The following is a 66755-nucleotide window of genomic DNA, read 5'->3' as shown; positions in this document are numbered from 1 at the left end:
ATCCTGAGTTGTTTCGTCATGTGGAGGGTGTTGCAACATGCTGTACCAGTCCATGCTCCCCAATCTAGCAGGTGTGTTGATGGTGGTGTCACCTTGCCTGGCTACATGAAAGCTAATGATTCTGTCCCATCAATCTCACTTGCACATGTGAAAAAGAAGTTGTCAGGACTTTATGACAATGTAAAGCCTGGTTTATACTTTGCATGTGAAGACTGTGCATGCATGGTGCAAGCAAAACACATTAATGCTTGTTCTAGCCTGTTCGATCGGCACATTGATATTCTCCTGGTCAGTAAGTGACAGTGTTTGGTTGACATTGCAAAGCTAACAATGTCACAACACAGGATTTGAGACTGCTGATAGAAGAAGAGTTGTGCCTGCTATTACTGACTTTAAGTGGAGAAAACGAGAAGGTGGATTGACCAAAAACAGTGAAGAGTCAATGTAATATTCTCTTGAGTGAGGGATCTACATCATGAGCAGATGCATTTGAAATGTTTTTGTATGTCTTCCTTGCATTTGATGACCTGTTTCTTCATATTCTGCCCTTCATACATAATTCTGGCACCCACATAACCAGCCTCTCTATGAAATTCACCATTATGGATGCATGGGTGCCAGATCTGCATTACTATGTAGTTCAAGTATATATATCTATGCAGCCTGGAGCCTCCACCCTGGAGCTCCGAGTAAATAGAGTTGACTCCAATGGGCAGTGCAGGTGAAGTTGACTCTAACGAGTGCCAACTACAGACCTCCAGAGCTCTGAAAACACTGAGCGAGTGAGCATGGGGACGTGTCTGACTTCATTTTCGCTGCACAGTCCTCGCACTAAGTATGGATGTGTCAAGTATAAGCACTAAGTGGCCCCAAGTCACCATCATGATCAGACCCTTCCCGATTATTTACTTTTAATGATTAACAGTGTCTGACCTCTTGGTCATAGGCACAATGGACATGAAAACTATCAATTTCCAACCTTGGTCATATGTACCATGCTTGTTTTGAAGCACATTTAACTACTACTCCAAAGAAGCACTATTTTACTTGTCACACACGTGCGAGTAGGAGACAGCTAAAGGGCCTAAATAATAGTAACTCCATACCTGACCAAGGGTGGCATGGTGGCGCAGTGGTAGCGCTGCTGCCTCACAGTTAGGGGACCCAAGATTGCTTCCCAGGTCCTCCCTGCGTGGAGTTTGCATGTTCTCCCCGTGTCTGCGTGGATTTCCTCCGGGCGCTCCGGTCTCCTCCCACAGTCCAAAGACACGCCTGTTAGGTGGTTTGGTGATTCTAAATTGGCCTTAGTGTCTGTTTGTGTGTGTCCTGTGGTGGGCTGGCACCCTGCCCAGGATTGGTTCCTGCCTTGTGCCCTGTGTTGGCTGGGATTGGCTCCAGCAGACCCCTGTGACCCAGTGTTTGGATTCAGCGGGTTGGAAAATGGGTACCTGACCAGTTGGTGGCGGAGTGCACTGTCGTTTTCAATCCCTTGCAGACCATTCTCGGGAAATCCCTGTTCCAGGACCTCTGATTATGTCACTTGCTGTTCTGGGGCCTCCAATGACGTCCCTTCCGGCGCCATCTTTTACTGTCGAAGTCAGTTCTGCATTGGACTCTGAACTTTAAACACCTTCTTACAATTCAACCTTTTGCAGCCAGGGTATAATACACGGGTTGGGGCTGCCCCAAACCTTTGATGTCTTTTTGTCATCTTTGTGACATACTGTATGTTATAAATTGCAGAACAAATAATCTTGATTAAGAGAAATCAAGCAGATTTTCAGAATGTGTATGTTTCTTATTTTATGGCAACCTATGGTGGCCTATGTGGTTCTTTAATGAGGAACACATTGGATTGTAAAACATTGGACTGCAGGTCCAATCTCTTCTGGACACTTAAACTATAAGGACTCCTAGTGCAAAAATATATTAGCAGTTCATATTCTTCATATATGTAATTTTTTAGGCAGGTTAAATAAAATCATATGACTGTGATTCACAGGCTATTGTCATAGGGTTACTGATTCAAGTCCCCCTCAAAATTATTTTGGTAATCAAAATTCAATTAGACAATCACAGACAACAACCCCACTACTTATAATGTAATTCCTCCCAAAGCCATGCTATTTTTCTCCAATGTGCTCTCCACAAATGTCATTCAACCTCCAGCCTATCTGTGTTATAGAAGTCAATTATATTACAGAGCAAGAATATCGAGAATAAAACATTAGAATTATACTTGAAGATGGCTGAGTTCAAATGAATCACATCATGTGGTTTTACTCCTAAAATGTACTGGCATTGTTTGAGTGTGAGGATGGGCATAGGTCTCCATGACTCTAAACTGAGTTAAGATGGTCTCTGGATATGAAGTACAGGAATGTCATTCATTGTAGCAGATATCATGCATTTAGCCCCATGTCTGATTTTTATGTAAGTGGGAGATAGATAGCTGTCTAAGATTAGGATTTTGATGCCAAAGATCATGGTCTAAAGCCTTGAATGCCCCCTCCAACAACACCACTGGTACAATATGTCCTGCTATACGTGAATATCCACTCACTGAGCAAATTAATAGGACCACTATACTTAATAAAGTATCTATCTATCTATCTATCTATCTATCTATCTATCTATCTATCTATCTATCTATCTATCTATCTATCTATCTATCTATCTACTAATGCTAGGCAGGGCTTACTTTTGCTGTAATAACAGCCTCCGTTCTTCATGGCATGGATTCCAAAATATGTTGGAAACATTCAGATTCTTGCCCATGTTAACATGATTGCATCATGGAATTTCTGTAGATTTTTATACCTGCACATTCATGCAGTGAATCTTCTGTTCTATGACATCCCATTGATGTCCTACTGCATTCAGATCCAGTGGGTGGGAAAGCCACTGAAGAATACTGATCTCATTGCCATGTTCGTGAAACCAATTTGAAAAATTGTTTGCAATGTGACATTATGTATTATCAAGCTGGAAGTGGAAATGAGAGGATAATTAAATTGTGGCCATGAAGGGATACACATGGTCAGCACCAATACTCAGATATGCCATGGCATTCAAGCAATGATTTGTTGGTATTTAAAGGGCCCAAAGTGTGCCAAGAAAACATCCCCTACACCAATAGATCACCACAGCCTGGACTGGTGACACAACGGCAGGTTGGTGCATTGCTTCATACTGTTGGTGCCAAATTCTGATCCTGCCACCTATGTGCTTCAGCAGAAGTCATGATTCATAAGACCAGGCTAAGTTTTTCGAGTCTTGAGCTGTTCAGTTTTGATGAGCCTGTGCCTACTGCAGCCTCATCATTCTGTGGGACCCAAAGAAGTCTTTTTCTGTTGTAGTCCATTCACCTCAAGGTTTGATGTGTTGTGCACTTTGAGATATTTTATCTGCTCACCACAGTCATACATTGTGGTTATCTAAGTTACCATAGCCTTTCTGTCAAATCAAATATGTCAAACCATTCTCCTCCTCCTCTCTGTCATTGACAAGGCGTTTCTGTCCACAGAGCCGGCACCCACTGGATATCTTTTGTTTTTGGCATCATTTTGAGTAAACTCTAAAGACTTTTGTATGTGAAAGTTCCTTGAGATCAGCAGATACAGAAATACTCCAACCAGCATGTTAGGTGCTAATAATGATGCCACCGTCAAAATCACTGAGATCACATTCAAGTGTCTGATGTGAACATCAACTGAAGCTCCTGACCTGGATTTGCACAATTTTATCCACTGTTCTCCTACTACATGATTGGCTTATTCGACAAGTGTATGAATAAGCAGGTGTACAGGTATTCCTAATAATATTCCCAGTAAGTGTATGCAAACACCAAGATTAGATTGTTAAAGTGATGTTAGGTATCATTAAGGCTGTTTTACTGGTAGGTATATAAACTACTGTATATTTTTCATATTGTTTGTGGATTTTTTCAGGTGAATTGGTTATTCAAATCCATAGTGTAAGAAAAAAGGGCGAGTCCCATGCTCGATGTATGTATTGTCTTTCAAATGGGCTGACACGCAGACACTCCCCGAGTGTTATTTGATATAATTGGACTGGTCGGAATGTGCAGTGAAGAACGAAAGCAAAGCCACTTAACAACAATACTGGGTGGGATGAAACGGCGGATGGTTTTGTGACGGTGTTCGAGGTTTTAATTTTCTGATAATGACTTCTGTCCGGCTGTAACTGTCACAAGGCAGGTGTACCAGCTGCCTCCTGGGATTTCCACGCCTTTCCCTCGCGCTCCTTCCGACTATTGAGTGTCAATATATAGTAACTCATACCAGACTTCAAGGAAATTTAAAGACTGGTGTAATCAGCTGAGAATGTACAATAGAAAAAAAACCCTTGGTGTTTTTTGTGTTTTTCCTTTTTCCTGTATAGAAACTATGCATAAGAAATCACCTTTATATCGAAACTGTATTGTTGCACTTAAAGAAAGGAGATTTTTAAAGAGTCAACGAAACAAGATAAGTCCATACAACATGCAACAACTGAAAGGGATTACGAGTACGTCACACACCCTGGCATTTTGGGGGAAAAGTGGGCTTCAGAGGCCTAAGCCTCTTATCTATTGTGCATGGCCCCCTGATGATTCTGTCCTGTTTTAAGTAGTATTTTTTAAATTCAATTTTGCATATATATATTAGTATACAAACTCGCTAGAAACTCCAATGGGGACATCCCTACATACATCACATAAGTATAGCAAGACAACACTCTAAAAAATAAAGGTTCTTTTATGGCATTCTGCTGGGTTTTGTTGAATATTTAGACTTAAACATTTAAAATGAGGCACACTTTTAAATGTATTAAATATTTGGCGAAATTCATCGTGCTTCTACCTCATTAATGAAGTAAATCATTACTTTTCTTATGAACAGTCTAAAATAGGGCAACTTATGCTAGATTTTTTTCACTTTTTGCTCGCTGGAGTTGAGTCTCATCACACCTCATTCTCAAACTGACCTAATCTAATTCTGTGTGACATGCCGGAGTCGGAGTCAATCCTGACAGCACTGGAATCAAGACAGACAACACCCTCGGACAGGAGTCCAGTCAACCATGGGCTCACTAATCTCACACATACAGCTACGCTCACACTGGGCCGCACACCTAACCACTTCACGCACACACTCAGGAACCACCGCCGGCCACTGGATTTCTGCAGTTCAGCCAGTTGGATTGCATATATGGCCCTGTCCACACGGACTTGTGGACTGAGTGTTTTTCTGCCATCTGTAGCGTCAGGTGAGCGCGGATTGAATGCAGAGCGTTTTTCTGCTCGGACCGTCCACACGGGTTTATGCGGAAATCGTCGCACTTCTTCATAGATTACACAAAAGCTTCCTGTCTTCATACGCTGTGCAGTCAGAGGGTAAACCCAGTTGCGGTGTTTTTCTGCCTACCTTGCTGTATCAGGAGGATTTCTAACACAAGAAGGTCGGTGTTCAGTTCTAATAAAGCCAACTGATCCATATTTCGCGAATCCAATGAAGGATGAACCTAAAACCCCACAGGCTAAAAATATTCTGGACTGCCTGATAACTGCCCCTCGACATATACTTTTTATTCTTCACTGTTGCCATATTGTGGCGCTCTGGGTAAATAATAACAGGAGCACTCGCAGCTGTCAGGGCCTCTTCAGTTTTATTTTAGTTAAATTGGTCGTATACAAAAGTAATGGGGCAATCTCGTTGACACCGGAAATCCACTCACTCCCAGCACACACCAGGAACCCCAACACACCCCCAAAACAAGAAAACACACCCCACAAGGTGTAATTAGAAACCTCCCCTTCTAGTCCTCCCTCGCCCTCAGCCAAGGCTAGAAAGCATTGCCTGTATGTTACACAGCCTCCCCCTCAGCTCCTCGTCCCCGAGGAAGCACAAAGTCCTTGAGATGGGCTGGCAGGTGTCACAGTCGATGAGGTCGGGGTGTTCGCAGAGGTTGGTGCAGCGGACTACTGCCTGTCTGCGAATTTTGTGCAGCATCCATGCAAGTGGTTAGACCTTGATTTCCCTCCTGAGTAGAAGCTGGTGATGGTGATGAGTCCATTTGTCTCTCCACGTCAGAGCATCGTCCACGATAGGGAGCCAAACGATCCTGGTGGAGGAATATGCGGCGCCCTGGCGAGGGCAGTTGAACCCAGTACATGACCTCCCCCGCCCTTTCCAGAACCCGGCAAGGGCCTACCCAGGAGCTGTCCAATTTTGGGCAACGTCCTCTTTTTCTGTTTGGGTCCATAGACCCAAACCTGATCACCCTCTTGAAAAGGTTGGCCTCGAGCTCTCAGATCGTACTGTCGCTTCTGACGAGTCCCCGCCACATGAAGGTGATCCCTGGCAAATGCATTAACAGACTCCATGCGAATCTGTAGTTTGCGAGCGTATTCAGGACCAGACACTTCAGCCATAGTATCAGGGGGTAGCCCGAATGCAAGTTCTGTGGGAGTTCTTAATTCTCTTCCCAACATTAGTAGGGCAGGTGTGCAGCCAGAAGACTCCTGCACTGCAGACTGAAAGGCTAGGAGTACCAATGGCAGCTGCTGATCCCAGTCATGCTGGTCTTGGGAAGTGGCAAGAGCCAACTGTGTTGCAAGCGTCTGTATGAACCTCTCGGCAAGCCCATCACTCTGTGGGTGAAGAGGGGTTGTACGGGTCTTTCAGATGCCCATCCGCTGGCACATCGGCTGAAATACCTGACTCTCAAAATTCCGGCCCTGGTCCGAGTGTAATTCATCTGGCATCCTGAATCTACTGAAAAATCCATCAATGAGGGCCTCGGCCACAGTCTCCGCTTCTTGGTCTGGTAGCGCGTAAGCCTCAGGCCACTTGGTGAAATAGTCAATTGCTACCAAGACATAATGATTGCCCCTGAGTGAACGTGGAAAAGGGCCAAGGATATCAACAGCTACCCTCTCCATAGGTGCCCCCACCTGGTATTGTTGCAGTGGTGCTGTTGACTGCCCTATTGGACCTTTCCTGGCAGTACAAGCATCACATTGCCGACAATAATCCTGTACATCCCTCCGACTCCGGCTCCAGTAAAAAGCTTGGCGTAATCTCCTTTGTGTCTTCGTGACCTCAAAATTACCAGCACCAGGAGTGCTGTGTGCACTTCGTAATACCTCTTCTTGAAGTGCACGAGGTACCACCACTTGTCACCTTCCTTCACCAGTTACAGGATTCCACCACTGCCTCTTCAGAACTCTTCTGTTGATGGACAAACTCCCCCACTGAGACCACAGACCTTTCACTACAGTGGACTCCGCTGCAACCTCAGCCCAAGCAGGACGCTGTCCCCCCTCCATCCATTGGATGATCAGCTGCAATTCTGGATCAGCCTCTTGACTGCTCCTCCATTCCTCTTCACTTCCAGGTACAGTTAACCCTTGGCAACGTATGCTTGCAGACGTCAAACCACCTTCCACTCTGTTCTCCTGGCGGTCACAGTGTGTACACTCTTCCCCTAAGCATGGTCTTCGGGACAGAGCATCCACATTTCGATGTTGTTCTCCAGATCGATGTTCCACAGTGAAGTGGAATGCTTGAAGCTGCTCCAGCCACCGAGCTACTTGACCTTCAGGTTCCCTGAAGGAAAGCAACCATTGCAGAGCAGCATGGTCTGTGCAGATCACAAAATGTAGACCACACAGGTAATGCTGGAAGTGCTGAATGGAATCCACAATGCCCAATTGTTCTCTGCGAGTTACACAATAGTTCATCTCTGGCCGACTCAATGCCCAGCTATAGTAGGCTACAACTCGTTCCCCTTCCGGATGCCTCTGAGCCAGCATAGCTCCAATCCCCACGTTACTGGCATCTGTATCAAGTATAAATGGCAGATTTATATCTGGTGCTGCCAGGACTGGGGCACTACAAAGGGTTGTCTTCAGATTTGTGAACGCAGTCTGCTGTTCTTCACCCCAGTGGAAAACTTCACCCTGACGCAACAGGCGGTGCAGTGGTGCTGCAATTGCGGCAAAGCCAGGCACAAAACGGCGATAATAAGAAGCTAGCCCAAGAAACTCTTTCACTTGTTGCTGGTTTTGTGGCTCGGACCATCTCTGCATTGCCTCTACGTTGCTATCCTCGGTGGTGATTCCCCTACCACTCACTCGGTGCCCAAGGAATGATACTTCTCTCCTTAGCAAATGGCATTTTTCAGGGTGGAGCTTGAGATTGGCTACTTAAAGTTTAGTCAGTACATTCCGGAGACTACTTATAGCGTCATTAAAAGTCTTCCCATGCACCAGAAGATCATCCAAATAGACGAGGCATTGCATGCCCGGTATGTCAGCCAATACCCTGTCCATCAGTCTCTCGAAGGTGGCTGGTGCATTGCAAAGTCCAAAAGGCATAGTCTGGAATTGCCATAAGCCCTTACCAGAAGTAAAAGCTGTCTTCTCTCTGGCCTCGGGTACAAGGGCCACCTGCCAGTATCCACTCTTTAAATCCAAGGACGAGAACCAAGACGATCCCCCTACTAAGTCAAGAGACTCATCAATACGAGGCAAGGGATAGGAGTCTTTTACAGTGACAGCATTAAGTCTTCGATAGTCAATACAGAAGCGCCAACTTCCATCTTTTTTTGGTACAAGGACAACTGGTGAGACCCAGGGGGACTCGGAGGGTTCAATAATACCTGCCTCTTGCATTTCCCTTATAATGCTGTCTGCAGCCTTCTGTTTCGCCATGGGAATACGTCGAGGACGTTGTCTAATGGGCGGTGCAGTGCCTGTATGTATGGGATGTTGCACTAAGTGTGTGCAGCCACAATCTTCTGGCGAGGTTGCAAAACGGTCTCTGAAGTCCTCCAGGAGCTCCCACAGTTGACTCTGCTGAACTACAGTCAATCCTTGTTTATTCCTTTCCCATAATTTGTGGATGACCTTCAAACCTACACTCGTGGTGTCTATGTAATTGTAAATGGGTGTTTGATTTGGTTTCGACACCTGGGTGGTGGTCCTCCCCTTCCTATCACCACTGCTCAGAAGGTTCAAAATCGTTCCATCCTGGAATGTCAAAGTCCACTTTTGTAGATTAATTTTAACTCCAGCTATCTCCAAAAAATCCAAACCCAGGATACAGGGGTCCATAATCTTGGCCACCCAGACCTCCAATGTCCAGCAAAGCCCACCAATACAAATAGCTACCTGAGTTCTACCTAGCATGGGTGCTGTTTCACCTGTGGTGGTCGTCAAAGCTACCCCTGTACCCTTCCACTGTTTTTCTTCTGGTAGTAAGTCTGGTCTAACAATTGTGGCAGTCGATCCTGTGTCAGTCAGGGCCTTACAGACACGATTGCCTATCCAAGTGTGGACATGGCAATATGTCCCTTCACCCAATCGGCCAACAGGCACCAGGGGTTGCACATCTTGTCCCTGTGGACTACTTTGTGATGGGACATGCTGTGGGGCCCGTGCTGACCCTCCTACACGGGTCCCTGGTCGTTTCCCTGGGGTAGCTGTATGGCTTTAAGCTCAGTTTTTTCCTTGTATGGACAAAAGCGCTGCAGATGCCCCAATCTGCCACAATGCCAGCATAGGGGTGGTTTTACTGAACATGGTGACCGTTGTGCTTGCTAGGGCAACGATGTCACAGCCGAAGATTTGTCTTCTTGCATGTGTTGATACTGGAATTGTGTATTTTCTCATAGCTAAGGGGCTGGGGTCCTGGCATCCTTCTGATAGCGCCTGCTCAGCCTCTTGTGCTATTTGCAATGCCTCTTCAAATGTACTTGGCTTGGAAAATCGTACCTGTTGCCTCAATAACTGGGGTGTGAGACCCCGGATTAAAGCCTCCTTTGCCAACTCCTCTTGGACTGCCAGATCAAAGTAAGGATAGCCTCTTCTGACCAAAGACTGAATTTCTGCTGCAAACTTGCCCAGACTTTCTGTTGTATCACGAGTTCGCTCCCCCAACTGCTGTCTGATGCCCGGAATGGTCTACATGACCGAATCGACGTTTCAAATGCAGCTGCCAGGGCGCCAACTTCAAGCAGTTCCTCCTCTCCTAAGTCCATCAGAGCATTCAGGGCATCGCCCTCTAGGGCAGCAGCCAGCTGCACCGCTTGTTCCTGTGGATCCAATCTATTGGCCATGGCCACCATACGAAAGCGCCTATAGTACGCCACCCATGCTCCTTTTCCATCAAAGTGGCCTGGTTTTAGTGTTTGTTTGCTTACCGCTGGCATCTGCAGCATAGCCAAAGGCTGGAACGTTCTCCCTGCGCTTGTTGCCACTTCCTTCTCTCTCACTGACTCTCTCTCTCTCTCTCATTTGCATAGTCTTCTAAACGATTTAACAATGTGGAGTAGCCACGGCAACCATTGCGCAGCGCTTCTGCTAACGCAAACACTGCCCCCTCTGACACGCAAGCCAGCAGCTGTCCTGCCCCATATTCTTCAGACCATTTCTGTGTAACTGCTAGCTGTTCAAAGCTCTGCCGAAATTCCTCCCACTGCATTGCGCCCGGATACTGTGGAAGGTTGCCTTCTATGTCACTTTTTCTCCCACATGGCTATCACAAACCGACGCTGGCCCACGTGTGCTTACCGAAGGATTCAACAGGTAACATCTTGGTGTTGACGCCGACACCCCGAACACTCCACTTCCTTCCGTTAAAGAAACTGACCTTCTTCTTACTCGCCGTCTGTACTCTTCTCCGGGTGCCAGCGTCGGGCTCGGATCTTTTCGAATCCCCGCACAGTAACTCGCCTCCAGTCGTTCCTTCCAATTCCATCCTACTTCTGACACCAATGTGGCGCTCTGGGTAAATAATAACAGGAGCACTCGCAGCTGTCAGGGCCTCTTCAGTTTTATTTTAGTTAAATTGGTCATATACAAAAGTAATGGGGCAATCTCGTTGACTCCGGAAATCCACTCACTCCCAGAACACACAAAGAACCCCAACACACCCCCAAAACAAGAAAACACACCCCCACAAGGTGTGTCCACCCCTCTCAATTAGAAACCTCCCCTTCCATTCCTCCCTCACCCTCAGCCAAGGCTAGAAAACATTGCCTGCACGTTACAATATTTTTTTTCGCTGTGGCCCTAATACGCTTCAGTAGTCCCGACAGGTAAACACACAAAAGTACAATCTGGGCTGCAGGTTGGCGTTTACCAGATGCAAACATATGCGAAGGTAACGTTATATTGAAGTCAATTAAGCGCCACTACAAAACGTATCTTAAACGTTTTGGTTGCTCAGAGCCCGTGTGGACTGGGCCTTTCTGTCACTTGGTTTTCTCGACAATCGTCATTATTTGATTCCGATAACCCTCCCACAACCCACATCTTAACCATAGCGTAACCGGGTGTACCGCGTAACCTTACAGACATATAATACAAAGCACCAATCTCCTTAATGGCGCGGAGCTCTGGAGGTCTGCAGGTAGACTCTGATGAGCCGATTACCCTAACCAGCGCATCTTTTATTCATCCCCCGAAGAACTATTGAATGCTGTATTCGAAAACACCAGGATGGTGGGTCCCTGTATAAATTAATGCAGGAGAAGTTACACATGGGCTTCATCAGCACAAATCTGCACTGAAAAGAAGCAGGAGAAGGTTAATCTAACTAGTTTAGGATGTGACTCATCTTCCAAACCTGCTTCATCCTGAGTAAGATCAGTCTATCAGAGCAAGCATTGGGTGCTATCCCTGGACAAGGTGGCACTCCATCACAGGGAGAACGCGCACACACACACACATCTTCTTCTTCTTCATGGTTGTCACAGCGGATCATCTTCTTTCATATCTTTCTGTCCTCTACATCTTGCTCTGCACCCCCATCACTTGCATGTCCTCTCTCACCACATCCATAAACCTCTTCTCAGGACTTCCTTTTTTCTACTTCCTGGCAACTCTATCCTTAACATCCTTCTCCCAATATACCCAGCATCTCACCTCTGCACATGTCCAAACCAACGCCATCTCATCTCTCTGATTTTGTCTCCCAACCTTCCAACCTGAGCTGACCCTCTAATGTACTCATTTCTAATCATGACCATCCTCGTCACACCCAGTGCAAATCTTAGATTCTTTAACTCTACTACCTCCAGCTCTATCTCCTGGTTTCTGGTCAGTGCCACCATCACCAATCCATATAACACTCATAAAAATGAAGATGCCAGAGTGTTTCTTCAGAGCAATGTCATATAGCCGTTTTGTTTTCCATGAGAAGATCAATTCACATGAAGGCTCTGGAAAAAATATATTTTTATTTAGATCCATAACTTGCTCCATACACTTAAAAATAGAGGTTCCAGAGTGGTTTTTCAGAGTGATGCCATAGGTAAACCACTTTTTGTTCCCAAAGGGCCTATCTACATGAATGTTTTAGAAATAATTGTAATTTATTTAGATCCATAACAATTAATACAGTAAATAACCATGAATAGATGGTAACAGATTTATGAAATACCAATAAGTCATGATTTTAAAAGAATTGTAGCTGCATGGGCTAAGTTCAGGTTTTCTTAATTTGTCAGTGTCCTGCTAGGTACCGTACCATACATTTTTTTTTCATTTCTGCATATTAGAAAGTTTATCAAACCAAAAAAAAAAACTTCAAATACAGAGAACCCTTTCCAGAATGACATGATTCTTTCTGAAGCAATAATTCTATGAGGAACCATATACAACCCAGTAAAGGGCCAATAAAGTGCCATTAAAGAAGCAGTATTTTTAAGAGTGTGCAGTAAATAGCCATGAATAGATAGTAACAGATTTGTGAAATACCAATGGCTCATTATTTTAAAAGGACTCTTGCTGCAAACAATAACACAGCCTAAGTCTGCTTTTCTTAATGGCATTTTATGGTTCTTTACTGGGTTGTGTGGTACCTCGGAACTGCTTGACATTTCAATCTGGGTAGCACTCTTTTGCATATGAAGTTCGTTCTTTGAAAAATTTCCCAACATGATGTAGAAAAAACACACATTTTTAATATTTGGAAGTGCTGCCTCGCAGTTAGGAGACCTGGGTTCGCTTCCCGGGTCCTCCCTGCGTGGAGTTTGCATGTTCTCCCCGTGTCTGCGTGGGTTTCCTCCGGCTCCGGTTTCCTCCCACAATCCAAAGACATGCAGGTTAGGTGGATTGGCGATTCTAAATTGGCCCTAGTGTGTGCTTGGTGTGTGGATGTGTTTGTGTGTTGGCACCCTGCCCAGGATTGGTTCCTGCCTTGTGCCCTGTGTTGGCTGGGATTGGCTCCAGCAGACCCCCGTGACCCTGTATTCGGATTCAGCGGGTTAGAAAATGGAAAATGGTTTACATAGCAGGACACTAACAGATTAAAGAACCAGTATTTTTGAGAGCATATTGACAATTTAGAATCTTCAATCCACCTAAGCTGCATGTCTTTGGACTGGGAGGTAACACACAGACACACAGAGAACCTGCATACTCAGGGAATGAGAACCCCAGGCTCCTTGTTTTAGAGAACACTGTGTTTGTATGAGTTATGTTATTAATTACTTAGCATTCTGACTTTTATGTTGATACAACTTTTAAATGCTTACATTTTCACCTGCACTTGATTGAGGCAATGAGCCCAGGAAAAATGGGGTGTCTGGCACCTTTTTTGTCTTGTTGGATGGATAGGTTACTGAATGTGGTCTGGCGGAATGGAGGTGTAAGAGATGAAGTAAGGAGTTCTCGTAGCGAAGTGTGTCTGTACTCCATGGTCCATTTACTGAGAACTGAGAATTCTCCTTTGCAATATGTAAATAAAAACTTTTGGGCGGTAAACCTATTAATCTTAACAAATACTTCTTTAGAATTAATCCACAGTCTGAAACTGACTGTATCATTTAAGTGTCCATTCAGAGTGTGTTAGGGGTCTTGGTGTAATCTGGTAGTAAATATTAATGTACGTGTTTGTGTGTGAGGATTTACCGCTTCCAGATCATGGAACCCGGTTCCCTACACGGCGTCGGCTTGTTCTTCTTGTGTGTATGTCAGATTTTTCCTCCGGGTGTGCCAGTTTTTCCCTCTCATCCCAATCACACATGTATGAATACAATTGATTGTCAAAACTGCCCCCTGCGATTGTGAATGCGGGTTCATGCGTGAGTGATCCCTGCCATGGGCAGGCCTGTGTTGGCAAACAGAGCTGGCAAATGTCTTAATTGCACCAGACAGACTCTGGCCTCCTGTGAGTCCAGCCCTGAACTGGATAAAGCAGGTTTGAAAATAATGGTGTGATCAGTGTGTTGTACATTCTTAAAAATAATGTTTTTTTATTGCCATTTTACTGGGTCGTGTGGTTCTTTGAACTTTGAAAAGGTTCCTAAAATGTGGACAAAGGAAAAAAATTTAATGTATGGTAGGTGACCTATCAGGTGAGTAGATCGGGAAAACCTAAACTTAGCTCATGTTATTAAGATCTGTGATACGGTTTCCAAATTTGTAGCTAGAAATCCAAAAAGGGAGAAGATGAGTCATGTATTTAAAAACAGTTTTTTATTCCCAAGCTTTCAACTCCTACCAGGAGTCATCATCAGTTTAAGATAATTAGACATGCAGGAATCAAAGGCAATATATAGCAAATGAGGAAGGAGGAGGGTAGGTGGGTGTAAGGGGGGGGGTGGTATAATAAAGTGGGGTTTGGAAGGTGTTGGTTATAAAGTCTTATTTAAAATATGGATGTTCTTCTTTTTAAGCCTGGATATGCTGAGTTCATGTCCAAGTATCTGTTGATGGTGTTTTTGTTTGAAAACCACAATTCAGCCAGCTCTCTGGCACTTAAAAAGAAGAACATCCACATATTAAATAAGACTTTATGACTAGCATCCTTATTATTCTGCGATGGGCTTATGCCCTGCCCGGGGTTTGTTTCCTGCCTTGCACCCTGTGTTGGCTGGGAGTGGCTCCAGCAGACCTCCGTGACCCTGTAGTTAGGATATAGCGGGTTGGATAATGGATGGATGGATCCTTATTATTTCACTCCACCCCACTTAAACCCAACTACCCACCTTCCTCATTTATTGCCTTTGATTCCTGTATGTCTAATCACCTTCCTGTGATGACTACTGGTAGGATTAAGAAATTTAGGAATTAAAAAAAGTTTTACTATAACATGACTCACCCCCATCATTTCTAGATCTACATATATATAAACAGCTCAAAAAAATTAAAGGAACACTTTGAAAACACATCAGATCTCAATGGGAAAAAGAAATCCTCCTGGATATCTATACTGATATAGACTGGGTAATGTGTTAGGAATGAAAGGATGCCACATCGTTTGATGGAAATGAAAATGATCAACCTACAGAGCCCTGAATTCAAAGACGCCCCAAAAATCAGAGTAAAAAATTATGTGGCAGGCTAGTCCATTTTGCCAAAATTTAATTGCAGCAACTCAAAATTGTACGCAGCACTTTGTATGGCCCCTGTGTTCTTGTATACATGCCTGACAACATCGGTGCATGCTTCTAATGAGATGACAGATGGTGTTGTGGGGGATCTCCTCACAGATCTGGACCAGGGCATCACTGAGCTCCTGGACAGTCTGAGGTGCAACCTGGTGGCATTGGATGGACCAAAACATAATGTCCCAGAGGTGTTCTATTGGATTTAGGTCAAGAAAGTGTGGTGGCCAGTCAATGGTATCAATTCCTTCATCCTCCAGGAACTGCCTGCATACTCTCACCACATGAGGCCAGGAATTGTCGTGCACCAGGAGCCACTGTACCAGCATAGGGTCTGACAATGGGTCCAAGGATTTCATCCTGATACCTAATGGCAGCCAAGGTGCCTTTGTCAAGCCTGTAGCGGTCTGTGTGACCCTCCATGGATATGCCTCCCCAGACAATCATTAACCCACCACCAAACTGCTCATGCTGAATGATGTTACAGGCAGCATAATGTTCTCCATGGCTTCTCCAGACCCTTTCACTTCTGTCACGTGCTCAGGGTGAACCTGCTCTCATCTGTAAAAAGCACAGGGCACCAGTGGTGCATCTGCTAATTCTGGTATTCTATGGCGAATGCCAATCGAGCTGCATGCTGCTGGGCAGTGAGCTCAGGGCCCATTAGAGGACATGGGGCCCTTGGGTCACCCTCATGAAGTCTTTCTGGTTGTTTGGTCAGAGACATTCACACCAGTGGCCTGCTGGAGGTCATTTTGTAGGGCTCTGGCAGTGCTCATCCTGTTCCTCCTTGCTCAAAGGAGCAGATACTGGATCTGCTGATGGGTTATGGACCTTCTATGGCCCTTTCCAGCTCTCCTAGAGTAACTGCTTGTCTCCTAGAATCTCCTCCATGCCCTTGAGACTGTGCAGGGAGACACAGCAAACCTTCTGGCAATGACACGTATTGATGTGCCATCCTGGAGAAGTTGGACTACCTGTGCAACCTCTGTGGGGTCCAGGTATCGCCTCATGCTACCAGTAGTGACACTGACTGTAGCCAAATGCAAAACTAGTGAAGAAACAGTCAGAAAAGATGAGGAGGGAAAAATGTCAGTGGCCTCCACCTGTTAAACCATTCCTGTTTTGGGGGTCATCTCATTGTTGCCCCTCTAGTGCATCTGTTGTTAATTTCATTAACACCACAGCAGCTGAAACTGATTAACAACCCCCTCTGCTACTTAACTGACCAGATTAATATCCCATAAGTTTCATTGACTTTATGCTATACTCTAATTAAAAAATGTTCCTTTAATTCTTTTGAGCAGTATATATATATATATATGTTAAGGTCCATATGGCTGTCTCATTTGGCATCTAAAAATGGTTCCACTATGTCATCACTGTGGAGAACCACTTTGCCACCTTTATTTTTAAGAGTGATAAAGCCTTATACTTTATTTTTATGCTAATGGATGTGTGTTTTAACACAGTTGAATTCAAAAGAAAATAGAGGAGTAGCGTTATTTTGAATTGGAATGTAGCCGCTTCTAAGACCCCCAGTGTTGTCTTGCGGGGGGGTGAGTACATTTTACCGTTCTTATCAGCTCTGGAATGTAACATCTAATTTACAAGTCTGTATGAACAAGTCTGAGGTGTCCGGGGGCAGGCGGTCACGATAGCTTTGCAAAATTCCTGTCTGTGGTGCAGTGGTCCATATTTGTCGATGTCTTGGAAAAAAATTATTTTTGTCACGATTTCCCAACTCTAGGTCTGTTTTGAGGAATGGCGTTATACTTGCCAAGTTTACTTTTCCATTTTGATCAGCCTGTGTCCGGATAACTAAGGAGCGCTGAATCACTATTAATCAGCGACCACAGGAACTCCAGATATCACAACAAGGAGGAGATGTTTGTTATTTAGCCTACTTCACTTCACTAGAAAGGTCAATTTGGCTCTCGATCTGCTGATACACTAATTTGATTCTCTGCTTTAATCCCCTGTTTATGTATTATCTCGATGCTCCGGAAGTCCCCTTCGGCTACAGCTAACCATCCCAAAGGCGACTGCCTGATCATTGATAAGGTGTATTGGATTCTGGTGGCCTTTCACAGTTCCAAAGCAGGTTGTTAGGTTGACTGACGACTCTAATCTGAAATAATGTGAGTTAATGTGATTTGTGATGGATTGGTGTCCCTGGTTACTGTCGAGGTGCTTTTTGGTTAACCGAAACCCATAAGATGAGACAGGATCTGATAGTCGGTATAGACAGAGGGTACTTTTTGATTATCCCCAGCCGGAATAGTTCCTGTTTGCGAGGCCAATTCTCATTAATAAACTCAAATAAACCTTTTCGTATAATATTATCGGACCATTTTAAAATAAAAAAAGTTTTCTTTAACGAACAAAAGCGATATTTAAATTCCCTTAAGGGATGGTGATCTTAAGCCACTATATTTAACATATCTGTTTCCATTCACCCACACGCAAAACATTGTTATTCCAAGCTTGAGGGTCTCAGAGTGCTGGAGTCTACACGGAGTCCAAGACGGAAATAAGCATGACAAGGTGCCAGTCTATTGCAGGACACTGTCACCGACTAATGTGCTTCGAAACTCAAATATTGGTGGAATATAGAAGAACAAATTTGCAGTGGACACCAAATTTGGAACTGAACCAGTTTACCTCAATAAACGGAAAAACAACCTTCCAGGCATCGCGAAATTAGAGCGCTTTTCAGATCTTGATCTTCCTTTAGGAAGTCAGTCCCATGGGAAAGTATGTCATTTCTGGGATTCCGACCTTTTCTGGTAACTAAACAAAAGGAAAATGCGCTTCTTTGTCCTGCTTGAAAGTCAATAACGTTCACTGAGACAGTTAAGAGTCTGCATCGTAATGTAATGTAACTTTAAGCTGAAATGCTGCGATGTGCTGTGCATCCTGCTAACGTGTTTGTACAATCAATTTAGCACACGTTAGTAGAGAACAGTTGAAGAAAGGCTTCTAGTTAAGGAAATAGAGTGATGATAACATTTTTTTTCAGAAAGATCTGAAGCACCAGGATTTTGGGAAAATCGTTACAGAGGCAAGGAGAAACAAAAACAATCACTGAAATAAAGAAAGTATTGCCACAGAAATCAAAAATCGTATTTTATTATATATTTAATTATAAGCTTATAATTACAGTTTTTAATTGCTTTGGTTGAGCTATTCTAAGAATGCAGACCACTATATTGATTTTTTTTTAATATTCTGAGCTTTTTTCCCGAATAATTTGTTTATGCTTATCAATCAGACTAGTCTTTGCCAATTAAGATTAGTGGCTTACTCTCCTAAAAAAGTTGTTCCTTTAATGGTACTTTACTGGATTGTGTAGTTCATTGTAGAACCTTTCTTTGACAAAGAAAAAAAATAATTCTGGGAAGGGCCTTTTGCACATGAATTTGATTCTTTAATCTTAAAAAGACAACCTAGAGGGATACTAACAGATCAAGAAAATCCGAATTTACCTTGCGTTATATGCAGCGAGACTCTTTTTAAAACCTAGCCCAATGGTATTTAACAAATCTGTTACTTGTCATGGTTATTTATGGAAGTTGTTATGGATCTCAATAAATAAAGATTCTATCTGGAACCTTTATGTACGGTATATAGTTCTTCTGAGAACCAAAAAAATGATTTCTCATATGGCATCGCTCTGAAGAACCACTTCGGCACCACCACTTTTAAGAGTGTGCGCTTTGATTCACAGTCTCTGCCTAAATTTTGCACGTTCTGTGTGTGTGTGCGTGTGTCTTCTGAGCGGTTGCTGACCCTTCTCCTGTTTTTCCCCCAACACCTAATTGGCAGCTGTAAAAGGGTGCCTGGATCTGTGAATGAGCTCTACGATGGAATAGCGTCCTATCCAGTGTTGGTTCCTTGTCTTGCTCGCACACATGATTTAATAAGGAACATTAAAGTTTGTTAATGGACGACTCTATACAAACGTACATTTTGTCTATATCATTATTTCAGCTGCCGCTTCGAATGGAATAATAAAGACTCCCGCCCGTGCCTTTATGCGTTTTTTTTCTCTGGGTAAGCTCACTTTTCAAAGGTGTACTTATTAGGTGAACTGGCCACTCAAAATGAATTCGAATAAGCAAGCGAGTGTGCTCGCCGCGAATCTAAACTGGACAAACGGGTAAGAAAATTTATCGATCTATATATCTGTTTATCCAAGGAGCAGAGTTGCTACGTCACAAATCCAGTCAATAGGATTCTACTGGTGACTTTAAATTGGTTTGTTATAAATGTAGATTTATGAGTAAAAGTGCCTAGTGAATTTGCTCCTCATTCATGGGTTTAGAACACGGCATGTTCTCGATATTCCATTCTTCCATGTAATATCAAATATATTTAAACTAAACATATTATACGACCTGCTAGTAAAATCTCCTAAAGCAATACAAATTCCAGTCAATTTAAGTCGTTCCAGCAACCCCTGTAAATTCTGATAAAGGTCATTTTTCACCAGAATCACGCCTCTTTTCTGATTCTAGCCAATCGCATTCAACTTCTTATTAATATTAACTAGTTGGGCGGGTATCTCACCTGCCAGGTTTTTGTTCTTAGCAGCCGCTTTTGGGACGCATGCTTTAATTGTTGTTCTGGCGGATAGGGAAGAGGAATGTGTTAGTTTTCTGGCTTTTTTGTTTTGGTTTCGTGTCGCATTAGTATTTTCGGCCGTACTTGTGCATTTCACAGAATTTTTATCGATTTTACTTTCGGCTGAAAAATGGATAGCAGTTCGCCGGTTCTCCCAGGTTCGCAGGGTGTCTCGCAGAGGAGACAAGCGGTTAAAAGACATCACCACAAGCATAACCTCCGGCATCGCTACGAGTTCCTAGAAACGCTGGGCAAAGGCACTTATGGAAAGGTGAAGAAAGCAGTAGAGACCTCGGGAAGAGTGGTAAGCACATGTTCTCTTATGTTACGAAGTATAAATGGAGAGGGCAGCCGTGTACAATTCTACCCCAGCAATAGGTGCTCTATTGCCGTCGCATAGCAAGCAGTGCAGGGTTCCTGGGTAGATACGTCAGTTTGCGTCGTCTGTATTTTACGTGCCAATAATGCAAACTAGCATCCAGCTATAACGTATATTTTCTTTGTTTGCAATAAGGAAAAATCGTTTTGTTTGAAGCGGACGTAAGTATATTTTGCTGCTTGGTTAAGCTACAAGATTCTCAGTGTTCGCTCCAGACAACATAGAATTTTACAGTTGGGTGTACATGTTTAATTAATTACCTTTTATCCAGCGCGACAGAAGTCACGTAACCAAACTGATATAGCAACAATAAAACTGCCTCTTCTAATGAAATTAATGTCATTTGTTTACCTCTCTGGGGTGCCACCTGGCTGGTGTTTGTATGGAAACAAATGGAGGTTACACCTGCGTGAACTCGCCATTACATAATGCAATACGTTCTGCCGTCGTTTGCTTAGTATGTCGGAGCCATAACATCTTCAGAAATGTTTTATATTCCAAATGGCAGTCATCCGTTTAAGGAATATTTTGCATATAGAAAAGTTTACCGTCTTTTAAAAGCAGTATGACTTGTTTTGAATATAAATAGCGCGAGAATGGGCAAGATCGTCTTCAAACTGGGACTGGTTATTAATTTCAAATCCCTGCACGTTATGGTGGTCTCAGTTTATAATGAAGGATTAGGACACCGAGTGGAGAACGTGTGTTCAATCGAGTTATTTAAAGTTTATTTAGGCTGTGTTATTTCGGAAAGAAAAAAAAAAATAGTCTAAAGCATGTTTTTGAATGTATCTTAAAGCTGTAGTTTGTGGCTTGCAGATAATTGAGCTGACGGAGAACATTTTGAGCACTTGTCTGTTAGTTAAAGTGATCTGCATATAATCTGTGTTTGCTTTTGTAATGACAGTGGCTCTGGTCACAAGAAGGTTTGTAGGTCTTTTAGCTGATGTGGCATAATGTTGCTTTTGTTTGGGTGCTGGTTTTTGTGTCTTTATAGAAATTGAAAAGGATTACCTTCTAAGTTTATCTCCCAAAATGTGTGCATCTTGCTTAAACAGTTTCTATGAACTGATCTCCGCTTCAATTAAATCGTTACCTGTGTGTAATCTGAAGATTAAACTTGGCTCGTGTTGTTCATGGATAGTGCACTAAATTTTCACAGTTTAGATGAAAACAACATATCCCTGTTTGGAATTTAAGTTAAGTCTCATTCTAAGCAATGCTAACTCAAGACTAAAATGAATTGTTCTAATACAATAAGATTGCGGCATTTTTTCATTTTAGGGAATCTTGTTAAAGTTTATTACTCCAGTGTTTAATATTATAAAGCAATGCTCTTTTTCTGGGAGGAATAAAGTAAAATGGAAGCTGATGCAGGCTGTTATGCTTTAAAATTATGTGAGTATAATTACTTTCCAATTATAATTTGGTCAGGGTATATTCCATGTTTCATGCTTTCTGGCAACAATATTTTTCTGTTAGTGTGGATGTTGGCCCAGTCAGTAGTTCCCTTTATGCAGCACATTTTGGTCCAAGTGCCATCATTAAAATAGTTTGCATAACTGGCGTAGTTGTACATATACTAGAGAGAACAAGACAAAACTGGAAATCTTAGAGTGTTGACAGAAATAAAGACAGCCTTGGGTAAATCATTTTCATTTGATTGTTTTTTTTTCCGTGCTTTATTTGAGTAGCAATTGTGACACAATCCCTAGCTTTTTTTATTTTTTTGAAACTTCCCCAGACTGCTACAGTTTATCTAGTTTTAGGCTCAAAGTCCGGTGGCCTTCTCTCTTTTATCTGGCCTCTGTGTTTTGGAGATAAGAGGAGCTCATTGCACCTGCTGTTTGGAGGTAGTCTAAATGAAAGTACATGAACGCAGATGCACCTTTGGATCTTCTCTGAGGATCTACTGGTGTACAGGTTGCTAACTTTAACTTGGTTAGTTGGCATACTTAACTGTTTAGTGACAGCTTCAATGTCATATCTTTTGGAGGGAAAGATCAAGGGTATGCCACTACATGCCGATTGGGGATCTAAGCATTCTTTGGCTGGTGTGCCACCAACAAAAACAAAAACTGGTCTTTCTACTTGCCTTATTTTCAGTTTACGTTTAGTGAGAGTTGTGGGGAAATCCTGAACTGATTTTTTTTTTTCTTTTTCTTGAATGTTGTAGGTGTGCAGCATGTGAGTCATAGGACACAGAAGTCAGTAAACAAGTCTATTTTTAAAGGCCAGTTGACTTCGTATTACCTGCATGTGTGAATGCAGAGAGAAATTGTTTTTTTGATTGTCAGAAAATTGTACCTTTTAGTAGCTAGTGCTGTTACAGTTCTCTTCACAGTCCAGTTTTACATTGAGTTTTAAATGTATACTGCAGTAGCAGACATAGGCAGAAAATTCAAGATGTCATGTTAAATTGGGTGGTTTTGAAATTGGTCTGTTATGGACTTGTGTGCTTTCTGTGATTGTTGGGTATCTTGTCCAGGCAAAGTGCTGCATGGATAGATTGACTTTGTCTCAATAATTGAAAAAGTGGATTCAGAAAATATAGTGACAGGCATTTGGAGCAAGATAAAAACTAAAGGGAACGTTTAGCAGATTAAGTGATTTCAAGTTTCAGAATGCAGTAGGGAAAGGGCAGGGTGTTGAGGTGGATTTAAACATTAAGCTTAAAAGAGCTTCAGACCTTGGAAAGAGAGAGTGTTTATGATATCCATGGTTATCACAAGTTCACGTCGTATTTAATGATGTAAATATATTTTTCATTGGGTAGGCACTGCTGCCACCCAAGTTCTGTGATTTGTGTATAGTGAGTTTCAGTGTTTTCTGTGAGTGTCCTCCTGCATCCCAAATGGTGTCATAACACCTGATGTTCACCATACAGAATAAGAAAATTAAATATAACAATAAAGTGTTTTTCCTATAATTCTGTTTTCAATTAGCACTTAACCAAAACCCACGGCTTGATAAAAATGTCCTTATTTCAAAATAACACACACAAACCACCCCCTTGCCTGCGGTAGTATTCAGTTTTTCTTTGATAAGCATTTTGAAAACATTTGAATAGCTGAAACTGAAAGTCAGCTTTCCTGGGTAATGAGTAATAAAGTCCAAGTTCCTTCAGCCTAATAGTTTACCTTCAGATTCCATTGTTATCTTTTACCCTCCTCATACTAATCATTTCAGCCACCCAGCTGTTGTTTCTAAATAATTTTTTCATACTTCCGCCAAAGATTCCCACCATGTAAGATGTTGATCCACTTGGGTTAGTTCTCTGGAAAAATCCTCCTGGTGTTTCTTAAGAAGTTATGCAATGGGAGTTTTTATTTTATGCTAAACACCAACGCGGGGGACTTCAGTATAACATAATGCACTTCTTTATGTACTGTTTGTTTGTAGTTGATGCATTGCCAGGCTGGAAGACTTGCTCAAGGCAATGCTTTAAGTTGTGATCTAAGCTTGAGATATAATGGTCTGCAGCCCAAAATCTCGATAACATCATAAGGCACATGTTTATACTCTGTAATTTGAGGGGGTGGGGTGTTTATGGGACTGGTTTTGTAAACTGTTTACAGGTCAGTGCATTGGAACATTTGAACCAGGGCTGGCAATGGTATGCAAGGAAGAGTGTCAAAGCAGTTGGGCTTGAAACTACAAAATGAGATTTTATTTTTTTTTATTTTAAAAATAACAGTGTGTACTAAAAGAAACACAGTGAAGGTAAACTAGCTAGATTGTTTCTTTGAGGCTGCTTTTTTTGCTGCTCAGGGGCCACAGGTTCAATTCTTATTCTGGTATCCCCTTGCTTAAAGACTATATGTGCCTCATATGAGTTTTCTTGGAGTGCTAGAAGTCCATAGATACGTATGGTTGATTGGTAATCCAGTATGGGTGTTGTGATGCGAGCATGCCACAAAGTTTGATTTAATGTGCTGTCCAGGGTTGGTCTTGTCTGTCTTAGGCCTGGAATATACTATGGCTCCCCACTACTCTAAACTGATACTACGTAAGCGAGTGTTCCCTTGGTTGGGCCGACAACAAGAGGCCAGTATCCTGTGGCAAAAGACAACATGAAATAGCCCTGTTCCTCTTGGTGGATAAGTTTTGAGAATTGTGTGCTTGGTAAAGGTTTGTAACTGTTCACAAATCTGTTTTCAATCTGATAGTGTTTAACTCTGCTGGGTCTTTGAAAATGAAGGGTTACTCAGAGTGCCAAATGGTACAGAACAAGTCATTGAAGGAGTAATGGCCTGTTGTGTAACAGCTATTCCCCCCTCATAAGGGCAGCAGCTCTAGGCCTAACAGTGGGATTCGCCAGCTGATTAAAATAGTGGGTGGACAAGCTTTGATAGAAACCGGTGGTGGGGTGGTGGTTTGGGAGTGGGTGACATGGGGGTGATGAGGGTATTGTCATATCCTATTAGTATGAATTGGATGATGGCTCCCTGGGATCCATCTGCTGGTTGTGCACTTTCCTTTTGTTTGCTAAATTAGGATTAGTGTTCCCTTATGTAGTTTACCCATAAGTAACCCATCAGTCCGTCACCCGACTTCACCATGGTGACTAAGATAGATCTATCTATCGATAGATAGGGGGGAAAATTATTACCCATCTACAGTATATCTATTTTGGCCATGTAAGTCCTTTATTAAAAATGTTGTTCCTCCAATTCATCTTCTAGTGTGTAGAGAAAAGCCAAACAAAATGACACCTTTTATTGGCTAACTAAAAAGATTACAATATGCAAGCTTTTTGGAGCCTCTGGAGGCCTGAGTTGCCTCGAAAGCTTGCATATTGTAATCTTTTTAGTTAGTCAATAAAAGGTGTCATTTTGTTTGGCTTTTCTCTACATTCATAATGGCTAACACGGAACAACACCCTAGTACTATCTTCTAGTGCGGAATGACTTTGTGAGAGTTTATGTAATACTGTACAATTGAGTGATTACCTAGCCTGTGCTAAGGAACTAATGGAGCTGACATTTTTAGTGTTTTTTTAGACCAGGCAGTTATCTTGAACATGTGTCCAGTATTTAATATCTGTGACTCTCTATAATAAAAGATAAATGAAATAAATGGAAGTTAATATGGAATGGGTCTTTGATAAGTTAAGAGTGTGTTCAAGTATGTGGTAGTTTGTTTGGTGTGGGTGTAAAAAGAGATTGAGGATTGTCACAGAACAGAAATTCTAGCATGAAACAGTGAATGGGTGAACATAACTTTTAAATTTATACTATTCAAAAATGCCTTAATGTCTGCCAGTGGTCTTTGCATGAATACATTGTTTGAGATGATTCTTTCCCAGTTATATTTAGTAACTGGATGCTGCAAGAAATGATTCCCCTCCCAGCTTCCCTAAAACATGCAGCTTAATTCTTCATTTGTTAAGGCACTCTTTGTTGAATGTTTCACGTGCCACATGTCTGAGTTCTCTTGTGATCTGGAGACTAGGAACATTTGTATGTTTCCTAAGCTCCTGCAGGTAATGAGCTGAAAGTTTTTGTTTGAAGAAGAATAGATAGAAATAAAAACCCCACTTTCTGTGTATTAGCAGTTTAAAAATAGCTTGCTCTATTGTACTTGGCAGTTTAAAAACTTGCAGGGAATTGGGTGTGGAAGAAGAGCTAGTCCTGCAACAGAATTGCCAAAAGCCATTCCCGGAAAAGGTGCTGCTGCTGTTTTGATTCATTTGCCAAACTCTTACTTAACAGGGGGATTTTTATTTATTTATTTATTTATTTATTTCATATTGTCTGTGGTCGGGTCTTCAGGAGAGTCGCCCCTTGTGAGAAGCACAAGGTTTTTGTATTTATATTCCCCTCAAATTTTACTGTAACGCCATGCGTGACAGTAGAAGGGCGTGGATTTGAAGAAGGTGTGCTGTCTTCAGACTGTTTCTTCATTTTTAATTTGTTTTTCTTCCCCTGAGGGAGGCAAGGCAAAGAAACTGAAAAGGGAATGGTATTTAAAAAGAAACTTGACAATGCTTTGAAGCTTTTGAAGATTTTCCCGTCATCAAAATGCATTTTTTTTTTGCCTTGACCTTCCCGCTCATCAAAGATTATGTTCATTAACACTTCTAGGCTTACTAACACAGGTTTGTGTATGTTATGTATCCCTGCCACTACTTGATTGACAGACTATATGATGACTGGATGCAAATCCTGCTTCATTGCAAATTTGTGGTGCCTGTTGAGTTGTTGTGTAGGTGACATGCCAAGGTGGTGGATGTGTCACCAGATCCTCAATCCTGTTGTACTTTTGTTCAGTTTTAAGTAGCACAGTGTACGACCATTGACTGTCTTATTTCTCTTACCTGATGGGTTAGAGAGACTCTTAGTGGGCTGTAGGGTGAATCTGTTTGTTCAGCTTCAACACTGGTAGTTTAAACAGCATGGGCTTTGCGTATCAAGTGCCTGGAGTAGGTCAAGTGTATATGGGTAAGGAGTTACTGTGTTTCCTCTTTGTCTTTGTATTACTGTTGGTCACCTGTGATTGCAAGGACACTGTAAGTGTGCATTGAATGTTTTGGACCTTCTCAGGGTTGAGATGCAAATTTTGTGTATGAAAAAAGTGAGTCCGTCTAATGATTAAGAGATTTTAGGATGACCTTGCACAGGTTGAAAGAATGTCCCCTAAACAGTATTTCAACGTCGTACATAGCAATAAACTCTACAGAACAGGCAATAAAAACGTTGTATGCAGTCACAGCCGTTGAACACTTTACTTAGTTGGTCAGAAGAGAGTCCTTTCAGTTAAGTACAGGTACATTTTAGTCTGTATTTTGGTCACTAACAAAAATCTTGGGCAACAAAACTTAATGTATGTGCTGTTATGGTTGTACAGCATGTAAAATTATTACTTATTTTTCTGATGCCGTTATGCGAGGTGACTTGCAACAATTGAGATACATTTGGTTACATTTCTCTTGTTTTTTTCAATTGCAGCATAGGCCAAGTGACTTACTCAGAGTCGCACACTATCAGTAGTAGGATTTGAACCTGCATACTTGGGGCTTGAAATCCAAAGCCTTATCCACCTACCCACACTGTCTAAATAAACAGTGGGAAAACCTGAAGACTGCCACTACAGTGTGGGGGCCCACATCATGAAAGCATTGGTTCCTAACCAGAAAACTGTTCTTAGTCTCTGTGAAATTCCCAGGTTTTCTTCTTCATTTTGTATTCTTCTCTGAAGTGGTATCAAATGCCCACTTTGTGAATTAAATGTTCCTATAAAGCACCAGTATCTCTGCATGGTGATCATTGGTAGAATGGGCAAGTCCTGCACCCCTTATCCTCAGTAACTTTTTTTTTTTTTTTTTTGTAAATTTGAGCCTCTTTCTTTTATCAGTTTAAATGTCAATGAGTGAGTGACGGTTCTCTTCAATACCTCAGTTATATAGGTGCACATCTGTTAATGGTACTGACCCATTTGTAGCATTTTAGGAACGGTTGTAGGGTGCAGCTTCCAGCTAACATTTATTTATTATGGTTTGAAAGCAGTTTTTTCATAACCTAAAAATATTTCTCTATTTTAGCCCGCATCAACCTGTGTTTTCATCCTATCATAGTACTACAAAAGTCCAGTCTAGTTGTATGCCTCCAGCTGTTTTTTAGAATAAACACTGCAAAAGGTTGCTTAGATAAAATGTATGGGAATGTAAAATAAAAGGGAGTGCAGGATTGAACATGTTGGTTTTGGATATATGTGTTATAGTGGGCATGAATTAATGTTTACAGATTTGTTTTCGTCCTGTGCCATATTTTACAAAATGGTTCAAGAACTCTTTATCAATCCAGGGCCCTAGTAGTAATTGTAGTAAGTGCCTGAATGTGAAGAGGTGTGTAACTTTGTTCCTGACTCTTTTTTTTGTTTGTTTTTCTTTATCTAAAGGTTGCCATAAAGTCGATACGGAAAAGCAAGATAAAAGATGAGCAGGACTTGATTCACATCCGCAGAGAAATCGAGATCATGTCCTCTCTCAACCATCCACATATCATCGCTATCTATGAAGGTAAGTGTACTTTAGGAAAAGGGGGTAAACATAACAGTATTCTGAAATTCGGGTTAAAATAATGCCTTGTATCCATGCTTGGCTCCTTTCTGCACTTGTGCTATACTGTTAAGGCCAGAATTTGATCAATTACATTTTTAAAACTGTTTGCTGAAGTATTTAATTCTGCTTCTTGTGGCCTCTGTCTTTCTGCAAAGCAAAGAATTTGGATCAGTACTGAGCCATCTGTAAAACATAAATTTAGTCCCCTGTGTTTTAGCACAGGGCATGCCAGCCCCTCCCAGAGTTCAACTTGGATCTGCTTATTCTGACATTCCCTCCAGGTGCTGAGCTAACATGTGATGTGTAGCAGGGGCCGCCTGGGTGAACAGGATGCGGCTGCTTCTCTGACGTGCCCCTGTCAGACTGGTGGCACATCAAACCTCTTTCTGCTGTCTCGCCCAGCGGGGCTTCCGCTCAGTGGTCAAGGAAAATGCAGCTTGTATGACATTCTGTTATTTGGCTGGATGTATCCTATTACATGCATGGCAGGCAGCTTTGAAGCATCTCTCTGGCTCAGTCAGGCATGACAGTTGGCGCTGTAAAAAGGAAATCTTAAGAGGTGTGTGTGTGAATCTGTATCTGGGGACTCAACATTCCCATATAACTTCTAATTTATCGGTGTAGTGTACCGACACAAATGCAGATCAGCTTGCATAATACAGGGCACAATGGGTAGTTCTCCCTCCTCAACCAAAAAAAAAAAATTAGACACTTGGAACAGACACTTGGAACTTGGCAGGCATATCCAGGAATCTGGCAGCAGATTTGGCTCCATCTTAATCAGCCAGTGTGGCTGAAACTGTTCTTGGCTCTTGCTCTTTGCCATTTCTCAAATGCCTTCTTTGCCCCACACTGGACAAATAATAGATGCTGCTGAGACCACCATAGCACAAGAGACTGTGGCCTCATCCATTAATCTTGTAGTCTGTTAGTAGCTCTTCATGCATTTATTTTTCCATTTGCAGTGTTTGAAAACAAAGACAAGATTGTCATTGTAATGGAGTACGCCAGTGAGGGGGACCTGTATGACTACATCAGTGAGAAACAGAAACTAACCGAGCAGGAAGCCCGCCATTTCTTCAGACAGATTGTTTCAGCCGTCCACTACTGTCACAAGGTGAGAGGCACAGTTCATAGCACAATGCCAGATGATGGTTTCAATAGACAGTATTTCCTTTTGTTAGCCTGTTGCCCAGGATGCGACTGATCTAAATTATCCCATGCTGCAACATGCCATTGGCTGAATAAGGAGACCAAAGGTATTCGATGGAAAGGCCAACAGTGACCAAAGGCCTTCTTAATTGTCTTTGGGCAGACAGGGCAGGGTGACCATTTTGTGTGATTTAGTTATATAATCTCTGTGGCATGTGGCATCCCGCAGAGTTTTCTGTGGCATGCAGGAAGACTTCATAGGCAAGGTATTTATGAGACTTGATCAGAATGCCTATTGCAGTGCTATTTTGGCCTACATTCCATCAGTGTCTCCTCTGATAAATTAAGCACACGGCTAGTCTGCTCTAAAAGAGTAAAGGTCAATACTGATTATATTCTCTCCCCCAATTTTCCACAGAATGGAATTGTCCATCGAGATCTTAAGCTGGAGAACATTTTGCTGGATGGGAGCGGGAATATTAAGGTGAGCTTAGTGGTTTTCCTAAACCCTTCCAAGTGGGATCAGAATTTTCTAAATGTCTGTAGCAGTAAAGTTGTGCAGTAGAGAGCTAAAATGGGCTATGAAATGGTGTTGGATAGATTTTATAAATTGTTAATTCTGCTAATATTAACTGGGGTAGGCCTGGAAAGGATTAATAATCATACTGTAGAGCATCTTCTGTGTGCAAGAAATGACTGAAAACCCTCAGCAGTCAACCAATTGTGCGAGATGCTAAGCAAATGTGTTTTCTTTTTTTCTTTCTTTCTCTCCATTTACTCCGGCTTGACTGCCTAGTAGCCCATGTGCACCAAGCATAGTGCCTGATAAAATGCCCTACAATTTCATAAATGACTTTTCTTTTTGTTGCAGATTGCAGATTTTGGGCTGTCCAACCTCTTTCATCGGGATCATTACCTGCAGACATTTTGCGGCAGTCCCCTCTATGCCTCCCCTGAGATTGTCAATGGACGGCCTTACAGAGGCCCAGAGGTGGACAGCTGGTCCTTGGGTGTCTTATTGTACACAATGGTACATGGTGCCATGCCTTTTGATGGTCGTGACTTTAAGAACTTGGTCAAGCAGATCACTAATGGAGAGTACAGAGAACCATCCAAACATTCAGGTGAGAATGTCTCCTTGCTGATAAGTTTCTTGGAACAGGCTTTTTTTATATTTGGCAAACACTCATGATCCAAATTCATCCATCCATTATCCAACCCGCTTATTTCCAACACAGTCATAATGGGCAAATTCCTGAAAGGTGTGAAATGAAAAATCATTATTTCCCTTTTTCGGGGGTTTCATGCAGACATTTATTTTTAGTCCTGTCTGTAAATGTTTTCATTGTAGTTGAAATTGCATTAAAGTTCCAGTGACCTGTCCAGTCAGATGGCACTGTTTTCTAACAGTTTGCCTTGCAAAGACACAGCTTTGAACTTGGGCCTGGCACTTGTCTGTGTGGAGTTGGTACACACCCATGCCCATGTGGGTTTCCTCTGGCTGCTTTGGTTTCTTTCCTTGTTAGATGTGTCCTTGTGTTTGTGAGCATACTCTGTGGAAACCTAATGTGCCTATCTTAGCTGGCTCTTGCCTTATGCTCAATTTTGTAAAGGTCTCCTCTCCTTGATTCTGTAATAGAAAATGGATAGATTGATTTGTCCAACCAGGAATAAACATTTTTTTCTAAGTAATTTACTTTTTAATTTTTCTTGAATTCGAAAAGTAAAAAAAAAAAAAAAAGATAGGTAAATATCTAAACTTTAGTGTGTTTCTTTTTCTTCCCATTCAGATGCATCTGGTCTTATCCGGTGGATGCTAATGGTGAACCCTGAACGACGTGCCACTGTTGAAGAGATTGCTGCTCACTGGTGGGTGAACTGGGGCTACCAGCAGCCCTTATTGGGAGATAGTGAAAATGCCAGCATGAAACAGTTGGCATCCTCCATGGCAGAGTCCGCAGCTGGAGGGTTCGCAGTCATTGCGGACTGGCTACGGCGCAATTCCCGCCCTCTTTCGAGAATGGTTCTAAGGTGCGCTGCTTGCTGAGGCCGCAAAGTGCCACTGTGGTACGCCAGCGCTCCCTGCGCAAGTCCCGCAAGGAAAATGATGTTTCTCAGTCCTTGCAGGATACAAGCTCCTCAAAACCACCAAAAGGAATCTTAAAAAAGAGGGGAAGCTTCAAGCAGAAACTTGCAACTGAAGCCACTGACTCTGCCAGAGAACTGCCAAGAGAAGATGACACTTTAGTGGAGAGTAGGATTGCTGCCCAGACCCCACCTCTGGTCTCCTCAGTCGTCCCAGGGGCTCCTAAAAAGGGAATTCTGAAGAAGGTGGTGAAGAGGGAATCTGGTTACTACTCCTCTCCTGAGAGGAGTGAATCCAGCTGCAACCTCGTTTCAGAGGTTCCTGCCAAGTCTGAAGCCTCAACGTATGGCCGCAAGGGTATTCTCAAGAGAAATGGCAAGTTTTCTTCCAATTCTCCATCATCCTCATCATCCAGTGGCTATGGATCCCTTGACGAGTTAGCTATGTGTTCCATTGACATACCCATACAGGGCTATCCTTCTGGTGCCATCAGTGAGGACAGCATCTTGTCTTCAGAATCCTTTGACCAGCTTGACCTTCCTGACAGGGATATAGGCCATCAGAGACTCTGTGGCACCCCACAAATGAGAGCTTGTGTCTCGGAGAATAATCTGTTGGGGCTAGAGGAAGGTGAAACCAGGCGCCCTCACTTATGGGACATGCGTTGCTATGAAGAGCGGATCTGTGACAGCAATTTCTCCCTCACTGACTGTGAAAATGTCACAGAGGTTTACAAGAGGGCTATGAAGATTGGCGGCAGGCTAAGCTGAAATGTGTAGAAATTTGGAATAAACAATATGTCCGAGTCTTTAATTTGTCTGCCAAAGAAGAAGAGATGCAGATTAACCAAAGTGTCCTAATCCCATGGAAAAGAGACTGGAGAATTGCAGTGTAAAAGAAATAACTGAGAGTGTTTTCAGTTGTGTAAATGAAAAAACGGACAGTGTCCTCTGTTTGCTGGCTTTTAGAGTTTTACTCTCAAGTGGGATATGTTGTCAGGATAAACATGGAGCATGGGGTTTGATTAAAACACTCTAGATGTAATAGTACTGAATTTGTGCCTAAGTTGAACTGCTGCATTTAGATATTTCAGGGAAAAGGAATGGATCGAGAGAACTGACGGGAACATACGGAGGGTTGATGGACATAGTGTAGGCAAAGAATGGCTGAAATGAGGACCAGCAGGAGAGACTGTATATTATGGGATGAAAGTCGAGGCGGACTAATGGTTTGAATGTAGGGAAGAGGCTGAAGTTCTAGTAAAGGGGTGAAATGAGATGTCACTAGAATGGATTATGGTGACACCTTCATAAGGTGGCCAAGCTTTCCACATGCAGGCTCTTTGTTGCAACTGATAGATTGCAGTCCTGCATGTTGGATTTTTAAACTGGCTTAAAGAATCTCAAAGTGCTACTGAATGTACCTTAATTGGGAACCACATACTTGATTTTGTTTTTTTTTATTATTATTATTATTTTTTAAGTCTCTGAAACATTTCCATGCATTTTGTAATGTCCTATTTATTATGAAATTGATCATTGCCTTCCATGCAGGCGTTTGCCTCTCCGGCCTCAGTGTGGCTCAGGGAAAGCTGCATAGACTCAAGAAGATGGCTGGTGGGGCTTTCACTGTTTTGGAGGATCAGGGTTGGGTTTGTATTGCACACCAGAAATCTGGGAAATCCAAAGTGGGTTTGTTTTAAAACGCATTTTATTTCTGAAAGACTGCAACTGTGTTTTTGACTTGAAGAAAAAAAAAAATAGAGTGAATGTTAATTAATTTATTTTGTGTGTTTTTTTTTTTTTTTTTTTTTTTGCTATGCGATCCAAAGTGGGTCCTGAAATAAACAATATTCTACATTTCCTGCATCTGTGACTCTGATTCTTTGAAATGCATAAACAACACCACTTGCATAACTGTTCAATGGAAACATGAAGTAGGATATTTTTAAATGGAGCACATGATTCATTCAGAAAAAAATGTCATGACCTCGTGATATGCACTTCCAGTCAGCCATGCATTCGTCAGCCCATTCTTATGTTATAAATCGTAATCTGTCTCTGAATGTGCCAATTCCACTTTCGCTCCTCTCACCGTCTGTCATTGCTGTCCGTTTTGAGGACACATCATAGCCTCGGAATAATCCAATCCCAAAATAGTGACTGATGTCAGGCACTGTTGTGGATTCCTAGCATCATATGTCACACACCCTGCTGTTAAAGGGAAGACTTTGGCAAATGCTGGTGTCCCCTTTTCATTGATAAGAAATGGTTAGTACTAGAAGTTTCCACTCAAGATCATCCTGTCTCTTATGAATAAGTTGTAGGATAGGGAGTTTTATTACCTTTTAATCGGTGACTTCCAAATTGTTCACGGACTCTTATTGTCATCCTCTTCTGATTGTGATATCAGGCGTTTTCAAAATCGGTGCGATTGACAATCCAAGCGCTTTGGCTGCAGACTTTGTTTCAACCAGTTTGTCAATTTGGCTGTTTGTTTGAGCTCTTCTGCCTCACTTTGTCATCAGGTTATCCTCCTGCTATTGGTTTTACTTCACAAAAGATACTTGGGCCCTGACTACATTACTACATTTTCATTTTAAAATGCAGAAGTTAGTTTCCATGTCTGACTTTTGTCCACACTGCCGCAGCACCTTCAGTCCCCAGAAATGGATACTTTTGAAAATGCTATCCAGAGTGGTGTACTTCTGAAGCCCCAGAGATGTGTTGTGGACACAGATTCTAATTGCACTCGGATTTATTTGTACTTATTACATCGGCCTTCCCTGATTGGATCCCGCTTATTACATTGTCTCGTTTCTTGATTGGTCACCTTTCATGAAAGAAAAACCTATTCCAAGATAGTGGACATACGGTAGTTATCTTTCATAGTTTTTATCGTGTTGCTCATCTGTGTGCATCTAAATTACATTCTGGAAAGTTTGAATGCTGCATACATGTGCAAATTATCTGCCAAGTGCTGCAGTTTTGAGAGAAATCCTATGGCTGGCAGCACTACCATCCCTTCAAAGATCACCAGTTTTGGGTAGGACGTCACATGTCTGGTGTGAGTGGACAACTGTGCCGTAGGTTTTCTGTCATTTTAGTGTGGACAGAGATACTTTCATAAAAGATGTGAAAATGCTAGCGTAGGTAGCAATAGATTTTTATTTTAAAAAAAAAAAAACCATTTAAATGAAAATGTATTAGTGTTGAGTGGACGTAGCCACAGATTAAATGCACGGTAAATGTGGAAGTGTGAACCAGGCTTTAGGGAGAAATATATATTTGCATTGGGTGTGACGAGGATGGACAGGATTAGCAATGAAGACATTAGAAGGTCAGATCAGGTTGGACGGTTGGGAGACAAAGTCGGGAGGAAAGTTTACATTGGTTTGGACGTGTGCAGAGGAGAGATGCTGGGTATATTGAGAAAATGGTGCTAAGGATAGAGCTGCCTGGGAAGAGGAAAAGAGGAAGGCCTTAGAAAAGGTTTATGGATATGGTGAGAGCGGACATGCAGGTGATGGGCGTAACAGAACAAGATGCAGAGGACAGAAAGCTATGGAAGAAGAAGATCTACTGTGGCAGCCCCTAACGGGAGCAGCCGAAAGAAGATACCTTCATTAAAACCATTCAAGCGTCTTTTGTGTTTTGCCGCTGTGATATGGTTGTCATTTTTGCTCATCACTATTCACTACTGACTTGAACTCCTGTTTGAGGGTGCTGTGTGGCACTTTGTACCCATTCTCTTTGAATTGAAATTTCATGACATTCAGTGCTACCAGTCCCCATGCCCCCACAGTCCTTGTATTTTCCTTAGTGTCATAGCCCCCTTTCTGTTGTTAAAATCAGCAGACAAGAATCCCAGTGTCATCCTGTTTGAGGCTACTATGTGTCAGCACAATCATACTTCAGATGATGCCTTGTATTAAAGAGGTGACTTTATCAGACCCAGATGTTTCAGAGCTCTGCATCTGCCCAGATTCCTTGTGGTGTCCTAACTAATATGGCCTTATTTATGTTTGAGAAGAGAATCCTCGTTGCCAATCCCAGCACCACCCGCTGACTGTTTGAGTCATTCTGAACAAATCTCTTTCAAATACAGTTTGTGTGACTCCACTCCAGCATCTCCATGGACTCGCACTTAATCCTGGGGTTCCACTGAAGTGTGTGTTTGCTTTCACCTCACCCAAGTTGCTAAGATGCTTGCTGGATAAAAGAAACTATATTAGCGTAAACACCATTAGTAGAAGCTTTGGCATCAGGTGATGCTTAAGCATGGAAATGTCAAAAGGAGGATTAACGCTCAGGGGGAAATGGAATGCCTCCTCCTTGAAAAGAGCTGAAAAATAAAAAAAAGCCCAACTAAGCTATGCGTCTGCCCAGAAGCAAAGAAAAACAAGGGCGCAGTAAAGAGCGGATCAGACATTCCAGAGGGGGGTTGCCTGGCCTCCTGTGGTGTGGCCTTTGTTCAGAACATAAAGCGCCAACCTTCACAGGGACAAAGGATGCGTCGCTGTGTGGGGCGCTGACTGGTGGAGTCGAGTGCATCACGTAGGGGCTGGACCTGCTGTTTCAGCCCCGATTGAATAAAATCAGCTGTTTCATCCCCTCCAACCTGGGAGCACAGCAAAGAAGTGCACACGTTAGCGATATTCTGGCCACATCATCCACAATGAGATTTATACAGTGCTCATCAACAATTGGCGAAGGTCATTCACTGCGAATTTGAAGTTACAGGAAATCTGCTTCAGCTGAATGCTTGGACCCCAAATACCAGTAGTGGCAGAGGGCTGATGAACCCTTTTAGAGTTATTTAAATTTCTGACTAAATATAACATCAAATATAATCAGATCTTCATCTAATCTACAGTATATAATAAGTAAAGAGAATACCTTAAAACAACTAACACAAAAAATGCTGTCTTAAGCATCAGTAGTTATTCACTTCTGTGCAGAGTGGCATAATACGTTGGTAAAATTATTTACGAATTTGAAAAATTCACAGGTTTTACACTGAAATATCGAATATCAAGAGAAATCTGTCTCACTTAGCCATTTCTGACCATTCCAAAGTAAAGTAATTTAGTAGACAACATAACTCAGATGAATAACCACTTCACTGATGCTTTGTGTTACTAACCTTAAAGGGAGTCTATGTTAAGGTCCTGTTGTTTAACAGTAAATTAATGTTAGATGTAGTTTTGCAGTACAAAACTAAAGTGTAAACTAAGTGCTTTAAGGAGGCCCACCAAATAAGCTAATGACAAGGACAGGCTCAGTTATGGGACACACTTTGGACAACCTGGAGGTAGCACCAAAGTAGTTCTTCTTCTTTTGGCTGCTCCCGTTAGGGGTTGCCACAGCGGATTATCTTCTTCCATATCTTTCTGTCCCCTACATCTTGCTTTCTCACCACATCCATAAACCTTCTCTTAGGCCTTCCTCTTTTCCTCTAACCTGGCAGCTCTATCCTTAACATCCTTCTCCCAATATACCCAACATCTCTCCTCTGCACATGTCCAAACCAACGCAATCTCGCCTCTCTGACTTTGTCTCCCAACCGTCCGACTTGAGCTGTCCCTCTAATGTACTAATTTCTAATCCTGTCCATCCTCGTCACACTCAGTGCAAATCTTAGCCTCTTTAACTCTGCCACCTCCAGCTTTGTCTCCTGCTTTCTGGTCAGTGCCACCGTCTCCAACTCATATAACATAGCTGCTCTCACTACCGTCCTGTAGACCTTCATTTTCACTTTTTCTGATACTCGTCTGTCACAAATTAATCCTGTCACTCTTCTCCACCCATTCTACCCTGCCTGCACTCTCTTTTTCACCTCTCTTCCACAATCTCCATTGCTCTGTCCTGTTGATCCCAAGTATTTAATCTCATCCACCTTCGCCAGCTCTACTCCTTGCATCCTCACCATTCCACTGACCTCCCTCTCATTCACACATGTATTCTGTTTTGTTCCTACTGACCTTCATTTCTCTCCTCTCTAGATCATATCTCAACATCTCCAGGGTCTCCTCAACCTGCTCCCTACTATTGCTGCAGATCACAATGTCATCAGCAAACATCATAGTCCACGGGGACTGCTGTCTAATCTCATCTGTCAAACTGTCTATCACCATTGCAAATAAGACAGGGCTCTGAGCTGATCCCTGATGTAATTCCACCTCCAACTTGAATGCATCCGTCACTCCTACTGCAGACCTCACCACTGTCACCCGTCGCTCGTACATATCCTGTACCACTCTTACGTACTTCTCTGCCACTTCTGACTTCTTCATACCATCCCCTGTGGCTTGGTTGGAGGTAGCAGCAAAGTAATTAATGAAAAAAAAAAAATCTGAGTGCCATTGTGGACAATGTGGCACATCCTCTCTCTGTCACACTAACACTGAGGGCTTTCAGCCAACAAATCATTCAGCAGAAGAGTTTTATGAAAAGCTACTGGGGCTTCAACAGCAATATGCCTGCATAATGCTTCACTGTGGCTAGAAAAAGTCCAGAGAAGATCAACCAGGCTGATTTCAGGGCTACAGGGGATAAGTTATGAGGAAAGATTAAAGGAGTTGAAAGGTGTCATGAATGAAGTGTTTAAAATTATGAAGGGAATTAGTACAGTGGGTTGAGGCTGGGGCGGTACAGTGGTGCAGTGAGTAGCGCTGCTGCCCCGCAGTTAGGACACCCGGGTTCTCTTCTCAGGTCCTCCCTGCGTGGAGTTTGCATGTTCTCCCCGTGTCTGCGTGGGTTTCATCCGGGTGCCCGGTTTCCTCCCGTAGTCCAAAGACATGCAGGTTAGGTGCATTGGCGATTCTAAATTGTCCCTAGTGGGTGTGTGTGTGTTTGTGTGTGTGTGCACCTTGCGGTGGGCTGGCGCCCTGCCCAGTGTTTGTTTCCTGCCTTGTGCCCTGTATTGGCTGGGATTGGCTTCAGCAGACCCCTGTGACCCTATAGTTAGGATATAGCTTGTTGGATAATGGATGGATGGATGGGTCGAGGCTGCTACTTTAAATGAGTTTAACTGGGACGCAGTTGGAAACTTGTTGAGGATAAATTTCGCACAAATGTTAGAACATTTTGTTCACACAGGGCACTACAGATGCATGGAATAAGCGACCAAGTAGTGAGGTAGACAGTAGGACTTTAGGGAACCTTTAAAACTCAGCTGCATGTTATTTTGGAGCAATTAAATGGATAAGATTGGCAAGCTTTGTTGGGCTGAATGGCCCATCCTCGTCAAAAAGTTTCCAATGCTCTAATGCTCACCACATAGATTTATAAACACCCGCCATGTCCTGATTAAAAGAGATTGTCTGCGCTAGTGTGCCCTGTGCTGAACCGGTGTCTCATTCAGGGCTGGCAAATGTACTGTGCCCAGTATTGTCAAGAAGGTCTCCTGCTTTCCAGACACAATTTAAAATGAAGGTGGCTTGAGTCATGCTCACTGTGTAAAGGGAATCACTAAAATGAAATTGGTTGTAATCTCTTTTACAGCTCTCTTAATGCCAACCTTGTGCCTCCCAAATATTTTCTAAAACTTCAATCTGGGAGGATTATGAACTTCCAGTGAAGAAAGGAAATGAGAGCAAGTTAATGGCAGACTATCAACAGTGTTGTGTAATCCGCCCCAGAAAAAACAAAATCTCAGCAGACTGAACTGCAGGACAGAATTGCCGTCATGAAGGAAGCGGAATTGGTTAGGTAGGTGATGTAAGGCTGGAAGGGGCAATGTGTCCTGAGACCTCTGCCCTCCAAACGCAGGTTCAGGATCCACTGATGGGAAGTGTGGCAGCCATGGCCATGCCATGTGGGTGGTAAGCAAGATGTGAGTGTCATCACTTTCAAATCCTGTGATCTAAGTGGGAGGCTGAGAACATGATTCACACGCTGCTGCATTTATTCATTTATTTATTAATGACAGTTAAAAGACATGAAGATCCGCTGTGTAAGCAGTATGACTTTATGGTATTCTTCCGATGCCTTTATTTTTGAACTGGGATCAGAAACGGCACATGAGCAGTGAAAAATAAAAGGATGACAGTGTTGTCACGATGAGCCTGAATAAGGCAGAGCCGCCCATAGCTCTGTCAAGTGGAATCCGAGTGAGCTGAGAAATGCCTGGGTTATCCCATCAGTCCCAACCTGAAGTATTTCAAGAGTTGCTACTCCTGCTGTTTCACTGCCATATTTTCAGTTGCCTTGGACATTCATTTAATGTTGTTATCTCATTCTTTGAGCAGCACAGTGGGCAGCTAGTAAAACGTCATCTCACAGATCTCTTAAAGTGAGACTTTGATTTTTTCCAGTTTAACATAATATATAACATCAGTTACCCACTAACTTTAAAGAGGTGGGCTAGGATTCTTCCAGTTGAGCCAGACAAGTCTACATGCTAGTAATGAAATTTATCCAAGTATAAACAGTGTGGCGGCCAGCTAGGGACTGTGCCCAACCGGGGCGCCTGGAAGGACTGGGAGAGGGACTGTACCTCCCCTGGACCATGAGAGGGCAGCCGCCCTGGTTGGTATGGGGGCCATGGGAATGGAGCTTGGAAACTCAACCCTGTAGGGGCCACGTGGCCACTGCCAGAGGACACCCAGAAGAGTGAGGAGCCCTGGACGCCAGCACTTCCGCCACACCTGTATTACCAGGGACACCTGGATTGCTTCCGGATGCTGATATGGCACTTCCGCCACACCAGGAAGTGCCGCAGGAAGTTCATCGGGGGCACCTGGAGCACGTCTGGGTGGAGATAAAAGGGGCCGCCTCCTTCTAGTCATGAGCCGGAGTCGGGAGGGGGAAGACGGAAGAGTAGAGTAGAGGTGGCAGAAGGATTCAAAGAGAAAGAAGAAGGGACTGAGTTCGGCCAATTAAGGCATTGTGGTGTTGCTATTTAAGCAATAAAACGTGTGTGTCTGTCTGTCTGTGTCCGGAGGCAGGCTGTCCACTCTCACAAAATCAAAGAAGCCACAGAAAGATTTGGGGAAGCCACCTGTATATTATTCCCTGGCTGCAAAATAGTTTAAAGGTTTGTACTGATGGGTACAGATTGGGGTCTAGAACAGAACTGAGAGGATGGAGGAAAGGTGGCGGCTTTAAAGGTCAGTATAGGTAGTGACATCTAAAGGGCAGGAACCGGAAGGGTCTTCATCCATAGGCTTGCCACCCGGAAGTGACGTCAAAGGGGCAAGGTGGAATTCCCATGAACGGTCTATAGAAAAGCAAGAGAAAGAGTCAGTGCACTCTGCTACAGCCCAGTCTGGCTCAGAATTACTCTCATTCAAGCCCTTTAGCCTCCTCCCATGAGAACGTGTGTAACAACGCCAACACACTGTACTTTAAATTCCCTCATCTGACTGGGAGAAATTATAGTGACAGGCAGGAATCTTGTCCAGAACATCAAATAAGCTAAAATCACAGAACTCTGAAGATGAACTGAACAGCACACTTTTACAATGCCCCTATGATGTGACAGTTTATTTTTTTTTAACTAATGGTATATGAGTTTGGTGCAGGCCATTTTCATATTTGGTAATAAATTTGTGTTCATTTCCATTGTGGCAGTAGGGGGCGCTAGTGCTCCCTTGAACCCTCAGGTACAACTCCAGACACCAGGTAAAAGTCCAAGACTCTTTATTTTGGTTCACAGTGCACCAAGCACCTTCCACACTACTCATATACAATAAACTCACAATCCCAATAACAACAATACTCTCCTCCTCGCCCAGACACTTTGCTCCTCTCCCACCCAGCACAGCTCAGTGTCTGGACTGAGGCACCGTCCTCGGAGGTGTTCCTGTCCCAATAGTCCACAGTTCCTTATTCCTTCCGGTCAGGGCAAACAGTCCTTTTCTTCAACCCGGGAGCACGTCGTTCCTTCCTGTCACATGACCGTGACGTACTCCCGGGTTATAGGGCACACAAGCCCATGAGCCCCCCTACAGCGACTCGGTGGTCCCAAGGTATCCAGCAGGGCTGTGTAAAAACACTACATAGTCCATAAGGCCCTGCTGGAACTCGGGGCACGATCCTGCTGTCGGGAGAGCTCCTCCTGGCGGCCTGGGGGTGAGGACCGGCATGGGAAGCCGACAGTCCTCCACACCATGTATTAATTTACCCAAGTTTAAACAGCCAAACTGGATTTTTATAAGAGGGTGTAGCTTGACTATGTTATTTTTATGCATTATGTGACAGGTTAGAACAATCACGACAGACAATATGTATGCTCAGCATTGCAGCGAGGATACAGCACTTGTGAGACACAGATATTCGAATGTTATTCGTCTCACTTGGAAGATCTCCAGCCATTGGGCATCATCAAAGTGGCTACAAATACAGTCTCACAAATCTTATTTATTCAAACAATTTTCTGATTAGAGGTGGAGGAAGTCAAAAATTGCTAAGGGCATATACTGTCATAGCCCTTCTGGTCTGACTCACTGTATTTACAAAACAAGCTCAGATTAAAAAAACACATAAAACTGAAAAACATCAGCAGAAAAAAACGCGGGGCTTCATGTTTAGCCCTTTATCTGCGTCACAGTGTATGTGCAGAGCATGCATTCCACATAAGCTTAAATATTGTATGTAAATACATAGGCCACATCTAGACCATTGTATGTATAGTAAATACCACAGACATTACATCAGATTTCTTTATCAATTACAGTCTGGGCATTGAGACTGAGTAGTGTAAATGTGGCCTATCTCAAAAAACCTTGTTAATAATATCAATATAAAGTATTCACCCCTTGGAAGTTTTCACGTTTTATTGTTCTACAACTTTGAATCACAGACTCTTTAATGTCAAAGTGTAAACAAAACCCAGCAAAGTGATCTAAATTAATTGCAAATACTTACATTTATATTTATTTACTTTTCTCCAAAGTGACTTAAAAAAGCGGTCAACATAATCGAGCAAACATCAATCTGGGGGAACTCTGGGAACAAGTCCTACAGGACAAGGTACAAAAATTGTTTATCACAAGTGAAGAACTCAGAACAAAATACAAAGTTGTTATAATTCCTAGTTTACAAAATCTAAAAACTAGTGTCATTTAGACAAAATAGTCTTCTTCAACACTTTGAGGTATTCGGCATTTCGAACAGAGTTGGGCAGCTCATTCCACAAGCTAGGAGCTATACACGAAAAGAGCCTGGATTGAGATTTGATGCCATGCTGAGATGGCATCACCAGATGTTGTTTCATTAGAAGACCTGAGTGGTCGAGAAGGAGCATAGGACTTCACAAGTGTTCCCACGTGGAAGTGCTGATCCATTGACTACTCTATAGGCAAGCATTTAGGATTAGAACTGATGCTACAAAGAGCCAATGTAGTGATCTGAAAAAATGAGTGACATGTGCCTACCTCGGGTGGTCCAACACCAGATGTGTCACTGCATTGTGAATCATCTTCAGTGGTTTGGTGACACATGCTGGTATTCCAGCCGAAAGTAGCCCAGATGTGACAGGATCAAAACTTACATACTCTGTCAGATTGTGTGAATAATTTATAGACTGAGAGACCATAGCAATATGTTTTCTGAAGGACAGCTGGTCATCAGTTATGTGTGTTAGTGATATACAAAATATATACAGTATAGAGAGTAAAAAGAAAGAGAAAGAGAGAAATATAAAACACAAAATAATTGATGGCACAAGGATTTACCTCCTTTAATATGACACCCCTTAATCCTCAGTGGTGCAGCCACAGAATTAGTTCAATGGCGGTCACCTGCCTGTGGTTTTGGTTGACTATAGTCTAAATGCCCCTGTATGTGGGTGGTCCAGCTTTTCATGAGTCAGTATGATGACCAAAGTTACACAATGAAGACAAAAGAACACTCTAAGCAACTCCATCAAAAAGTAACCGAAACCAACAATTCAGGGGATGGAGACAGGAAAATATCCAAGTTACTGAATATCCATTGGAGTCCAGTTAAATCAATCATTCATAAATGGTAAGAATATAGAAAAGCAGTAAATCTGCCCTGAGCAGGCCATCCACAAAAACTGAGGGATCATGCTGGAAAAAGACAAGCGAGGAAGGCCAGCAAGAGACCTCTGAAGGAGTTACAAGATACAGTGGTTAAAATGGGAGAGACTGTGAGACAGTAGCTGTTGTTCAGGTGTTTTGCCAGTTGCAGCTTTATGGGAGAACGGCAAAGAGAAAAATGCATAAAAAATCTGGAGTTTGCCAAAAGGTACACTTGAGATTTTGAAATCGGCTGGAAGAAGGTCCTGTGGTCTGATGACACCACAGTTGAGGTTTTTGGCCTTCAGACAAACTCCACATTAGATGTAAGCCAAAGACTGGGCATCATCTAAAACACACCATTCTCACTGTGAAGCATAATGGTGGTAGCAGTATCATGGAAACCCTGGAAGGTTTGTTAGGGGTTGAGGGCAAAATGAAGGCAGTGAAATATCCTGGAGAAAAACCTGATATAATCTGCAAGAAACCTACGCCTTTGTTTTTCCAGAAAGACAACAGCCTCAAGCATAAAGCCAAAGCTACACTGGAGTGGTTTAAAAACAACAATGAGAATGTCCTAGAGTGGCCAAATCAGAGTCCAATTCTCAATCCAATGGAGAATTTGCGACTGGACTTGGTAAAGCCTATTCACTTGCAGTCCCCCTAACAGAACTTGAGCAGTTTTACAAAGAAGAACTTGGAAAATATTACTGTCCAGATGTGAAAAGCGGCTAGGGACTTGCTCACAGAGACACAAGGCTGTCACTGCTGCCAAACATGCATTGATTAAATACTGACTTGAACGGGGTGAAAACTTGGCTTTGTTGTTGATCAAAGTCAAATGTTTTACAACAATAAAATGTGAAACCTTCTAAGGGTGTAGGTGAATGCATTGTATGGACTCTAAATATCTTTAACCCTCACTAAACTAACACTATATACATGGTGAAGTCAACAGCAACATGATGATGTCTGGATACTCCATGTCAGCAATGAAGCACCATTGTTAACAAAAAATTGGCCATAACCACTTGAGAAGGCAGAAAATGGTGGAGGTAACTGTGAGAAGACATGATTAACAAATATAGCAAGGAAAAAAACAAAATCTCAATGCAAGATTTCTTCAAAAACATGTTCTACAAAGTGCAGATCCAAAAAATAATAATACTGCCTTGGTGACCCATAGACGTTATTTGGAGTAAATTTAAGTAATCTCTGTTTGGGGTTTAAACACTTCTCCTTACAGGTTGGCCCATGATTTGTGACACGGGTCCAAGCCAAAGCCCTTTGGCTGGAAGAAGAGGAATGGGATTTTTGAGGGAATATTGTGTGTGATACAAAGATGTAAGAAAATGGGGAAGCCATCTCATCCCACCAGAGGGACACGTCCAGTGGGTTGGCTTAAACTTGTGAGCTCATTCATTCAGTTATAACCAAGAGTTTGTGACCAGAGGTGAGAATGGGGATGGGGACTGACTGGTATAATGACAGGTTTGTCTTTAAGATAAAGTCACATTACATGACTTTTCCAGAGATTTTCAGTCGTAGTCTTTGTTTACATAATCGTAGAGAGAGTTGGAGGCAGTTGACAGCAGTCATGTAATGTAACATGCTGAGCAACTCACCGGAGCCAGTCAGTGACTTGATTTGATAAAATTAAACAGGTTTCATTTTTTTTTTATTTTTTGATTTTATTGAACTCACACTACATTTCATACAAATAAATCAATTTTTACATAAATAGGATCGAAAACAAATCAATCCCCACCCCTGCAAATAAGTTTCATTTTGCCTTTAGTCACGGGGTGGGCTGTGTGTACATGAAAGCTGACCACCAATGAATGCTCATCTGGGAGTACAATAACTATAACACAGCGACAAGGAATAAGGAACATGGAGGCTTTGGACCTTACAGAGAGAAGAGAAGCTTGTCTGTCTGGTGTTTCGTGTCTTACATATCACAAGAGAATGGAAAAAGAGGGCTCAGATTGCGGCTAAGCTGTTACCCCTTCGTACAATGCTGGTACCATCAGGCTGTTACAAAATGGGGGAGAACGACTGCACTGAAAGATCAGCGGTATAGTAGACATGCCCAGTGTTTTTCAGTTATGTAAAGCTGATATGGTTTGTCGATGAGATCACCAATAGCAGTTGGCAAGTCTGACCCATGACTAGAAGCTGCGTAATGTGACATCAACCTAAGGACTTTTGGTCCCATATATCTGTAAATCTGGAGTAGCTGCACTGATTCATTAATCTCACTATGTCCTCTACCCTCATGTCCCCAAAGTAATTAAGTCACTGTGTTTGGGGGAAGCTGCTCACAACTTACCTACTGGGAACAAACCCCTCAGGTTTATCACTATTGAGCTCCTTCTAATAGGGTGATCTGCATAGCCTGGTTGAGCTCTACCCAAAATGCATCACCCACAAGTGCAAATGCAAAATGCATCTCCCGCAAATGAAGGGTAAGTGATGGGTGCAATGCCAGTCGAGTGACAGGCAAGAGTGGGATGAAATTAGGTATACTGGACTTTTGGAATGGGAAGAGCATAAATGGGAGGTAAAAATAATGACTTCAAAATAATACAAAGATAAAACCAATCCATGAGTCAATTTTGTGAAGCTGCTTATTTCATTATAGGCTCTAGAGACCCAAGCTTTGGATGAGAAGCCTGATCATTTTACGACACCCACAGTAACTGACTTCTGAACAGCCATCATATATTTGCACACTTCTAGGATGTTTGATGAGACCATATGAACACAGGGAGAAGGTGCCACCTCCATGCAGACAGTGGTAAGCTGGGAAGTGTGCCCACATCTTTGGGTCTTTAACCCTGTGATGCAGCAGCATTAACTACTGTGCCACCCAGTAGGAAGGCAGAGGTAGGAGATGACATGCATGGATTTTTTAACTTTACTTGACTTAGAAACTAAATGAGCCTCAGAGTCTGTCCAGGGTACAAACAGACCAAAGTGAGTGTGATATGGGGAGGTGAGGGAGCATTTAAATGATAAGAGGGATGAGATCAGAACACCATGTAATGCTGCTGTGTGGGGCGATATCTCAATTGCAACTCCTTCACTTCATCTAAGCACTAGCAAACGAGTGCTAGGCCTCCTCCTGCCTGGCATGGCTGTGTGCCCAGCTATCGCTCATTCTGATAAGTTCCTTGGACAAAATATGAAATCTTTGAGACAGGAAAATGAGCAAAAGGCTCTTATCAAAGACGCCGGGGGCAGCTAAAGGTGACTTTGCTGAGATGGGGCTTTCACGGGCAACAGAAGCAGTGTTTCCTGTGATTATTTTGGTATTTGCGTCTGAATTCCCCGCATTCCATCTCCTCATTAGTGCACAATCACGCTTTTCCAGGAATGTTGATCACTTTCCCCTTGTAACTGATAAACAGCATTTAAGAGGAAGTGGGTAGCTTTGTTTTGGCCTATGAAGTGGCCACAGTGCCCAGGCCAAGATATAGCTGAATGTCACCAGAAGAGTGCAAACACTCCTAACAGCAAACTCCCTGTATTTGGAGAATGGTGGTCTGTATTAGCATAAACTGAAAGGTTGCAGGTCTTTAATGAGGGGAGGTGGTAGTCACGGGCATAGAGATGGCAATTACAATTTACGACAAGCTCTGAGCTTGCCACTTTATGGTATTGGGCAAATACTGAGTATTGAGCAAAACATTATACTAACTCCTGATGCAGTTATTGTGCAGTGTGGACCACCTTCTGCTTCCTCTTCTTTTGTTCCCACTTCTATGTGGGGTCAATGTGCGTGATCAACCTTCTCCATACAGCTCGGATACGCAGCTCCTCTCCAGTCAGGCTTTTTTCCTTCAGATCTTCTTTTACTTTACCATTCCCTATACTTCCACTGCCCTCACTCTTTTGCCCACATATCCATTGTCTGTCCTCATCACATGTCCATACCACTTCCCTCTACTTTCCTCTCCTTTCTCAAAAATCTCTCCCACTTTTGTCGTATCTCTGATTGTCTCATTTCTTATTTTGTCTCTTTTTGTAACTCCACACATTTATCTTAACATTCTCATTCTCATTGCTACATCCAACTTCTTCTCTTGCTCTTCCTTTACTGCCCAAATCTCAGCGCCAAATATCACTGATGATCTTACCACTGACTTATAAACCTCATCTTTAACCATCTCCTTAATTCTTCAATCACTCAATACTCTGATACCTTCTGCCTGTTGTTACATCCACACTGCACTCTATGGGTTATTTCTGCAGCTAGTTTTCCATTTTTGGCTACCACTGATCCTAGATATTTAAATTTACTTGCTGTTTTTAACAGCTCTCCCTGCAGGGTAACTCCTGATCATCATTAAACCTCATATATTCTGTCTTCTTCCTATTTATCTTTAATCCGTCTTCCACGGCCCTTTCTCTCCACTTCCTCTCTTCTGCTGCTACACAACACAATGTCATCATGAAAAAGCCTGCACCAGGGGGACAGGTCTTTTATCCCATGACTCAATACATCCATAACCAGATCAAAGAGGTGAGGACTTCAAGAAGACCCCTGGTACAGACCTACTCTAACTGGGATCTTTTCTGTTTTTACCCCAACACTGCTTTTAACCCGAGCCCTCACTCCCTCATACATATCCTGGACAATCCTCACCTTCTTCTTTGGTCCTCATTTCTCTCTCATGAACCTCCAGACCTTTTGACATAGCACTCTTTCAAAGGCCTACTCCAAATCGATAAAAACCATATGAAGCCATTTCTGCTTTTCTCAATGCTTCTCTATCAGCTGTCTAAATGAAATTTATTCATTTGTGACCAGAAAACACATTGGTTACCATGATATGTGCAAAATACCTCTGGAAATGCAATCCTACTCTGGAGGGTATGTGAACCCTGAAGAAGGAGCAGTTTATGACCCTACAGTAGAGTGCCTTAGGTATTAACACTGCGGATTAAACCCCTGGATCACTCAAAGCCTTAGTATCCTGACTCTGTGTACCCATCTGTGGACACTAGTGTTTAATGTGCACTGGGCAGCATGACGACTAATTACTTAGATGGCATCTAATAAATGCAGTAGCAAACTGCATAAAACCTGAGGCAGCTCAGGAATGATCACCATACCCCACTGCAAGCTAAAGCCAGCTGAGAGAATGTGAACTCAGTAAACTAAGAAAACAAGAATGAAGTGCAAACAACAATTGGTCAGGAGACAGACGGGCTAAAGACAGCCCAGGTTACTGATGGGTAACGGCTGGAATGTGCCAGCCTGCTGATTAATAGTGCTGAGGCAGAGCACTTGGTTCAGATTACAAATTGGTGTTTGTTTCTTTGGAATGCTTAAAAAATGCCATTCCATGGTGGGCTCTTCAAACTTTTTCTCTTTGTATTTCATGCAACAGAAAGCACCTTCTGCCTCAGGGGGTGCGTGCTAGTGTGTTTCAGAAAAGCCACATGGATACCCTACCATTAACATAGCCAGTTGTACGCTGACTTGGCACCTGCCCTGCTGTTATCAAGGCAATGGTGGGTGAGATGTCTCAATCCTCTTGGTTAAATTCTTGGCACCTGTGGGCTGTTCAGAAGGCCTTAAACATTGTTATTATTATAATTACCCACCTATCCTTTTCCTTTTCATAGTAGGATTGAAGGAAGCTGGAGTCAGTCCCAGCAAGCATCAGACATAAGGTAGGAGCAGGGCACCAGCCCAACACAGGGTGAACAGACATAAACACAGCAGAGGCGAATCCACCTAACCTGCATGTCTTTGGCCTGTGGAACAAAACCCACGTGGACAAAGAGGAAACATAGACTTTTGAAAACACAGACTCGACCCACGCTCTGATTTGCTTGCTTGTGCTTATATTTTATCCCCTCCCTGATTTTTTTGTGCCCACTCTCATAAAATCAAAGAAGCCACAGAAAGGTTTGGGGAAGCCACCTGTATATTATTCCCTGGCTGCAAAATAGTTTAAAGGTTTGTACTGATGGGTACAGATTGGAGTCCAGAACAGAACGGAGGGGATGGAGGAAAGGTGGTGGCTTTAAAGGTTAGTATAGGAAGTGACATCAAAGGGGCAGGAACCGGAAGGGTCTTCATCCATAGGCTTGCCACCCGGAAGTGACGTCAAAGGGGCTGGAACCAGGAATGATGTCATCAGGGCCAGGTGGAATTCCCATGAACGGTCTATAGAAAAGCGAGAGAAAGGGTCAGTGCACTCTGCTACATCCCGGTCTGGCTCAGAATTACTCTCATTCAAGCCCTTTAGCCTCCTCCCATGAGAACGTGTGTGACAACGCCAACACACTGTACTTTAAATTCCCTCATCTGACTGGGAGAAATTATAGTGGCAAGCAGGAATCTTGACCAGAACATCAAATAAACCAAAATCACAGAACTCTGAACATGAACCGAACAGCACACTTTTACAATGCCCCTCCCTATGATGTGACAGTTTAGTTTTTTTAACTAATGGTATATGAGTTTGGTGCAGGCCATTTTCGTATTTGGTAAAAAATTTGTGTTCATTTCCATGTATTAATTTATCCAAGTTTAAAGAGCCAAATTGGATTTTTATAAGAGGGTGTAGCTTGTTATTTTTGTGCATTATGTGATAGGTTAGAACAGGGGTCCTCAATCATGGTCTTGGAGGGCCGTAGTGGCTGCAGATTTTTATTCCAACTAGTTTCCTAATTAGAAAGCAGTCCATGCTGACAATGAAACTTGGTATTGAACTATTTAGCTTGTTAATGCTTGCATTCATCTAAGAGCAAATTTAATTGCACTGTAGAGTTTTCTTCTGTGAGAACATTATCCAAGTGTTTTGTGGACCAGAACAGATTTAAACTTAATAGTCCTTCCAATTCCCCTCTTATTCATTTCTAAATAGTTTTTATCACAAATACTTCATGGTAAGCACGTGAGCTGGAGAGCTGCTGGTTTATTGCATCTCATTGTTAACAAAGTTAAGAAAACAGGCAACAATTAAAACTTAAATGCAGCTGCTAAAATCTAAAATAGGCAATTAAGGGTTATGAATGGTAACAGGCAAGAGAACTAAAATTAAGCCCAAAAAGTGTATTGCTTTAGTAGTAAATAAAAGGGTTCTAATTAAGAAATTGGTTAAAGTGAAAATCTGCAGCCATAGCAAACCTCTGGGCTGTAACTGAGCACCTCTCATCTACAAAGTAACTAAAATTTGTCTAAAGGCACTAACAAGGCATAGTGTTAAACACCAATTTTCATTATCAGCAAAGACTGAGTTCTAATTAGGACACTGGCTGGAAAGAAAACCCGTAGCCACTGCGGCCCTCCAGGACCGTGATTGAGGACCCCTGGGTTAGAACAATAATGACAGACAAAATGTATGGTCAGCATTGCAGTGAGGATACAGCATTTGTGATACCTAGATATCTGAATGCTATTTAAAAGCTCTCCAGCCATTGGGGATCATCAAGGTGGCTACAAATGCAGCCTCACAAATCTTATGTATTCAAACAATTTTCTGATTAGAGGTGGAGGAAGTCAAAAATTATTAAGGGCATATACTGCCATTTCCCTTCTGTGAGGACTCATCATATTTACAAAACAAGCTCATATTCAAAAAACATATAAAACTGAAAACATGCGGGGATTCATGTTTACACCTTACCTGTGTCACAGTGTATGCGCAGAGCATGGATTCCATATAAGCTGAATGTGATTCTGACTGGATTCTACTCATTACAACGCCTCATTCTCTGCTTGGTCACCCTTCATGGAGGAAAACCATATTCCAACACAGCCGTCAGAGAGTGTTGTTTAGCTGTATGCGTTCAAATTGCATTTTGTACAGTTTAAATGCTGCATGCATGTGCAAAACACAAATAATTTATCAGTCACTGTAGTTTTGCAATAAATCCCATGGACAGCGGTGTTACCATCCCATCAAGAATTTTTCTTCTGATGTGTGCAGGCCCAGTGTAGGGAACCATCTATGTCACATGTGTTTCAGACATTTTATTGTGGATAAAGATACTTTCGTAAACGATTTAAAAATGGTAAGGTGGATGGAGATCGTTTTTGTTTAAAATCGTCATGCGTGAATTGAAAACATAAATGGTGTGGATGCAGCCTCTGAACTGAACCACATGGCACACTGAAATGAGGTGATTGAGGCCAACCTGGATAATATGGTTCACACATACCGGATGACTCTGTTTGAACCTGATCCTTAAGCTATACTTCAGTCTTTGTGAGACCACAAGTCACACCCAAACTGGATTACGAACTGGACCACATGCCAACCCGTACCAGTTTCCAACATCAGGACTCAGTCTGAACCAGACCACGTACCTCACTCAAACTAGACAACATATGTTTAAACATGTCCTTTGACTCACTCGTGTTATTAAGGGGAGCAGTCTGAACTAGGCCACTTGCTGCAATCATTTTGTGAGATGCATTACACTTTGTCCACATGGGTCTGTTTGAACTGACTTTGATAATATAATAATGCTGGAGCAAAGGACCCATTCATGTGGATGGGTTTGGTTTGAACTGATTCACAGGAGAAACTCTTGGAGGGTGTGATCTATAGGAGTCCATACATCACACACACACACTGGAGGACTTGGTGTAAGCTGAACTACTGTACATGGCTTCTTCAGTCCATCTATATTTACATTAATTTGTTTAGTAGATGATTCTATTTAAAGCAACCTAAGCCAATGTCACATTTCACAATTGCTAATTGAAGTTTTTGATCTCATCATGTCCAAATTACTTGACTGAAAATCGCAGCCCATGTCATATTTACTGATTTTCTGACAGCCAATAGCGTGCTACCTGAAGGACATGGCGCTGGTTGAAGGGTTAACAGGTGCAGAGAGGCCAGCAGTAATCTCTGTCCCTTAATTCTTTTTTTCATTCTGTTATGGTATGTAAAATATGAGACACCAGTAACGGCGCACTGCACGATAATGTGCAGTGAATACACTTGACTTGAGCATTCCTAGTTTTCATCCTCTTTCTCTGTATGTTCACCATTTGTTTGCTCAGAGGTTGATGTGCTTGCTGCTTCCTGAGCAGCTCTTTTTTTCTCCACCCTAGCGGCCCGCTTCTTCTCTTTTCTCGTCTGCACCTTTTCGTGTTAAAATTGATCGAGTCAGTGTTTGTGTTGCAATTACTTTGTACGTTTCCTTTAATTTTTCACTTAAGATGACACTTAAGTCTTCAATCTGCCTCAAGAATGATTTAAAATATGAAGAGATAGGGGAAGTGACGGCAAAGGTAGTATGGATGATGCTCTATACACATGCGCCGCGCGGTCGCCCTACTGGCTGCTGACGATAGTTGATTTTACAATAAAATAAAATAATAATAAAAAGAGAAATAACCTTGAAGGTCAACCATCAACCTAAAAGAGGATAGTAGACGTCACGTAGTATATGTGTACCAAATTTCAGGCAAATAGGTCCAACGGTTTGTGACCTACAGGTGATTTAAAATCCTGGACAGACAAACGAACAGCCACGGTAGCATATTATATATAAAGACCAGTAATGGTGCTCTGCACGATAACATGCAGTGAATACACTTGACTTGAGCATTCCTAGTTTTCATCCTCTTTCTCTGTATGTTCACCATTCGTTTGCTCAGAGGTTGATGCGCTTACTCCTTCCTGAGCAGCTCTTCTTTTCTCCACCCTAGCGGCCCACTGATTCTCTTCTTTCATCGGCATCTTTTCGCGTTACAACTGATTAAGTTAGTTTTTGTGTTGCAATTACTTAGTACGTTTTCTTTCATTTTTCACTTAAGCTGGCACTTAAGTCTTCACTCTGCTTCAAGAATGATTAGCGAAGGTGGTAGGGAATGAGAATGGCACCCATATGCATGTGCCACACGGCCACCCTGCTGCGTGCCGCCAAGAGTTGATTCTACAATAAAATAAAATAAAAATAAAAAGAGTAATAAAAATCATCACCCCGAAAGCGGATAGTAGTATATGTGTACCAAATTTCAACAGTTTGCGAGCTACAGGTGTTTTAAAATCCTGGACAGACAAACGTAGCGTATTATATAAAAAGATAAGGCAAATGAGCTTCTGTTTTTATTTCTTTTTTATTCTTTTTTAAAACATTCTTGTTCCTCACCTCATCACTACACGCTACGCATTATGCTTACAGACGAGCATTCATTGGTTCATTTGCCTGTCAGCCCTCCTGATTACAAAGCCCTCCTCTCCAACTAATGAGAATATCAAATATGACTAGTTGATCTCATTCATTAGGTATTCCACATTAGACGATCTGCTTCACAGCTAACTGCCTCTGAATGGCTAAGAGTATGAAAATGGAAAAGTCGTCTAATGCAACGTGGGCTTAACCAAAGAGGTCAACATAATTGAGAACATCAGTCTGGGAGAGTGTTTGGGTTCAAGCAAATCAGAGTGTGTGTCAAGACACGATTACACGATTGATCATCACATGAAGAGCTCAGAACAGAATACAAGCGAGTTACATTTCCTAGCTTACAAACAAATAAGTAGCAATAAGTTAGACAGAAATTCAACCAAACACGAAAGTCTTTAATTGCTTCTTAAGAACACTAAGGGAATAAAATTTCAAATGGAGAGGGCAGCTGATTCCATTAGCTAGGAGATACAAATGAAAAGATTCTGAATAGCGGTTCCATGCCACGCAGAGGTGGCATCCCCAGATGCTGTCTATCAGCAAACATGAGTGCATGAGGAGCCAAGGACCTCACAAGTGTCTCCATATATACAGGTGCCGACCCACTGACTACTCAGTAGGCATCTGTTAGGAATATGAACTTAAAATGTGCCACTACTGGGAGCTAACATAGTTCTAGGAGGGTGCGGAGGCTGCCACCAGGTTTATGCAGCAATGAAGCCACTATGCTTTTAAAATGAGGGACTGATAGAATCAGGCAAACACCCAAGCCCTACAACATTTCCACCCCGGCATCCTATCAACACACCAGAAACAATGTCCAAAAAAATGGAATATACTCAGGAACAAAAATACAGATATTGCTTATTTACTATAACAACTAATTATAAACACGACAAACAAAGGTGATGACAAAAGTACAAAACAAACAGCATGAGCAAACCTTCTGAAGGTATTTACAGTCCTGGAAAAAGTCTTTATGGTAGGTGATGAAGGCGGATCTTGAAGTGCAATCATTGGTTAACAGATGTAAAGATGTGGTGGAATACTCCTCTTTAGTAAACTGCTTCCTGTAACGTGGATTGAGAACACAGTCTTACCACCAGAGTCCAGAAGATAAATAGTCTTCAGAGTTGCACCTCTTCACAAGGAGCATCTGTGGACTGAATTGGAGATAAAAGAACCCACCGCTGTCCCTAAATCTGGTGGCCGTGCACAATCCTTCTTTTCTACGATAAAGGGGCTTAGCTGCTGTTGAGGATGAAGTCGATCAAAAATGAACAAATCAAAAAGTCCTGCCACATCCTTCTCTTCCAGTTTTGTGTTTACAGCGCCTCTAAACTCCAAACTACAAATCACACAAGACCCTATGTGCATACCTGTTTAAAGATGAAGACCCCATAGTTAAAACAGGAATCTGTGCGACCAGTGTTGTTATTAACATTTGACAAACAGCAAACAGGGCATGTAACCAAATGAAACTCCCTATGTGGCACCGCTACATAGTGATCTGAAAAGAGGAGTGACATGTGTTTGTCTTGGCTGGTTTAATACCAGATGTGTTGCTGCATTTTGAATCACCTGATAAGTCACGTGATGTATGTCCCTACTTCTGCCTGCAGAGAGTTGCAGTAGTCTAGACGTCACAAGACCAAAGCCTGGACCAGAAGTATGGTCTGATTTTGCAGATATTGTTTAGAGTGAATCTGGAAGACTGAAAGATCATTGCAGCATGGTCTCTGAAGGGCAGGTGGTTATTGATCATCACCCACCACCCCAAAATTATAAATAGATTTGGTGAACTTTAGCCATAGTCAGCTAAGCTGAGCAGAGATAGATATCTGAATAGATAGATAACCCCTAGCTGTCTTAGCAAGGCTGAGCAAGAGATGGTGTTCCTTCATATAATTTGCAGTATCAGTGAGATGTACAGAAATTCTAATTGATACTGTGTAGTCCTCCGGAGGGAATGACAGGTACAGCTAAGTATCATTTGCATAGCACTGATAAGAAAATCCATGAGACTGAATGACAGGACCTAGTGAGGAGGTGTATAGATAGATACATACAAGGACAGGGCCCAGCACCGATCCTTGGGGCACCCTGATCCGATGCTTTCCTGGTGCACCCTTTAAATCTGCTCACGGCAAGGCACATGGTAGGATCTGCCCAAGAGGTAGGGCTCAAACTCATCTGAGTGCAGTCCACGTGATGCCAAGGTCAGAAAGTGTGGAAAGGACAATCTGGTGGCTGGCTGTGTTGAAGGTACAGGAGAGACCTAGCAGGATAAGGACAGATGATATATTGGTAGCTCTAGCTTGCCATAACATGTTCACAAGGGTGAGTAGAGTCATCTTGGTGGAATGGCATTTTTTGAAGGCTGATTAGGATCATGCTGTCTGTTCTTTAGAAGAAAGGAAAAGACTTGGTTTGAGTGGTTAGGGTCAATCCATATCCCATAATTCTACAGGAGGCCTCTGACCCTATACTCGTAGACTTGGTTTGAAGTGGTGAGGTTGTGGTGTAGTTGAAGTAGCCTGGGGGAGAATCATTTCTTTTCAGAATGCCAGAGAGGCTCATGTGGAGTTAGCTCACATGATGACTGGACCCAGATTAGTTACTTCAAGGCAGTGAGTACACATTTCACAAAGATGTGTCAACGTAAATCCAAACTGCTAAGCGGCTGGCCTGAACTCCTGATTTTCAGCAGTGTTTGACAGCTGTCTGGATTTACTGAGGCAGAAAAATGCAAAGACAAAGGCAAGATTGTGCTCAGAAATCTCCCTTGCAGCAAAAAAACATTGTCTGAGGTTTGCAGGCCAAAGGTGGAAGTCTAGAAAGAGGGGAGGAGGTCAGGTAATGTGGCCCGGAGCGACTGTTTTCTTTAGGTCTGAGTGATTCACTTGGCAGGCGAGCAGTAGACAAATCTCACTGCTGAGGGTCCCGTCTGCTTTGCTGTTTTTAATGTAAACATTCCACCAGGGAATTCTGGGAGAGGCTGAACTGAAGGTGGGAACGTGTTTGGTCCTGACCCCAGACGACCCGGGCCAGAAGCCTTTGTCTGATGGAATGGGCAGTGCGCTGGCTCAGAGACGATGACTCAGGGGTTCCTGCAGATTGATGGATGGCCTGCGCCCTGGCTTGTCCACTGCTAGCATTGTTTGAACTTTCCTCTGCACAATGTGAGAAAAGATGACCTGTCTCCAAAATGTGCTAGCCAGAGCACCAAGACACTGAGGTATATTGTTTGCCGAGTAACAGACAAGCCGCCTGTTGCACGTTGCAGGTGTGTGTAAAATGTTAGGGTGACGTAATCTGCTTCAGAATGCAGCTGAAAGATAACCTTCTTGACAAAGGGTCTAGTTATTGCTGCTTCGAGTACTCAGTAGTTAGACTGGCTTACAGCCTCATATAAAACTTTATACATCTGGTCTGGGTTTGGACCTGCAGGAGAGGTCTGGAGCAAGTTCAAAGAATCTGATTTGAAGAAACACCTGTTGCTTACATTACACCTCTTTGGAGGCAAAGGGGCAGCAGGAGGTGAGGTGGCTTGCTCAAAGAAGCACGAGGGGCTCAGAATCTTCTGGTATCACACAATTTCCTTGGAACCCCAGAGAATTAAGGTGACTTGGGGTAACCTATTGAATGAGTGAATAATGACTGGAGCATCCTGGTATCCCAGATGTCCATGTGAACCCCAAGCAAATTACTTAATTGGATTGACAGAAGGAATCAGTGGTTCTCATGGAACTGGAGGAGATAAGGAGGAGACTGAAGGACAGAATGTTCACACTGGGACAGTAACATCCTGGGATCTCCAAGTTGTTATGAGGCATGTAAGTGCCCAAAGATTATTGTGAGTTAACAAAAGGCCAAGAGATATATCTTTAGGCAATGAGGTACCCAGGACATGCAAAGGGTCAAAATCATGAGATCAGAGCAACAAGGCAACCAAGAATCAAAGTGGAAAGATCTAATCAAAGGTTGAAGCCAACACCAAATGAAAAAACTTGATGCTATAGCCTACTTGAAAAGGAAGCTTCTTACCACCAAGGGATAGTGCATAGTGTAATTGTCACAAGATTTAAAGTATGTCACCATTATGATGATCATGTTCAAATGATGTTTCCACTCAGCATGACATAAACAAAGAAAATCAAGACAGGAATAAAGATGAACTTTGTCAAATCAAATCAAATGGAATTAGAAATGGAATCCTCATGACAAACAAGCATAAAAAACATGCAAACACGTATATTAAAGGAATATACAATAGTATCATGCTTATTTCCAAAAAAAACACTATGACATGACATGACAGTGGGATGGAGATGGAGTTATTAATGGAACTTCCTGCTGTGACTTGATCAGTGTGACACTGGGAATCAGTGGTTCCCAGTGACACTCTATCACTTATAAAGCACACTGAGAAACTAAACTCAGGGAAATAGCGGGAATCAGGGGCTCAACTGAGACTGGACCCCCCAATGTAAAGAATATAAGGATTTTGGGCACATTTTGGTCTCTTTCTGTCTTATCTATTCAGCTTTCCATTCTTAGCGTTGCTGATAAACTTAAGCTAATAGAGCAATTTCCTTGTTGCTGTCTTGTCTGTGTAACCAGCCAATCAGAGGTCTAGCCACTGCTACCATATTTTGGTCCAGTCTACCACTCAGCTGAAAAATGTCGCCTATCTTGTCTGTCATGCAGGCTGTCGTGATTAGCGGCAATAGAGAAACTTTATAAGCCTATACAAGTTTCATGTGTCCTGTTCTGACCCTGACAGGCACCTGATCAAAATACAGCTTTTTCTTTTGGTACATTGCCTGATATTTTGTATGAACTACTGATCTGGATCCTTACCCCTTGTTAAGGACACACAGAGTTCCCAAGGACTACTGCGAACAAGAAGTGACCAAGTGACGGAGTGTATTGATGTTAAACTTTGCATGGTGCAAAATTTCCTCCAACTGATTGAAATTAGAACAGAGATCATTATCTTTGGCACTACTTCTTACACTAATGACATTGGCACTCACTTAGGCTCAGTTGACAGCAAAAATCCATAATGATGCCATGAACCTGGGTATTGTCTTTGAGTCGTCACTAAGTTTTGACAAACACAATTCCATGGTGATAAAGTTCAGCTTTTAACAACTCAGGCAAATCTCAAAATTAAAACCCTTTCTTTCCAAGAAGGATTTGGAAATAGTGAATCTTGCTTTTATTACATCTCTGCTAGATTATTGCAATTCCCTATATGTGGGATTACCCAAATCTGCCCTGTTGCTCCTTCAACTGGTTTGAAATGCAGCAGCTAGATTTCTAACCAGCACTAGATAAAGAGAACATATCTCATGTGTTCTGGCCTCTCTCCACTGGCTATAGGTGAGATTTCTGATTTGTTCTTACGGCCTTGCATAGTTTCGTCCCAAAATACATCTGCAATCTCCTTCATCCCCTCTCAGGAATGATGGCTTAGAGGTTATCTGCTCAACTACTCCTTGCAGTCCCAAAATCACGGCTGACGTCTCTAGGGGTGACGGGGCTTTTTTAGTTGCTATACTTCGAGGCTTTGGAGCGATCTGCTGTACCACATTAGATCATCTCCTTCTATTGAGGTTTTTAAGACTCGATTAAAAAAAACACTTTTTCTCTTTCTCCTTTCACTGTGGGCAATGTCGTCAGGATGGGGAGATTGGAAATGAAATAGTCATTAACAAACTGATTTACATAATTGCTTGATTTAAGGTAGTCTTATATGTTCTTTTGTACAGCACTTTGGTACAACTTCTGTCGGTTTTTAATGTCAGTCAGTCTGTCAGTTATTCTCCAACCCGCTGTATCCTAACTACAGGGTCACGGGGGTCTGCTGGAGCCAATCCCAGCCAACACAGGCTGGGAACAAGTCCCTGGGTACACACACACCCACATCCACACACCAAGCACACACTCGGGATAATTTAGGATTGCCAATGCACCTAACCTGCATGTCTTTGGACTGTGGGAGGAAACCCACGCAGACACGGGGAGAACATGCAAACTCCACGCAGGAAGGACACGGGGAGCGAACCCAGGTCTCCTAACTGCGAGGCAGCAACGCTACCACTGCGCCACTGTGCTGCCCATTTTTAAATGTGGTTTTATAAATAAATTTGACTTGCCTTGACTGGAGATGAAATGAGGGCAAGTAATCGTGGTGAAAAATACCAGAGGCAAAACAGTATCGAACTACCAGGACTGAATGAGAAACAATCATTAAAAAATACTATAGTATAATTGAGTACAAAGATGAATAACCCAGTATGTGAGCGCTGCCTTCTTTATAGAAACTTCCCTGATGTCACAAGCATGACGGCCATAGTCATGTGATCACAGAGGACAGTATCACATAATATAAGAAAAACAAGAAAAATGAAAAAAAAAAACATTTTATTACACTAAAAGAACATAAAACAAACGATAGCATCAGAATCTGGTTGCTTCAAAACCCCAAATGGTTCCAAGATGAAACACACATCTATATTGCATTTATAATACACCCCTTTAGATTCACCATTCTGGTTTCTTCATTGACAAATAACTGAATTTTGGAAGAATCCTAGCTATGACCCTTTTCAATTAACACCTTGGATCTAATAGGAATTTTCAGAAATGTGTGAATAATTTTGTATTTTTGTGTCATTGTTTCTTTATAATTTTACTTTGGTGCCATTGTAAGTTGATTTTTTCATTGGCGCTGTTTCTATGTGGTGTCTAAGCATGTGTCCTGTTACATGATCTGACTGTGCAGTTTAAGTAGTTTAACTAGTATATCTGAACCTTTTGAAAATAAAAGGAAAACTCTGCGGGAGACTTGACATCAGGCAAAATGCATTCAGATTCAAATTCTGTCTTTGATTTAGCTTGGTCTTTCTGCTTTAAAGTTAGCGCTGTCCTGTGAACTTTGTTAGTTGATCTCCACTCTCAGTGTATTGGCCTCTGCCATGTTCTGACAATCCGGTTATAATATATTTACATTTTAATGTTGTATTCTGCTCTCCTGTTGTGCTTTGGCGAACTTTCTCAGGCTCATATTAGGATATGGAAAGCAGCTTTCATAAACTGTATATTTCATAAATGGCTGGGCCTAAATTTGTCACGAGTGAGTTTAATGTTATTTTTATCACTGTTAAAATATATATTTTTAAAAAACATTTTAGAAGTCCAGTTATACCCACATGAAGGCAGTCATTTTGTTTTTTTTTTTTAAGCTCATTTAACTGCGGTGGGCTGGTGCCCTGCCCGGGGTTTGTTTCCTGCCTTGTGCCCTGTGTTGGCTGGGATTGGCTCCAGCAGACCCCCGTGACCCTGTAGTTAGGATATAGCGGATTGGATAATGGATGGATGGAACTCATTTAAAATTACAAATGGTGAAAATAAGGTGGATTGACTACCATTTAATTATATGTACAACATACCAGGCAATCGCAAGGCACAAATGCCCAATTAATATCCATTATAATTTGACCAACAGTATTACATAACAGCTAAAAGGTGGATTCCCATTTTTTGTCATTCCTTGTATTTTGTGTAAGCACTCTCTGAATCTGAGTGAATCAGTCCTCAAGTACATCACCACGTCACTTGATATCATGTATGAGTATTATTATTATTATTATTATTTCGCTATTATAAAAAAAAAAATCTTGGAAGGCTGGAAGGAGACGAGACGTGATTTTCTCACAGAGACAAGTCCCGCGAGACAAGTCTTTGTGCCAAGAGATTTAACCGTGCCCGGGGTCAGAAATAAAACAAAGAGTAAATGACAAAGTAAAACGTCGTAAAGAATTCAAAAACTTTGGCGTGGTACACATGCAGAGCAGGTTAGAGATAATGGAAGTACGAAAATTCGAAAGTCTCAAAAAAAGGACAGTAAAGATCACATTAGCGCAAACAAATGGAAAATATTACTCGGTGAAATAACGGAACAACAAAGAGAGATTGAATATATTGTTCAGATTTCAACTTTAAGTTAGAGACTTGCACACTGGGTTTCCTCCGGCCGCTCCGGTTTCCTCCCACAATCCAAAGACATGCAGGTTAGGTGGATTGGCGATTCTAAATTGACCCTAGTGTGTGCTTGGTGTGTGGGTGTGTTTGTGTGTGTCCTGCGGTGGGTTGGCACCCTGCCCAGGATTGGTTCCTGCCTTGTGCCCTGTGTTGGCTGGGATTGGCTCCAGCAGACCCTCGTGACCCTGTGTTCGGATTCAGCGGGTCGGATAATGGATGGATGGATGGATGGATGGATGGACATTGTCTAATTTGCGTTGCCATCAGGGAAAAAAAAAGTAGTATTTCTTCCCAATGAAGAGGCATATCCGCGAGAATTAAAAAATTCCAAAAACATTGGCATGATACGCATGCAGAGCAGGTTAGAGATAACAGAAGTACAAAAATTCGAAAGTCTCAAAAAAAGGATGGTAAAGATTGCATTAGCGCAAACAAATGGAAAATATTACTCGGTGAAATAACGGAACAGCAAAGAGAGATTGAATATATTGTTCAGATTTCAACTTTAAGTTAGTGAAGTGAGTGAAGTGACCAGGGGGCAAAGCCCCTTAGTTATTATTATTATTATACTGAATTTGTTGTGTCAATGAGCCACAAAACTGTACCCCTTACAGCCTCTAAACATTAATACTAATCAAGCTGGTGGCTCTTGAACAGCAGGCAAATTTGTGACCAGGCCAATCCTTCCATATTTGGTGGCTGGGTGGCTGTAGTTTTTCCAGCACACAATAGTTGAGTTGGTAGCAAGTCCATCTCTGAGGTTAGCACAGCTAGTAGCGGGTATTCACTCGTCACTGGAGACTTGTCAAACGTTTTAGTGCTGACATCAGACTCCGCACTTTGTGCAGTTCTGTTCACTTCCTTTCATTGATAAAACCTCAAACCTTTTTTGTTGAGACGTCATTCATGTACATCTCACCCCATTTATGCATCTCTCCAATGAGACCTTCCCCAACTAGTAAATTCAACAAGTTGCTAGCTGATAGCCTCCTGTTACAGTAACGTTTTGAGCGGCTATGATTGGTACAATTTAAAGTCAGACTTATTTTCTAAACCTTGTTAGGTTAACATAAAATCACTATTCATATTGTATGATAAAACACAAAGAAATCATAGAGGTTTGGGGCATCAGATGGTAATCCACATAAAACTGGCAGAAAAAATAACAAAGCAAATTGACAGAAAAGCAATAACATCTTTTCAGGCACTAATTAAAAATGGTGATTGAGGCAAGATGGCGATGGAGTCAGTTAAGAGGTGGTCAAGGTGGAAGAGGAGGGTTCAGGGGACCAGACCCCAGATGTTTATCAAAAAAATGATGGCAGTACAGAGCCTTCTTATTTATCCCTAAATGATAGACTAACAAAAGATGTCTGCCGCTCTTTCATGCTCCAAAAGAGGAATTTAAAGGACATTTCTCATTGTTCACCACAAGCACGAAAGAAAATGTATTGTGTTTTAATTTTTTTCAGTCATTTGCCCAGCTGTTTCACCTGGTATCATGCAGTCTTCTCTGAAGCTTGAGAAGGGGAAATGACTTGACATGGAGTTAGACACTGAACTGAGTCCTCAAGGAGAATTAGGAGACAAGGACAATTGGTCATAGGGCCACTGGGTACTCTACATCCTCTGTTTAATAATATAAATTAAGTCAACACCGCGCAAAGTGTGTTGACTGGAACATGGGGCACAAGAGAATGAGGGGAGACATGAACTCCCAATGTCAAACTCAACTGATACAAAAGGAGGTGATGCTCAGAGTAGTCACAGATGTGGAAATCCCTCACTGAATCACAGTCCCTACTAAAAAGGCAAACTGATGTAACTGAGGGTCACATTAGATGTCAGTTTGAAACCTGTGACTGGGCCCTCTTCAGGCGTTGCGCCATGGGTAAGACACAATGTAGAGTCTACCCATCAACCCTCGGGCTACTACATTTTCATTTAATAATGACATTTTTAAATGAAGATTATCTTCTCCCAAGCTAATATTTTTACAAAAGTATCTCCGCTCACACTAAAATGACTGAAAACACGTATGACATAGCCCTTCGCCTACATTGGACATGCTTGCTTCAACGGTACAGGAAAAGGATAATGTTCTCTATGATAGACATTCATTTGCAGCTGCTGTTTATGCACTGAAACAAGCAATGGTCAATATAAAAAACAAAATTAATTGTTTTGTTTGGATTTATGATGAGGTTGGATTTATATTGAAAATGATGAATGAGTATAAAGTGAGCAATGCATCTGAGAAAATGTAATGAACAGGACGGGCCACATAATCAGCAAAAAAAAACAATCAGAGAGAGATCAAAGTCTGCCTTTTCATAGCTCTCCATGTTCACCTATCCACATTGCAATTTCAAGCATTTTTAGAAATGTCACACACTTGAGGAGGGAGCAGGCTGGGGACAATGAAATGCTAAAGGAAACGTGGCGGAATGCATACCAACCTCTCCATCTGTTGGAGTCCTGCAATGGAGGAGGACACCTGTGAGCAGCCTCGATGTCGATTCCAGCATGACCATGAAGCCCCGCCCATCCTGGCACAATGGACATATGGCCGACACTCCCACCAGAAGAAGGCAGTCAATCAGAACTCAGCAATTGAAAGAGTCTAACTAGCCCTCAGTAGCTTCACTATAAAGAGCCCCAGAGATGGTCGACATCACTTTACTTTATTTTTCTGCATTTTGGATGGTTAGTTGTTACACACCACTGCAATTTTATGGGGTGTGGCAGACCCCAAACCTTCAGCTTCATTTTCTGATTTTTTTTTTCCCTCACAAATTCACATGAATATTTCAAAGTCTCTGTTATCGAGTGTTAAAAACACTTGGGTAGTGTGATCAAATGTGAAAACGGAGACTAACGTGTGTGCTTTAAAACAAAGATGTAGTAGTGTGGATGTAGCCTCAGTTTTCACTTGGGTTGTTGCCACAACTCAGATGTCACCAAAATACTCAACTTGGAGACTTGATCAGGGTGACACAATGCTGGGAAGCCATTGTTGTCCCACATTGTTTACTGAGAGGTGAGTGTCTGTTGTGGGACTGGACCCCCTTGATAGTACACCCCCCCCCCATGTATGTAAAGCTGAGGTGAATTGTTCAGAGCAGCACATTCTGTAAAACTCAAAAGTCATTAAAAACCTTGCACACCACAGAGCTGCAAAAACAGAAACATCTTCTGGATGCCTCTGAGGAGCAGGTCACTGATGAGGCCTTTCTTGGTGTCTGCACACACGTTGTCTTCTGTTGTGAAAGAAATCCCAGTGGCAGAGTTGGATCGTTGCCTTTTTTAGAAAGACTGACTCCCCTGCTGTCATTTTTCCTGTATTGAGTATCTTTCCGCAGGATACTGAAGTCTGTTCCTAGTGCCATGCGGGCCTTGACCTTACCAGACTTCTCACTTATTTCCTGTGACGAGTATCCAGTTTTGCAATCTTATTCAGTCTGACTTTCAAACAGGAAGTTATAATTTTTTGTAGTTATCCAGCATTATGCTGAATGTAAAACACCACCAGACTGGGACTGAGCAGTATGAGTTCCAGATAACTGACTCACTTGCAAAGCTTAGTAACATCGGCTCTAAGTCAGTTCCCCAGACGGCTTCTGACTCAGTGCTGAGCTGCAATGTGCAGATTGGATCAGAGCGCTTCAATGCAGATACTTCTTGTACAGATTCTGTCCCGTCATGTAGACCACAAGTGCCAAATATAATTGTTCACAATGTACAAAGTATTTACACTAATCTCAAGGCCTATTGCAGAAATCTTTGTATGATTTAGGGCCATTTGTAAAATATCTCTGCAATGACATGTGCTATGTAAAATTGTTATGTTTGGAAATCTGTCTGTTCATACATCCTTTTTCTAATCTGCTTATTGATTTCAGGGTCATGGGGAGCTGGTGCCAAAGCAGGATACCCCTTACCCTGCCATTATATAACACAATCCATCCATCTATCCAGCTATATCCTAAATACAGGCTCACGGGAGGTCTGCTGTAGCCAATCCCAGCCAACACAGGGTGCAAGGCAGGAAACAAACCCCGGGCAGAGCGCCAGCCCACCGCAGGGCACACACACACACACACCAAGCACACACTAGGTACAATTTCGAATCGCCAATGCACCTAACCTGCATGTCTTTGGACTGTGGGAGGAAACTGGAGTACCCGGAGGAAACACACGCAGACATGGAGAACATGCAAACTCCATACAGGGAGGACCCAGGAAGTGAACCCGGGTCTCCTAACTGCGCTACACACTGCACCATCGTGCTGCCCTATAATAGAATAGAAAAGAATAGAATATATAAACGTTTACGCTTGGAAATGTTTATGTTTGTTTGACCGGCCTGAAAGTGCGAGGCAGCCCGGAAGTGCAAGGCTACAGCATGAAGCTAAAAGATAGCGAGTCTGTTGCCAAAGTGAAACCGTGAGAAAATAGAAACTCACTTAGTCGCTAATACACATTAGAGGCGAGCACATCGGCAAAATGAAACCTCTAAGGAGGGAGAAACTTGCTTAGCCGCTGATAGACAACGGAGGTGAACACGTCGGCAAAATGAAACCGCTGAAAAACCAGAACCTCTCTTAGTTACTAATGCACAACCGATATGATTCATTGATTGAAGTACCAGAATCCCCTATATAATATAATATAATATAATATAATATAATATAATATAATATAATATAATATAATATAATATAATATAATTCTATAATGCGCTACCGTGGCTGTTCATTTGTCTGTCCAGGATTTTAAATCACCTGTAGCTCACAAACCGTTTGACCTATTGACCTGAAATTTGGTACACATATACTAC

The 66755-nt window shown here is 42.4% G+C and overlaps 1 protein-coding gene across 1 annotated transcript; it reads left to right on the top strand.

Annotated features, from left to right (window-relative positions):
* Window positions 1-19993: 19993 nt before the first annotated feature.
* nuak2 (NUAK family, SNF1-like kinase, 2) lies at window positions 19994-33467 on the top strand. The gene is given in 7 exon segments (XM_039764795.1): window positions 19994-20332; window positions 28307-28427; window positions 29435-29586; window positions 30040-30105; window positions 30493-30745; window positions 31412-31633; window positions 31636-33467. Coding segments are annotated over 7 exon segments (1830 nt in total). The 5' UTR covers window positions 19994-20158; the 3' UTR covers window positions 32478-33467.
* The last annotated feature ends 33288 nt before the right edge of the window (window positions 33468-66755 follow it).

This window comes from Polypterus senegalus, chromosome 10 (genome assembly GCF_016835505.1).
Source record: "Polypterus senegalus isolate Bchr_013 chromosome 10, ASM1683550v1, whole genome shotgun sequence".
Taxonomy (NCBI): Eukaryota; Metazoa; Chordata; class Cladistia; order Polypteriformes; family Polypteridae; genus Polypterus; species Polypterus senegalus.
This window is presented reverse-complemented; position numbering and strand designations above follow the sequence as displayed.